The sequence below is a fragment of the Petaurus breviceps genome, unplaced genomic scaffold (assembly GCF_028583685.1).
Source record: "Petaurus breviceps papuanus isolate PSGF00001 unplaced genomic scaffold, PetGlider_PUasm1.0 185, whole genome shotgun sequence".
Classification (NCBI taxonomy): domain Eukaryota; kingdom Metazoa; phylum Chordata; class Mammalia; order Diprotodontia; family Petauridae; genus Petaurus; species Petaurus breviceps.
The window spans coordinates 1,930,358-1,992,218 of record NW_027185797.1 but is presented as its reverse complement, the minus strand read 5'-3'; the positions used below and the strand labels follow the sequence as shown (position 1 = coordinate 1,992,218).

At 40.0% G+C, this 61,861-nt stretch overlaps 2 protein-coding genes across 6 annotated transcripts in view; one reads left to right on the top strand and one right to left on the bottom strand.

Annotated features, from left to right (window-relative positions):
- Window positions 1-1,200: 1,200 nt before the first annotated feature.
- On the top strand, window positions 1,201-44,804 carry CTNNB1 (catenin beta 1). Of its 3 annotated transcripts, none has more exons than XM_069088329.1 (16): window positions 1,201-1,338; window positions 33,761-33,821; window positions 34,279-34,506; window positions 34,705-34,958; window positions 35,090-35,328; window positions 35,423-35,624; window positions 36,432-36,576; window positions 38,319-38,422; window positions 38,502-38,840; window positions 39,538-39,696; window positions 41,242-41,361; window positions 41,448-41,598; window positions 41,687-41,808; window positions 42,318-42,378; window positions 43,574-43,795; window positions 44,190-44,804. In XM_069088329.1, the coding sequence occupies exons 2-15, from the start codon at window positions 33,809-33,811 to the stop codon at window positions 43,780-43,782; spliced, it is 2,346 nt and encodes a 781-aa protein (XP_068944430.1). In that variant the 5' UTR covers window positions 1,201-1,338; window positions 33,761-33,808; the 3' UTR covers window positions 43,783-43,795; window positions 44,190-44,804. The 3 variants fall into 3 exon arrangements, with proteins under 3 accessions (XP_068944430.1, XP_068944428.1, XP_068944429.1); XM_069088327.1 differs by having other exon boundaries at window positions 44,044-44,804; XM_069088328.1 differs by lacking the exon at window positions 1,201-1,338 and adding an exon at window positions 7,153-7,176 and having other exon boundaries at window positions 44,044-44,804.
- Window positions 44,805-50,269: 5,465 nt separating this feature from the next.
- ULK4 (unc-51 like kinase 4) overlaps window positions 50,270-61,861 on the bottom strand; it is a 651,081-nt gene continuing 639,489 nt past the window's right edge. For all 3 annotated transcript variants that reach the window (XM_069088326.1, XM_069088324.1, XM_069088325.1), the window contains exons 36-37: window positions 53,434-53,522; window positions 50,270-50,630 (exon numbers count right to left, since the gene is read on the bottom strand). In XM_069088326.1, coding sequence (XP_068944427.1) covers window positions 50,564-50,630; window positions 53,434-53,522 — 156 coding nt within the window. In that variant the 3' untranslated portion in view covers window positions 50,270-50,563. The remainder of the gene's footprint in view (window positions 50,631-53,433; window positions 53,523-61,861) is intronic.

The following is a 61,861-nucleotide window of genomic DNA, read 5'->3' as shown; positions in this document are numbered from 1 at the left end:
GAGAGGGAGATTGGCATAAAGAGAAGAAGGAAAAGCTTAAAAGGAGAGGATGACAGGAATAAAGGACAAGAGGGATGAAGGCAGGAAAAGAAAGGTGGTCGGGGCCCCCGAGGCAGCCCCGAGGCACAGGAGGGATATAGAGGGGGTCGCAGGCACCCCCATCCCCCGCCTCCCCTGCACTCCGGGGGCTCAACTTCTAGAACAGCTGAGGGGGGTCGGCACTAGCGGGGACCCCCGAGCAGTGCCCCCGTCTGGGGTCAGAGCCCTCCTCCTGCTCCCCCGCTTTCCCCCTCGCGCCCCCTAGGCTCCTCGGGACGGGGCGCGGGGGGGGAGGGGGGGGATGCAGCGCGTGCTCGGCTCCGGCGCCGGGCGCGCCCCAGGTCCCGGGTGTTAAAGTAATAGTTTCCCCTCCCCGGAACCCTGGGGGCGCGGAGTCCCCAGCGGGCCCCGCGGGCCCCGAGCCTCCCACTCCCATTGGGTGGCAGGCCCGAGGCTGGCGGGCGTATTTATTTATTTCTTCTTAAAGTTGGACCTAGCGCGGAAAAGGGGGCGGGCCGGGGCCGCGAAAGCCGGACGGGGTGGGGGGGCCGCGGGGGAGGTATTGGGTTTCCATTGTGTGCCGGGGTCCGCGCGGGTTGAGGGGGGCAGGGAAAGAGAAGGCGAGGTGGGGGGGGTGCACAGTCACACCACCGCTGCCCCTTTAAGGCCGCCCTCCCCCTGCTCCCCCTCCCCCTCCTCCCAGGAACTAGTCTCGGGCTCCCACCTCTGGAAGAGGAGGCTCCAGGCCTCATCACACCCCCGCCCCTTCCCCAGATCATTGCACCCCCACGCTGTGGGCTGCGCTTCGCGGGGCCGCGGCCTCCGCCCCCCCTCCCGCCGCCGCTCAGAGCCCGGGGTGTGGGGAGAGCCGAGGCGACCGTCCTCGGCCCCCGCGGGCGTCCCTGGCGCTAGCGCCTCCCGGCCGCCTCCCGGCAGGCTCCGCCGCGGCAGGGCGTGGGGACTATTTTCCCCGTCTCAGGTCCCCGCCCCTCCCCCTCCCCCGCTCCCTCCCCCGCGCGGTGGAACGCTCCGCGCGGCGCCGGCGGCTGCTGCGGCCTCGGCGGCAGGATACACGGGGTCCTGCGCGCCGTATAAGAGCTCCTTGTGCGGCGCCATTTTAAGCCTCTCGGTCCGTGGCAGGAGGAGGATCCCGTGGACGGGAGCCGGCGGAGGCGGAAGGCGGAGGGCTCTGAGGCGGCTCTCGGCGGAACCGAGCAAGCGGAGCGGAGCGCGGCGGGGCAGCAGCCGGAGCCCGGAGGCGAGAGGACCCCGGCGGCGGGCGGCGGCCGTTCCCTTGAGGTGCTTGGGCGCTCGCTCGCTCTCCGGAGCGAAACTTCCTCGGAGGCGCGAGCCCCGAGTGGGAGGGAGGGACGGGCGGCGGGGCGGGGTGGGGTGGCTGGCGGGCCCGGCCCGACCCGGGAGGCTGCGGCGGGCCCGGCCCCGGCGGGGGGCGCGCGGATGGGGTTGTCCGCCTCTAGGGAGGGGGGCCGAGAGGCTGCGGCCCGCCGGGAGCCGGGAGGGAGCTTCGGGGCCGGGTCTGGGGTGGCCAGCCTCCCCTCGCTGGTGGGCCAGGCGCGCCCCGGGGAGGGGGAGGGGGCGCGCCAAGGGCAGGCAGCCGGGGGCCCCGCTGTGGGGCGGGGGCTGCAGCCCCCGATCCAGCCTGGGCTCGGGCTGCGCGCGGCGGGGAAGGTGGAGGCTCGGCTCTTCTAGAAGGATTCTTAGTTGGGAGAGCCGGGCACTTTGAGGCTAGTTTGGGGGCTCCTGTGTGCTGGCGTCCTGGGCAAGGGGGGAAGCCCGGAGCCCTTGGCTGGGCTGGGACGCGAGAAGCGGCTTCGCCCCGGGTCCGCATTTCGTTTACGGGACCGGGAGGAAGGCTTCATTGCATTTCATTTTTGTCAAGAGTAAAGCCCTGTGTTCGTGGTCTTCATCTGCGCCGTGGATGTGAGCAGCACTCCTACCGGAGATGCTTGCTCTGCTACATCTGGCCCTGGAACGTGAAAACCCAGCAACTTTTAGTCTGAGCCAAACTCGCAAAGAGCCGAGATTGATTGACTTGGCTTACGGGGGCTGACTACCCGACCGGCTTAAATCCGGTAGAATCTGATCTCTGTCCACTGTGAGGGTTTGTGACTGCTGCGCTTCCTAGCTGATTTAGGGACTTCCATTGTGTCCTTAACGGTAACTACTAAACTTTTTAAAGATTTTTGTGGCGAGTTGAATTTCTTTTTCTTTTCGCTACTAAATTGACCAAGTGAAACTTGATACAGGGCAACTTTCTTTCAATGTTTTGTCTAGGGTTGAGACTGTTTCGACAGGGATTTGGGAAGGAAGTTCCCACAATAGTCTCTATGTATCAACTATATACTTAATATTTTTCTCCAGCTTGAAACGCTTTACGTTTCTGTGTAATGGTTTCCTTCATTTTCTTCTCTCCTGAAATATGCATTGTTCCCTACTTTGTATTTTACAGACATCTGTCTCCCCTCCCCCAAAGTATGTGAGTGGTGCATGGAGTGAGAGGCTTGCTGCTGGTATGCGGAGGTCGGCAAAAGGAAATCTAGGAGTGGTTTTAGTGAAATGAGAGCTTTGTAGACTAGACATAAACTTGGGTTCTCGAGGGTTTCTTTGAGACGGGTTTTAGTCAGAAGCAATGAGTTTTGAGATTTAGTTCATTGAAGTTGTCTTTTATATATAGACTTATGATTTAAGATATCACTTAATTATTCTGTTAGGGTCACAATCTTTGGTAAGGTCTGATGATTTCCAGGTGTTTTCAAGTTCTTTGCTTCAACTTCACTGAAAAAGCTTATTGGATATCTTCTAATGGCAGCAGTCTACTGGCTGCTTGAATTAAAGGATTAATTACATTTGTACTTGAGTAAGACTTAATTTTTACTTTAGAATAATAAATCTTTTTTTGTTACATTATTTTAAAGCAAAAATTGCCACCCACGGGTTTAGTAACCGATGTTTCTTTTCCCATTTCTCTGGGACTCCATAATAAATTAGACCAGGGTTTCTTAATTTTTGTGTGTATCATGGACCCCTTTGGCAGTTTGTTGAAGCCTACGGATCACCTTTCAGAATGTTTTTAAATGCATAAAGTATGTAAGATCACATAGGAAACTAGTTGAAGTACACTTATCAGAATACTACCAAAAAAAGTTCATAGACCCTAGGTTAAGAATTTCTGCATTAGTCCATTACTTCTGAGATGATTGATTTGTTGATTGATGCAGAATAAAGCTCCAAAGCTATTATTGCAAAAGTCTCATTGAGGAACTTTTCAAAGTTTGAAGTTAAATGTATTTTCTGAAAGTTAAGTGTAGAAACTACTTAAATCTGAAAGTTTTGAGAAGTAAATTTAGGATTTGAAATCCTCATAAAGGACCCAAACTAAAAACTATGTTGACCAGTCATTTTGCTACTTTGTAGAGAAGACCAACTCATATTCTTAATGAGTCTTAATTAAGGACCTAACAGGGTTCAACAAAGCAGTTATTAACATTTGGGAGCCTAGAGTATATAGATAAGTATTTGTACAAAGATGATTTTTTAAAAATTGATTTCATTGTTGTGAGAACTCTTGACAGATGGTAACCCCTTCTATATATATGACTTGCTATTACTTCCCTCCTCTTGTGGATCCCCCCCCAAAAAAAAAAATTTACCTGGTTACTTTCTGATGATTTGACTCCGAACAAGTAAAGATCTTGCCTTTCTTACTCGGTGTCCTCCAAGTCATGGTGAGCCTTAAGTGGAAGCTGCCAGTATGAACCTGTTAAGGTTTACATTGCAGCTCCTCTTCTCATTTCACCTTTTGGTCTTGTTCTCTGGGCTTGAGAATTTCTCCAGCTATACAGTCTTCTGCTAAACAGTCCCTGTCAGTGTTTCAGGACTTAATCCCACAAACATTGAAACAGGTATTATGTGTAGAACATGTGGGATATGATGACAATGTCCCTGCTCTCAAGGAGCTTACATAGAGCTAGGGACCTAGTGTAAATAGGCCCTCCAAGATACACAGGATTTTGTAAAGCATTGTCTTTACACAGTACCTACCTTATTTGATTGTTATTTGATATGTCACTTCACAGTTTAAGAAACTTGAAGCTCAGAGAGATTCAGGGTTGCACGTTATGTCAGAACCCCAATTGAAACCAGGTTTCTTCTGATTTAAAAGTTCATGACTGTGGTTAAAATTAAGTGCAAGACATTTCTATTATTTGGAGCTGCCTCTCTGAACCTTGATTGCCTTCTGCCCCTGCCCCCAACACTTTGAGGTGATAGTTCTTTGCTTATAACCTTTTTCTTAGACAAGAGCATAATTTGTTCTGTACTTGGGTGTCATACCCATTCCACTGTAAGTTCCTTGAGAGCACTTATTGTTGTATTTAGTTTGTTTCTCATTAGCATCTGCCACTTAGGTACTTGATTTTTGAATGGATATTTTATTGAAATCATGAGAACCCAGCTCCTACTGCTAAACAGTTGTTACTGGTGTTAGTAATGGGAATAATAAACTGTGGGACTTCCTCAAACATTCATGTTCCTTTCTGTGACCCGGTGGTGACTTAAGGTGAATTAGGAATCCAGGAGGCAGGTAAAAGGTTGGGAGTAGAAGGCTAATGATACCAAATTTGTAGAGGTTTGAGAATTTAAAACATTTAAGAATGACCATTATTATATAGTTGACAAATAGCAGTGAATTTAAAGCCCCTAAAGAGGACAGCCTAATGAATTTAAGAATAGGTATGGGCACTTGTGCTACATCTAGGAATATAAATGTGCTAGTATAATTGAAATTTAACACCAATCAGGGCATTTTGAAATCCAGTAACATATTTGTTAAAATTTGCCTTATATTCCATCAGTGTTTTAGAGATAGTAACTTGTTGCTGGTAAGGAGTAAAATTAAATTTGTGCTTTGTGTAATTTGACTAGAGAAGGGAAAAGACTGCTATAGTCACAAGCTAACAGAGCCCAACTAAATTGCTTCCTGAATTTCATTTTAAATTAAGTATAATAAACTTGATAAAATGACCTAAAAAAAAGCTTTTGTTGGAAGACAAGAATTCGTTTATCAGATTTAAGTAACTTTCTGCAATAACTAGTAGTAAAATGTTACCATGTCTAATAAAAATTGTCACTTGTAACAAGATGTAATTGTATATAGAAGTCAAATGACCCCTAATAAAATACTAGCCACCTGTCTTATAGTAGACAACTGTAACAGTTTTTTTTTTAAATTTAGTTTTATTTACATAGTTGTTTAATTGAAATCTCTTGGCTGTTTCTAATCTTGTAGATGCAAATATGGGCAAAAGTAACTTATAACTAATTATTTGCTTAAACAACTTTCTATTCCTTTGTATTTCCCTCTATGGAAGGGGTTGATCTGAAACTTTTATTTTTTTTAAATTATTTATTGTTTGAATTCTGAGAATAACTTAATTGAACTGGAATACATTTACTTAGTATTTTGTTTTGAACAAAGCATTTTCTTAGCTCAGACCTGCAGGAGTGAATTTAAAATTTTGCCCCCACCCCCAACAGAAAAGCTTTATGAAATTGAGAACAAGCATAGTTGTTTCTACATTTAGGAATATAAATGTTCTATTACAAAGGAAATGTTTTTGTTGCTTAGCAAGCCAGACTACATTAGAGTTTTTATAGTCCTAGGAGACTTTCATACCATCTCATCTGTCATCTTTGTTTTGCTGTTTATCCTCATCCTTTAAGAAGAGGGGGGAAATGTTGGGCAGATTAATTTTATTAGGACCATAGTCTCTTAGGAGGGATAGAAATTTCAGCGTCTCATCCCTTAAGCATATTGTCACATTTATTTCAAGTAGACTAATTGTATATGTTGGGATTTTTATGGCCCTATGTGAGTGAGGGCCCTTCTCCTTCCTGTAAAGTTGCAAGTGTGTTTATTGGTCAGTGTGGGTGCCCTCCAGTGGCCAGAATAATATACATTTTTAAGAAGGTACATAGTGAATAACCTGGTTTGTCATGAACCTTTGTACCAAACTAAATTGAAATCTGAAGAAGCTGTTCACTTAAAATCTGACTTTTAAGCATTTTAATTTGTATGTGGTGTCAGTAGCTGTTAATTTTCCTTAGACCAAACTGTAAGTACCGTGAAACTTCCTATTCTAAATATTTCCATGTATTATGAGTTCCTGATCGCTGAGGTTGTTAAGATTCATTTAGACACTACCATTATTGCTTCTCTAGAATCAGTGTTTGGAAAAAGAATGTCTAAGTAGGTAGGAATTAGGAAGTTTTTACTCAGATTACTCAATAGAATAGACAACTCTAGTATAGCTTATTCTTCAACCCTTAAATCCACTATTTGGAGAAAGAAAAAGCATGAAAAATGCTCGGATTAATTACATATTTAATACTAAAATATTCTCGAAAGCTTGTACAGTTCTCAGTTTGTACAAAAGCAGTTGTACATTAGGATATTCAACATGATTAAAAGCCAAAAAAAGCTCAAGTAAAATTACATTTGACTAAAAAAAAATTTTGCAGTGCATTTTAAGAAGTAGGCAGGATACCCAAAGCTAGTTGAAACAGTTTGAATAAACTATGGCACCTCAGTTCCTAATACTATGGGAAATGATAGCCATGTGCTTGTTTTATTTTGGTTATATTTTGTTTTAAGGTAAAAAAAAATTTATATTTCTCTAGATTCCTACAGAATCTTCTCTAGATTTTGTACAGCTCCTATCAAACACTTATTTTTATATTCAAAACTGAATCATTAGCTAGCAGAATTAAAGGTTTGTTTAAATTAACCTGCTTTTTTGGATTAGAAATGTATCAAACTTCCAGATTGTCAAGTAATTTAACAGTAAAGTCTAGATTTGTGGAGTCATTTACATTTAAACTGTACCTAAGTACAAAACCCATTGAAAATGCTTTTTGAGGTGTATGCAACTACTTATTCTACTTAGTGCTCATTATGGTGGATTTTAGCCCCCTTTGACTTATTTTATTGGGGAGCATACCTATGAAAATGGTATAGTAATATCTGTTGAAATGTTTCTAATGAACAGGTAGTTTGAAATTAGCCCGACACATCTTGCCATTGGACCCAGATTGTCTCAAGAGGAGAGAGTCTGGCTGGTGAGTTTTGCACAGACCTCTGTCACTTAAATCCAATTCACTTGCAAGTCGTGGCATCACCTTCCTGATATCATGGTCCTCTCTGAGGATGAAGAACAAACAACAGTTTTATGTAAGCTTCACTTCTAAATAATACCTTATATTTAACGTATTTCCCTCATAATGACTTTGTATTTCCATTCAGCAAATGAAACAGATTCAGAAAGGATGTGACATATCTAAGATTTGTTATTAAACAGCAGAGACTGAAATTCAAGTGTTTAGATTCCAAATCCTCTTCCACTGAATTTAACAGTTGTGTTTACTGTGTGCTAGGCATTAGGAATATTTTGATAACAGTGAAATAGTCCCTTCCTTTAAGAAGTTTATTCTCTTGCAAGGAATCCTATTCTGAGTTACTGGAGTCCAGCATTGAACATTTAATAGACATAGAACCTATCTTATCTACCTTTTAGGATTTTCTTAAGGATTATTGGTCAAAAATAACTTCTAACATCTTCTTAGGCTTTTGTTGTTTGTTTAAGTTGTGTCCCACTCATGACCCCTTTCAGGTTTTTTAGTCACCCAGCTAACAGTGTTTGGGGCTAGGTTTGAACTGGGGAAGATGAGTCTTCTTGACTCCAGGCTTGGCATTCTGTCCACTGATGTTTTTTTTTTTTAAAGCAATCAGGGTTAAGTAACTTGCTCAAGGTTACTGGGCCAGTTATTTCTGGGTGTGGTGCTGAGTGAGCCCGGGATTCAATCTCCAGATCATCCTGACACTAGAGCCGGTGCTCTTACTCGCTGTGCTACCTGGCCACCCCACACTGATGTTTTATAATACCACTTCTGGGTGTGATCCAGAAACTGCCCCCTACCCTCCCAAGGAGTCCCTGAGACCCTTTCACAAGAGTCCATGAGGTCAAAAAGTATTTTCATAATAATACTAAGATATGTTAATTTCTAACATAGTAAATATTGAGTGAGATAGCCCACATAATCAAAAGCTCTTTGTAGTCCTCTGGAATTTTTGAGAATGTAAAGGATCTTGAGACCAAAAAGTTTGAAAACTGATATTTTATAATGATTAGTATTATGTTTGATTAGTAAGGTCTTCATTTTATAAATATGTGTTATCTATAAATTCTACTTGATGAGCGTCTTAACTGTAATAGTGTATGCCCATATATAAGGTATAACTAAAATAAGACTGCTTTTACAAACCATTCCAAGTAGATGTTACTTCTTTATAGGCACAGAGTCAATAGTTATTTGCTAATGCTGACTGTCTTGTATTATTTTTTCAGCATAATCTTTGTGTGTGTAATAAGAATAAGAAGGCAGAGTTAAGATGATGCGGGAACCTTACAAGTAAGAGATATAGCAGTTTTTGTTGGCAGACTTAAATCTAGGTTCATAATGAACATAAGGTGTTCACTTTGATATTTTCTATGGTGGCCTAGGAAGGTAAGTGGAAAGAAAGGGAAATTAAGTCATTTTCTCACCAGTCATACTTTTGAAAGGTGGTGTGGCCTGGTGGCTAGAGAGCTGTGCTTCAAGCCAAATAGAGCTTGGTTAAAAAATCCTGCTGCCAGCACAAAATGGATGTGTGACCACAGGACAGCTTAAAGCTTGTAAATTGAAAAGCCATATACCTGTATTGGTAGAGTGAGTTGAAAAAATTGTAGAAAACATTCTGAAGTTATGCTGTATTACTTTTTTGTACAGCCTTTGGAGAAATAATGCCACTTCCACATTGAGTTTCCTTTAGTCCATAATTTGTGACTGGCCTATTGCTATATAACCAAAATGTTTACTATTGTAGCAATTGTGTATTATAGAAATAGATACTCTAACTATGATTTCATTGGTGTGAGGACTCTGATGAGAGAATGTAGAACAATGCATGTTTGCACCTCCTCTGCAGCATAGTCTTCGTTTGCCCTGTACTTGTTATGTGGTCTTTTGGACCCTGCACTGAGACCAAATGTCTTTGAAATTTGTCTTCCTGGCTTTGAGGCAGGTTCTACCTCACTACACTGCTTCTCATATATTCCAAAAGTAAATCTCTTAAATTTGTGTGCTGAACCTTAATTATAGGAACTCAGTACAAATGGCTTTGTATTTGAGTTGAGCTTAAATTAAGTCCTCCTAAAATGTATTAACATTACTTGTTGGAGACTTAGATTTCTTTTTATGAGAATTTGTTGTAGTGCTTTCCTAAAAAGAAGATGCTATTCAGTCAACAGGTATTTGTTTTTATGTACATCATAGCACTCCTTTGCTTCTTGGTTGTGGCAGTCTTTTTTGCATGGCAGTATAGTTCTATATGGTAATTTATCTTGCTCTAATGGTATAGATTCATCAGCATATAATTTACCATTTGATTAAGGGGAAGGGGGGAAGATAACTTGGGGTGGAACTTGTTTGTGAGGATCCGTTGCTTTCTTTTAAACCTATTAATAGCCTACTTATATTCCTAGTGTTTTCTAAAAACAATTTCACGACTACATGAGCCGCTTGAGTTTTAATCTTTGAAGTGAACACAGATTGTGTAAAAGATACTGAAAATGGTTTCTACTCAGTGTGCTCTATTGCGATGGATAGCAGTACATATATTTATGTTTATCTTTTTATCTCAGAATTCTAATAAATCATTAGGCTTGCAGATACTTTAAGCTATCCCTTTCCTAAGATTGCCACGGATCCTGCCGATTTTTACCAAGACTATCTCCTTAATTTCTCTCCACATCATTTGTTTTTCTTTATTTAAAATTTAAGAAAGCATTAGTGTAAACAGTATTACTGGAAAGTATTTTTATGCTATGTTTCTCAGGTATTTTTATTAACCATTTAAGTTTTAACTTGAGTGACCTTAAATAACAAGTTAGTAAATCTGTACAAAAGGATTTTTAAAGAAGGGATTGGTAGAACTTATTTTTCTGTAGCCCTTTCTATATAGCTTAGCATTTTTCTCTTTTAAAAAATTGGTTTAAGAAATTTTAGAAGAACAGCTAACATGAAATTATTTAAAAACCTAACATGCAATAAACCTCTTTTATTTAAGGCTCATACCCACCCTACTTCTAAGAAAGATTTAAGACTTATTAAAATAATTTTTAAGAGTAAAATTGGAAGAACTACCAGATGGAAGCAGCTTTAGGGGTTTTTAAAATGCATTTTAATGGGTATATATTAAATTATTTACATTTTCACAATGTATCTTCCTCCACCCTTCCCAGAGATTTATTCCTTATAACAGAGAATTAAAAAGAAAGGAAAATTAAGTTTAACAAAATTGACAGTATATGCTGTCAATATGTATATGTTCCCCGTTTATAGTCTCCTTTTTCTGCAAAGAAGGGGTGGCATGACTTCTCAAAGCCCTTCTTTGGGACTAAGAAAGGAAGAAAGTGTTTATTAAATGTCTACTATATGCCATGCACTGTGCTGCTAAGCATGTTACAAATAATGTCTCGTTTGGGCTTTATGACAACCCTGGAAGAAAGGCACTGTTGTTATTTACATTTCTGAGATATTGTTTAAATGCCTTTCCCAGGGTCACACAGATAGTAAGTATCTGAGGCCAAATTGTAACTTGGGTCTTCCTGACTTCGAGCCTAGCAATCTCTCCACAGCACTACCTAGCTAGTTCTAAACTTAGTCATTTCATAGCTTTCAGTTCTGATCTTCCTGTTATCATCATTGTGTGCATTGTTTTCCTAGTTCTGCTTGCTTGCTTTGTTGTAAGTTTTCCCATGATTTTCTTGAGTCATTGTTTTCTTTTTACAGTACAGTAGTATTTCATTACATTCATGGGTTACAACTTGTTTAACTACTTCTCAGTTGATAGGCATCTACTTTATTTCTAGTACTCCTCGCTAAAGAAAGTGCAGTTGTAGTTTTGTATTACGGTTAATTAAAAGATAGAGAAAACAAATATAGTTAGTCATAGAAAAACAGCAGTATGCTGAGAGAGGCATGTGGGCACATAGTAACATTACCAACTTGTGGCCTTTGATTATTTGTTCAAACCCTTGATTATATGTTCTATGTTTCTATCATTTGAGAGGCAAGCATTGTTACACAATGCCTAGAGCTGGTCTGGAAGAAAAGGCCTGCTTCTGGAAAGCACCTTGATTTCTCTGGGCAGCTCTTGGGCTGCTCAGGCTGATCAGTTGCAGAACCAGGTACTGAACCTTCCTTTCAAGGAGTTCCTGATAACAGTGAAATCACAGGTTCAATACTTGTCTTTATGCTTATGATCTCAAAAATGTAATTTCATAGTCTCTTACGGTTTCCCTTGTGTGCAATGAAATTAAGTCAAAGGCTAATTTCAATGTCTCTGCCCTAAAGCAATTGTCATTATTTTATTTCCTACCTTGTACTAAAAAAAAAAATGAATTTAGCTTTAAAAACTTAATGACACTTAATATTCAGTCATAGTTTGTGTTTTTGTCAGATTTTGTTTTATAAAAGGTGACTTTAAATGAATAAAATTTGATCCATAATGCATATCCTAAAATTAATAATGATTTCTTTACAAGTCATAATGTATACATTTTTAGAATTTGAATGATTTCCCTTTCCCTCCTTCCCCCTGCCTTTCTGCCTCCCTCCGATATAAAAGAGAAGCCACAATAACCCAACTCAATTATATACCTTTTCATGATTCACGTTTCAACCTGGTGGTGGAAAATATTTAACTTATGATATTATTTTCCAAAGTTTAAGAGAGCCTTATAGTTAATGAAATGGAAGGAATTAAATTCTTCCAACAAAAGTCTGTTTCTGGTCCCTAAAGTGTAGGGCAGTGAATGTTTTTCCTTTTTCTTTTTATCTCCAGCATATAGCACAATGTCTGACACAAGATAAGTACTTAACAAATATTTGCTGATTGGTATTTTAGGCTTAAGATCATTCTAAAAGTTATTTGCATATTTATGATTAAGTATATTACTGGTTGCTGTATAAAAGAAATTTTAGCAACATAGCACCTGTGAATTGGCAGAATGAGGATTAGGTGTCTCAAAGGGCATATATTTTTTATATATATTTTAGGGCCTGTCATAACTGTCTCTGAATCAGAGGAGCTGGTATCACTGTGTGTTAGAGGAGCTGGTTAGACTACTTTACAGTAGAGCTAAAGGTGCACTGAACCCAAAAAGATCAGAAAGTGCCTTGGAGGGAGGCTGTTTCATACATTTAATCATTCTGTGTAAGTCTTGAAAGCAGTCACATTTAAATTTAAATAGAGTTAGAATAGGTGGGCTGAAGGATGGATGCTACGTCACTGAATAAGAGTCACATATCAGAAAACAGTTTTTGAGGACCAGAGGTCTTGCACAAGATATTACCCAACAGCTGTTAGGTAAGGCCCTCCATAAGGGAGCTAGCCATTCAGAATTTGACTGTACTTATGGGCCAAGGCCATTCTCTGCTTTTGCTTCCCCGGTTCAATTTTAAACTCTTTGAAATTAGACTAATTTCTGCCTCTATCTTTCTATCTCCTGTATCAAGCATAATGAGGAATACTAGCTAAAACAAGTGTTTTGTAGATTTGACTTGTTAAACTAAATGTAAACTCAGTTATCACTTTTCTAGAAACTGAAAGAGTAATTTAAGGAATAGGGACAACAGAATAATCTGGTGGTAAACAGTGTTTCATGGAGAGTCCAACTGTTTATGTGTAATTAGTAGAGTTGTCACCACAATTTTTTAACTTTGTAGAGCAAAATAAGTTTCTCAGGGAAGGAATGGACTCCCTCTCACCTTTCATTCATCACATGCAAAGTACCATTTAATATGGTGGAGAAACTAAATGGGTTTTTGAGAAGCTTAAAATAATTTAAAAGAATTAGGGCCTTGCTATCCTTCTTAGGTAGAATAGAAGATTCATTTAGCACTGGCAACTGATCGTTGATCAGTGGAAGAGGCCTAATGAAGTTATTGCCCATGTAAACCCAAGATTTAAATGTTCTCAGGGTAGTTCTGCTCAATATTTATCTGTTGAACAGTATACACAATTTGAGTTCATACAAGAGGTAAAAGGTGTGAAGAAAATATTCAGATTAGGTTTTAATAAACTCCTTTGAAATGTATTAGTTAACACCTCTTAAAATATTGAGCCATGGAAGAATGTTGAACCTTATACTGTCTGTGTATAAATGTTAGATGATTAACATTGTAGTGAAGCTTGCTGGAAATGTCAGTTGATGTTCTTTTTTATTGAAAACATAATTGTTGCAGACTGCCCAAAGGTTTATTTAACACCAAGTAAACTGGTTCAGAATATAACTGGTTTTAAACTGTACCCATACATTAAAAGAATAGGAGTTAGAATGTAATCCAATGGTTTGAGGAGGTATGGGTGTAGTAAAACCACTTGTCTTTGAAGTTTTCTGTAGATGAATTCCATATGTATAAGGGAGGAGGCACTAGAGTGTTGGAGAAAATTAACTGCAGACTTCCAAATGGAGTTCCATTTCACTGCAGTGTAGAAAAGTGCTGATGTAGGCAACTCTCTTTCACAGCCACTGAAAGAATGCAGTCATGTCTAACTTTACTTATCCAACAGTTTGTTTAGAAATAAACCTAGAAACTTTCTCTATAAATTCTATTCATGGTTATTCTGAGCAAGACACTATGCCTAGGAAGTCAGGTGTTTTGTGTTGTTTCTTTTTATTATTATTATTTTAGTTGATGTTTCTTAATTATTGAAATTGAAGCTCAACTCTCTTGCTCTGTAAATTCTATCTCCTGTCTGGAATCACTTTTCTGTAGGAGTGATGGCATACAAAGTTGAAAATAATGCTCAAGTTAGTTTATATTCATACTTATTTTACCTTGCATAGGGTGTCAGTATTATGGAGGCTTGTGTAATTTGGAGACTATTGAGTCTTGGGTCATACAGAATCACAGACTATGAAAAAGTAATAAATAGGAACTATACAGACATGGAAAGAACAGCCTTCTAATAGTAGAATCATAGGGCCACTGGTTACATTGTGATAGGATTGAGTGTAGAAGTTAACATGAGACTATGAAAGTTGGGAGATGTCACTTGGAAAGCACTTCAGATCAAATGTAGCCCAAAAAAACTTCATTTGCATTGCTATATGACTAGAGTGTATCTACTAACCAAGCAGCCATAATGATACTTACAGACTACCCATGATACATGAAAGGAGGGTTGTCTTGAGAGAAGCTTTATAATAAATAGTACTAAAGTCAGGTCTCTATGAGAGTATTTTGGTTTGTGCAGTAGACATGATATTTCTGTAAAATAAAGAATTCTTTCATAATGTGATAAACGTTTTATTTTTAAAAAGTTTTATTGGTACCTTTTTAATACCAGATTCAGTTTCCGATAGTCTTCCTTGTAATGGAACAGTTAGGTACCTTAACCTAACAAAATACCTGAAATCTCGAAACATATACAACTTTATGTGCCTGCAGGTCCCCACCTCTTTACTTAGACAAAGGAAAATGTTTCATTAATAACTCTTTAATTTATTTTTGCTAAATTAAGAAAGCTCAGTATATAAGGTACAAATAAGACACATTTACATAATGAGATTTCTTAGCACCTAAGTCATGCCCTATTTTATTGAGTAAATTCCTTGGACTTCTTTATGAGAACAACCTAGGGAAATCATAGCTACCTTTTTGAAAACAAAAAAGCTTCTTAGCTTGCTGTGATTGCCCTATATAATAGTCTGTTATTTTTTGTAAAGAAAAAAGATATTTATGTTGAGGCTTATTTTTTATTTTTGAAGTATTGTGAGTCTGGTAAACATTCTGAAGCCTGATGTAATCTGTTAAATGTTAGAAGTTAGTGTAAATGGGAGAAGGGTACTAATCTATATAAAGCAGTAAACTCCATTTATCCTTGGGAGAGTCAAGTGACCTGCATATGCCGGTAAGGAGTGTCAGGGAAGAGGGTGTTCATCTGCACTGCTGGAACAGATTCCCTCACCCTTCTCTTTTTCCAGAGTAGATTCCATCCAACAAACACTTTTGAACATTGTAAATGGCATCAGGCCAAAAACTACAACAGTTTGTGCCCTTAAGTAGCCTTCCTTATCCCATCCATGAGTCCATTAAGCTTGAGCCTCAGTTTCCTTGTCTGTAAACTAGAATACCATTTGTGGGTACTTACTCATAGGCTTGTTTGGGGGATTAAATTAGATAATGTATATAAAGTGTTTTAAGTGCTCCATAAATGTCAACTTTTACTATCATTTTACTAGGTTGGCAATTGAGGGATCAGACCAAGCTGAGACTTGAAAGAATCTAGGGATTCTTAGAGATGGAAGTGAGGCAGGTTTGCATATTTCAGGCATGAGGTACAGCCTGTACAAAGACAAGGATGGAGGTCAGTGCTGGAGGGTTAAGTCTTCCGGTTGTCTATAGAATAAATATGGAATGCTTTTTCACTCTGGCTGTCCTCCAGTCCCAAAATGCTGTTGCTCCTCACCTCTTACTGGTTTCCTTTATCTGAGCTCAAGTTCAATCTTCTGTAGGCCTTTCTTGGTTCCCCTAGCTCCTCCTTTAAGATTATCTCCCATCTATTCTGTATGTGTAACTTTGTAGTTATTTACATGTCTTCTCCATTGGAATGTATGAGCCCCTTTAGGGCAAGAACTTTCTTTGCTTTCCTTTTCAACCCCTTGGCATGGTGCCTGGTACCTAAGTGCTTAATAAATGCTTTTTGACTGATTATGAACATTTCCATTTTATATAGGTTATTTGGAATCATGGGAATTAGTAAAATTAGGATATATCTTAATGAAACAAGTAGTTACAGAGCAAACTGAATGAGCTTTCAGGGAAACTTGAAAGTATTTAAGGGGACAGGAGTAAATGACTTGATTTTTCTAGACCTTGTACACAAAAGGATGTGGCTATCTTTATTAGAGAAAATCTACCTCTAACCTGTTCTGCTTGACACAGTATATTTTTTAAATGTCAGTATTTGGCCTCACTGTTTTCAGGAAACTTGACAGGCTATCTAATGTAATTCCTTGGAGAATTTGGTCATTGAGATCATAATATTGTAAGGGAGCATCTAGATGATAGTTGTTGTCATAGTTAATACTCACAGGTTCCGAGTTCCCTAAAGTGCTTTTATCTCAAATAGCTGATCTCCATGAGTCTGAAAAGTAAATTAAACCCTTTACTTGTTTTTGCATGCAGATCTCTGAGGACAGAGCTAGTGCAGCAGTTCTTTTTAAAAAGTCTTTCCGGATAGTGCTTCTTATATAGTAAGTAGTACATTTTACCACTTGTTGGTGAAAGTGCATAGCCCAAATTCAGCATTTTAAAAAGTACTAGAGAATTTCTGAGTGTTACAGTATCATGCTACTCATGGCATACATCATATTTATTCGTGATATGATATAAACATAAAATGGTTATGTTTATTGCTGTGAATTATCTGGTGGGTTCACTTTCTAAATCTTTAGAATAGTATACTATCCATAGACTAAAGAATTACACAGAAGTTTATATTTTGTTGTGTGATTTCATCATGTAGGCACTCTGCTGACAAAGATCATAATTCCTCCATACTTATGCTGTACTTTTTCATTCTTTACTATAAGTCTTTATAGAAGATTCATCACAGAGCACAGAAGGCTTTCTTGGGATCATGGGGTTTAAAACTGGAAGGAACCTTAGGGATCCTTTAGGCTTCCCCTCCCCTCCATATTTTGCAAACAAGTCTCAAGAAAGGTAAAGTAACCTCTGTCGCACAGCTAGTATGTGGCAGAGCCGGAAGTGAAACCCATGTTCCCTGATGGCAAATCAGTACTTCTTTCTACAATCCTACCATATATTATTTTCTATCTCAAGGGTTCTGGTGTGTTACTCCACTTGGGTCCCTAATGCTTGGTATGTGACCAGCCTGTTGCCATTTTCAGTCATATGCACTCATACCGAGGGGAGCTCTCTACATTAATATTTTTCTGATTTTAAAATTAAGTATTAATTCTTTACATACAAATAGAGGTCATTTTTAGTTGATACCACACACACATTCTTAATACACAGAAAATGAATTTGATGTATTGTACCCAGTAGATTACAGTATTAGAAAACATTTATAAACTAACCACCTCATTGATAACTCAGACCAAGTTTAAAGGACTACCCTTAAAGGCAAATATGATTGAGTAAAAACACAGTGTTAAGTAAAATGACATTACACAGGGGCTGTTAGCTTGGTCTCTTTCTTGGGTATTTGCCAGATGTTGTTATGTAGGTGTTTACTAGATTTTTGTGGAGATTTCATGTACTAAGAATATAATATGATGGTTAGGGCAGCACATAAACTGGTAGTGTGTCTAATGAAAACAGCTCAGAGCTGTACCTTTAGGTTTGCAAAATGCTTTCTTTATATAACATTTGTTTGAGCCTAACAACAATCTGTCTAGATGGATTTGCATTGGATTTGGATTGCAGGTATTATTCCTATTTTTATAGATAAAGACACTGAGGCCCCTGGAGGTTGTTAAAGTTTACCAGGTTTCATTAGCTTTTCATTTAAGATCATCTTCTTTAAGTTAATATCCTGAAACTTTTCATTATTTTTCTAAAAACAAAAAACTCCTAGATGTATATCTAGATATATATGTGTGTACTTTAAAAAAAACTTTTTTATTTATACATTTTGTTTTGACTCAACTGATATTTTCCAATAACACCCCCCCCCACCCCCCCCCCCCAAAAAAAAAGTTATGACCTGGACTAATAATACCACTTACTGCCTGCTTTTTGTAATTTACTAAGTGAAAGTATGTGTGCTTTACCTTTAATAGTATAAAATCAACATTATCTATTGTATTTGCCATGTCTTGTGTCTTATTATTTTTCTTTACCTTTATTAAAACAAATCAAGTTTATGATTTACATAACTGGATAATATATAATACATATAGAATATTACCACATTAATAGAACAAATCAAATCAAATAAAAGAACAAAATTTAAGTTACAGAACGAACAAAAATCTTGCAGTCTAGTCAGGGTTTTGGGGGGGGGTCAGCTTGTAATAGGCAAGTTTAAAAATTAATTTGAAACAATTTGAAATTTACAGTTATAGGCAAAATCTGTGTAGTTCTGACTAAAATCAATTTCAATGCATCGATTTGGTGATGTCTTGACTTTTTTTGGATCCCTTTTTTGATTCATTGTTTTTTGTCTGTGTTGTAGTTAGTTGAGTTGTTACAATGCTTTTTTGCTATATACTTTGATTGCATTCTGAATTAAATAGATTTTTTATGGACCTATCTTTAAACATGGGCAGTTTTGTTGTTATTTTGGTGTATCTGTAATCTAAAATACGTGGCTGTTTCCTCTGTCAGTACCAATTCTAACTCATCCTTCCCTCTGGTTTTGTTCATGTTCTCCCTAGGATATCTACCCAGTGTGCAGGATAGTTATACTTTTTACTCTTGAAAGTTCCGGATCAGCATTCAGACTTTGCATCTTGCTTTGCATCTTTGTATCTTGCTCTTCCTACATGAACAGCCTACCTTCTTTTTCCTAAATAGTACTTTTTATTCCACTTTTGGGTGGTTTAGGTCACATTGAAATAGTGTCACAACCTACATGTGTCTGTTTTGTGTCTTTTCATTGACTTTTGGGTTACTTTCAGCTTTGATTGTGATCTTTTTAAGATTTGTAACCATCCAGTATCAGCTGGAGAACATTTGTGTTTTACATGGGCTTTTTGTGTCAAGGAACAGCTTGGAATAGCTAGAATTGCACAGTTCTCCAAATATTTATCTTTTTCCTTTTCAGTTCTGAATGCAGTACCTGTACCAGATAGATTCTGTGTGTGTGTGTGCGTTTATGTACGTACGTGTATACACATGTGTACACAGCTATTTGTACACATTGGCTCCCTGGATAGAGTATTAGCAACTTGAGCTCCTGTTTCATTTTTTTACTTTGGACCCCCCAGGCCTATAATGATATCTTGTAGAGTCTTATGTAAGCACTGAAGAAATGCTTATTGAATGAATAGATTTTGTTCCAGAAATTAAGTTCTAAGCTATATTAATAAACAAAGCTATTTTAATAGGCATATTTGTTCATTCACTAGATGGTCACTTCTCTTCATGGTACTGATGGTAAAAAGATTATTCCAGATTTCTAACTATATTTTACAATAAGTTTATTCCTAAACTTTAAAAGGTTTATAGTATAGGAGAAATAAAAACTACAGTAAAAACCTCACTGAGTTTAATTCAAAGGGGGTAGGCCACTTAAAATGTGTGGAGAGTCTGAGATGTAGAATATATTTAAAGAAATTTAGTTAAATCCCAAGTACTTTCAGCAACTTGAACTAGGCCAAGTGCATTACCTTTTAAATTCTCCTTCATACTCTGGTGACCAAAGGGAATACCCAGCTCCAATCACTTGCTACTTAACTGTCTATTTAACTGTTCCCACCTCACTTAAAGCCTTCTATCACTGGAATTATGTAGGCCCTTCATTCTCTTTCCTCTCAAATCTTCTTTGATACTGTAAAGTAATTTTCCCAGGATACAGATCTGACCATGTCATACTTTTGCTCAAGTGACTTTATTAAAGACTTTATAATAAGACACAAAACTCCTAAGACCTCTCTGGGAAAACTTCCACAATCTGGATCCAACCTACCTTCCACATCTCATCTCCTTTTTCCTGCCAAACCAAACAATATTAGCTGTGCCTTAAAAACTAAAAATGCATATTTTTATCTCTTCATTATCACAAATCTTCCTCCTGCCTTGATCTTCTTGTGAGGCTCAGGTGCTATACCTTCCTGATCCTTGTTAGTGCCCTTTCCTTCCTAAAATTATTTTTATGATGATGGTGTTAATTGACATTTATATAGAAAACACTCTGAAGTTTTCAAGGTGCTTTATATACATTATTTGAGCTTCAAAACAGGTCCTACATGCATTAATTATTTTCATTTTACAGATTGGAAAGCTGAGATTTAGAAAGTAAGTGATTTACGACCATGGAGCTGTCACATGTCAGAGGCATGCTCTTTGACTCTTAGACCCATCATGTTATCTATCACACCATGGTAACCTAAACCTCCTGAGGGCAGCAGGGCTGCTCTTGTTTGGTTTTGCCCTCACAGCCCGTTACTGTGTGGTGCACATAGGCAAATATTTAATATGCAATTGTGATTCAGTTCCACCATTTCCATAGCTTAGCCTACCCTGCTTCAAATTAGTTATGATACCAATTCGTGGAGGCAAAATGGAAGTTTTACTGAATTATCAGCAATAATGTGGAAGGAGTTGGTGGCAGCAACATCTCTACCATTATTTCATTGATGTGAAAAACAGGCTTTCCTCATAGATGCATCATTTTACAGTCATGTCATTAAGATAATAAACCCTACCATAAGGTTAGGAAGCCCAAATGATTTCCCAAATTGGTCTAAGCAACTCTAACTCTGCTTCATTTATTTTCTTATCCCAGCTTTTCTTCATACTCAGTGACACTGGCTGATGTTTTTTTCTTCTAGCCTTGTTCCTACTGTCCTATCTTTCCCTGTTCTCCAAAGAAAGATTGTAATGTTCTATTTTTTCAAACCTTAGAAACGGCTTTCAGTTGCTGACCCAACCTTTTAGCAACCCTTCCCCCTTAAAAAACAGAATTGATTGTGGGTTTTTAATGTTAGAAAGGAGTAAGAGCTTATTGGTCATATTGACCCATATGATAGTATAAATTTTCTTATTAAACCTGAATTTTTATTGAATTCTAAGAACTTTTTTTTAAACCTACATAGTATTTGTTACTGTTTCATTACTTACTTAAGCAGTTTTCATAAATAAGTTTTTTGCTCCTTTTCAAGAGCAAAACTCAGATGAGAACAAAAGATCAGACTCAGATCTAAAACTATGCTGACATGCTAGTTGAGATTGTATTATGCAGCACTAATCAGAATTGGTTGTTGGCCTATTTAGAGAATAAAGCCTTTTAAAAGGAACTTTTTAGAGAGGTAGAGCATTTAAATTTCTTACAGGATTAAGATAATTGTTAAGTCATTCAGTACTAAAAACATGGTTAAACCACCATTAGTTTTGATTTTTATAGGAAATAAAAGACTGAAAATGGATTGAAAAGTGACAATGAAAGATGTTTGGTTAAAACCCCAGGAAATGGTTTCAGATACCTCATATTCAGAATAACATGCATTTCAGTAAAATATGCATTTCACCACATAATCATCACACCCTGGTTTTTTCCCAGTCCAAAAAGATGGTTTATAACCTTTCATCATGTGATGATGTGATTCTGTTTTTCATTCTGCTTAAAAGGTAAACAGAGCAGCAAACAGATGTATGCTCATACATCTATCTTGTGTTGTCAGTATTCAATTTTTACATATATTCACAGGTATTCCATGCATCCTAATTTTGCACTAAAGACAGTTTAGTAATACATGATTTTTAAGCAATACCAGCACAAATTTTTTTTTAAGCTCCACATAATGGTTGCACCCCACTTTTGACCAAAAAAAAATCATAAAATTTATAACAATTATGTGGTGAAATATGGTAGTTTATTGATACATCTTTTTGAATTTTGACTTTTTTTATACCTGCCACAAATCTTTTCATTTGAGTGGAAATAAGGAGTTTGGAACTTGCCTCCACTTTCTCACCTCTCACTCTGTTCTTAACCTCTTACTATCTGGCCTCTGACCTCATCATTCCACAAAAACTGCTCTCTCCAAAGTTACTATTGTGAGCTCTTAATTGCCATAGTCCAGTCTCAATCATTCTCTTTGACCTGTCTCTAGCCTTGAACACTGTTGATTACACTCTTCTCTAGGTAGTTGGGACACTGCTCTCTCCTGGTTTTTCTCCTATCTAACTGCTCCTTTGCTGGATCTTCATCCAGATCATGTCCTTTAATTGTAGGTGTCTGTCAGGCTTCTGTCCTGGCTGGGCCCCCTTCTCTTTTCCCTCTATACTACTGATTTAATTAGCTCCCATGGATTTAATTACTATCTCTATGCTGATGATTCTCAAATCTACTTATCCTGACCCTGACTCTCTGCTGCTCTTCAGTCTTGTATTTCCAACTGTTTTTCAGATATCCCAAACTGGATGTCTAGTAGACATCTTAAACTCAATGTGTCCAAAACAGCATTCATTATGTTGTTGTGTGCACCCTTCCCTTTTACTGTAGAAAACAGCACCATCCTCCTGGTCCTTCAGGCTCACAACCTAGGAGTCATCTGGGATGCCTTCCAATCTCTCACCCTGCCCACCCCACCCCTCACCCCCCCACCCCTATATCCAAGCTGTTGCCAAGACATGGCAATTTGACCTTAGCAACATCTCCCAGATACAACTCCTATCCTCTGACACTGTCCCCACCCTGGTGCAGGCCTTTATCACCTCACACCTGGACTATTGCAATAACTTGCTGCTGGTTCTGCCTGCCTAGAGTTTCTCCCTCATACCAATCCACCCTCATTCAGCCCTAAAGTGATTTTCCTAAATCGCAGGTCTGAACCATGTCACCCCTTTCTTAGTAAACTCCTGGGGCTTCCCACTGATTTTAGAACCAAAAAAGGTTCTTCTTGGCATTCATTCAAACCCTTCATAACCTGTACCCTTCTCACCTTTCTAATCTTCTTTCACCTTATCCCCAACATGTACCCTTCGGTTTCAGTAACACTGGCCTCCTGGCTGTTCTGCCAACAAGACCTCCTTCCTTCTACTCCAGGCATTTTCTCTGGCTCTCCCCCATGCCTGAAACAATTCTCTCTTCTGTTGTGCCTACTCGCCTCTCTGACTTCTTTAAGTCCCAGCTGAAATCTTGTACTGCAACCTACTTCTAACCTGAAATCTTCTACTTCTAACCTTCTACTGCAAACCTTCCCCAACCCCTCTTAAATCCAATACCTTCCCTTTTTGTTAATTATTTCCTATTCATTCTGCATATAGCTTGCTTTTTATATGTGTTTGCCTGTTGTTTCCTCCATTAATTAGACTGTAAACTCCTTGAGAGGAAGGACTTTGCTTCATTTTGTGCAAAGTAGATGTTTAATAAATGTTTGTTGATTTGATTTTAACTTAAGCTGTAAGAAATTGTGAGATCATGATCTGTAATTTGGGGCAGCTAGATGGTGCAGTGAGTAAAGCACTGGCCTGGGAGTCGGGAGGACTTGAGTTAGGTTTCAGCCTCAGACACTTAACACCCGCATAAAAAAACTAGCCGTGTAACCTTGGGCAAGTTATTGCCCTCTAAAAGGCAAAAAAAAAAAAAAAAAAAGAAATAGCAAAGTTTTAATCCATTCTAATTTCAGTGAACTGGGATATAATGTATTAAAGACTGCAAAAAAACTGGTGCTTAGTATTTGATAAATCCAAGAATGTAAATTAATGGAAGAACTTCCCTATATATTGAGCTGCTGGCAAAACTGGAAAATTAATTGGCAAAAATTAGGTTTAGACTAGCATGATACAATATGTGCCACAGTAGTATAGAAATGTAAGAGTATAAACAGATCACATTAAAAAAAATTAGTAAGTATTAAGAGATACATTTCACAACTATGCTTTCTGCTTTCGGGTGGAGGGGGAGGGTGGAGATCCCTAATGGAACAAGAGAAAGAGCTGCTGGTGAAAGACAAAGGACTTGGGGCAGCTAGGTGGTGCAGTGAATAGAGCACTGGCCCTGGAGTCAGGAGGACCTGAGTTCAAATGAGGCCTCAGATACTTAACACAAAACTAGCTCTGTGACCTTGGGCAAGTCACTTAATGCCAATTACCCTCCAAAAAGCAAAAAAAAAAGAGACAAAGGACTATTTGAATTACTTAAAATAAAGTTTTACCAAAACAATTCAGTGAAGATAGAGTAATATGAGGTACAACCTACTGAGAGGGATTCAGATATTTGCCTCATATAAGCTACTAATCTAATATCCAAGATGTTTAGAGAATTGGCATATGTAAGACATTGCAGGAGTCATTCCCCCAGTAAATAAATTAATAATTTGCCATTCTTTTGAAAACTATCAGAGATCATATGAAATCATGCTCCAGATCATTAGTCACAAAAAGAAAATTAAAATTTAAACAACCCTTGAGGCTTTCCTATACACCCGTCAAATTAGAAAAGGTGAAGATGGCACTAGAAGATGGAAGCTTACTTCCAGCCTTCTGAAAACCAGAGTTGTTCATAGCCTTTCACCCAGCATGGCTACAGAGCCTGAGAAGGCCATAGACAGAAACAAGGGGCCAAGGTGTTTTTTTTTTATTCATAATGACATTTTTAGTTTTAACAAAGTGGTTGCCCATTGATTAGAAAATGGCAACAGTATGAATAATTCTGATAACCCTAGAATTTGTGAAAACTGTCAAGTAGAACATGAAGAACCATAAACAAAATGATTATAATAATGTAAATGAAGATTGTTCAAAGGAATTAAGACTGAGTAATTGTAATATCCAAGCTTGATCTTTGAGAACAGATAAAAATCTACTTTCTTTTCTTAGCAGAAAGGTGGGAGACCATTCAGAGGTAGAATGCTGCCATGTCTTGTGTGATGCAGTCACTATATGGCTTGTTTTTATTTAATGCTAGCTGTAAGAACGAAGGACCCAGTTCTTGTGGTAGGGGGCAAGGGGGTATGACTGTAGTAAGAGAACAAGAGGCATCATCCATCAGTCTTAACCCAAAAAAGTTTTCTTCAATCTGTTCTTATAATGGTGAAGTAAATTGCTGCAAAGTAGATGGTGATTTTTCTGCGGGAGATATAATTAAGAGTTTTTGTTTTGAAGACTACTGACTGCATCAGATGAATCATGGAAGTCCAGCAAAATGGGTAAAATTTACTGGCTATAAGGAGTACCTTTGTGCTACATGTATACCATAAAGTGCACAGGTTAAATTTCTAGTAGTTGGTTTTTTAATATAACACTGTGTAACAACATATATTATAAAAAGATAGTTGTATGGCAGTATAGTTGTATGGCAGAGTCTGACCCCCAGGGGCATTTTTGATTGGTTTGCCATATAGCTAGTTTGTATCTGATGCAGAACTTGAACTCCATTCTTTCTGATTCAGATACTGGTCTCATCTATAGCTGTAGTGTTTTGAAAAACAGTGCTATTGTGTCATAAATTTGAAATTGTATCTGGTATATATAGGCTTACCTGTCTAAAATACTAGTTGAATTAAAATGCTGGCTATACTGATTTTAAAATTAGTGATTTTGCTTTTAGAATTTAGAAACACTTCTGTGTGATATGAATTTGCCCAGGGATCTTTATATAAAATTGTCTAAGGAGATTTGAAATGATTCCTTTTTCCATTAATAAATAAAAGCATTCTGTTAATCATTCTTTTCACAGATAGTTACTTCATCATCTAATCCAAGGCTTGTAACTTTTTTTTGTGTCATGGACACATTTTGTGAAGTCCTAAGAAATACGATAATTCAAGTCCCTTGAAATTGTTTTAAACAGCTCATTCAGAATAAAAGCATTTCAGCAAAATATCTTAGTGATGTCTTTTGGACTTTTTTGTCTGCCTGAAATCTTTATCTTTAAGTGGAAACCAGGAGTCTGGAAACAGATTTAATTTTAACTTAAACCATAAAAATTTGTGAGATCAGTAGCTGTATTTTGGGTGCAAGAAATGCAATGTTTTAATCCATTACAATTTCAGCAAACTGGTATATGATGCATTAAAGACTTTCTAAAGTCTAGTGAAGTTTGTGAACCCATTCTCTAATATTTTTAGATACATAAAATAGAATATTTATGATTATAAAAGAAACTGGAATAGAGAGTCAGCTAGGGGTTCTGTGGATAGCGTACTGGGGTTGGGAAGACCTGAACTTAACTATATAACTCAAGACATTTACTGTCTGACCCTGAGTAAATCACTTAACCTGTTTGCCTCGATTTCCCCTTCTGCAAAAGGAGGACAGCACCTCTCTTGCAGGGTTGTCATGCGGGCCAGATGAGATAATAATGATAAAACGCTTGGCACATAATAGTCACTGTATAAAGAGCTATTAGTATGTAGTTATCGATATATTAGAAAAAATAAGTGTATAGATATTAGGTTTAAGAATTCATAATCTGAATATATGAACGGCATCACTCAAGGCTTTAGTTACAAGAGGATTGAGAGAGTGGAGGTTTCTTGGATCTAGGCCTTTTGTTTGATCTTTTCTTTTACTGCCTTTTCCCCCAGGGGCCGACAATCAGGAAGATCAGAGTTGGAATCCTGCTTCAGGAATTTACTAGCAGTATGGCTTTAACTTCCTGTGCCTCAGTTGCCTTCTTCATTAATGTTAGGATAATGATAACCTTAACAACATCATTTTAAGGTGATAGAGCACTTTTTACACAGATTGTTTTAACTCCCAACAATCCTAAAAGGCAGATAATAAAATTTATAGGTAGGAAAACTGATGCTGAGAAGTCAGGTGGCTTGCTTGACCATGGTAATACAGTAAAATGGCAGGACCAGGTCTCTCCACACTAGCCTGAGTTTAGTGTTCTTTCCTTTGGTATACCATTTGCTTCTTTTAATATAGGTTTGTGGCTTCATGTAGAAGAGAGATATGATAAAGTGACATTTTTTCCTTCCTTTGTTCTTTACGTGAAAAATTAAAACAAGAATCAAGTAAAATTAGTGTAATTAGTTGTGGCAGTTAATCCAATATTATGATCTATTGACTGACTTCTAGCATTTCTTGACCATGGGCAATTTACCATTAGAAACAATTCATGGGAACTGTAGGGAGGAACCAGGGTAAAAATCCATTCTAGATGTTAGACATGTAAAGCTAGCTTAGAACGTTAAAAATGAGTTGCAGAGTTCTATTGTTTTAATAATTAGCAAGTTGCCTCACGGGCTAATTTTATCTCTTGACAGACTAGTAAATAGGGAATTATAAAAAAAAATAGCAACTTAATGTTGGCGGGAATTTTGTGTTCTACACAATAGAATCAGTTGTCAATGAAATTAGAGACAATTTTCCACTTGGTGACAGATATACATATATAGATACATATATTGTGTTGTTCTCTTCTTCCCCTCCAACCTCTTAATTTGGGTTACACGGAATTTGCAGTTGTTTGAGAATTGTGGGTTAGAGTGCTTAATTACATTAAGTGGGTGTGTATGTGTTTATGTACATACATAGATATTATTAGTTCCATTAATAATGGAAACAAGGAAATGTTTAATGAGAGAAAGCCCTTTGAACACTGCTTTTTGCTTCAGCATTTGTGTTTAAAGGGGTCTGTGAACTTGGGTGTTTATAAGTTTTTAAAAATTTTTTGATAGTTATATTTTAATCATTGGTTCCTTTGTAATCCAGTGTATTTTAGTGTGTGCATTTGATGTACTGCATATGTCTATGTCTTGTAATGTATTCAAGGGCTCTGTACAAAGTACTCTTTATATATGTACATTCTGTCTGGGTGACCTCATCAGATCTCATTGGGTTCAGTTATAATCTCTAGATGACTTCCAGATCTATATATCCATTTATAGTTTCCTACCTGAACTGCAGTCTTGTACCACCAGATGTCATTTGGGTTTTGAATTGAATGTCTGAGACTTCTCAAATTCATCTTGTCCAGACTAGAACTGATCCCTTAGAATAGAACAACAAAAACCTTGCCCTTCCCCCAGCCCCCTTATCCTTCTAGCAGTCAAGTTTACATCTGGGTAGCCATCCTTAATTCCTTATTCTCTCCATGTAATCAGTCATTTACTTTTCCCTCTGGACCTCTGCCACCTGACACTATCCTAGTACAGGTTTTGATAGGCTCTTGCCTGGATACTTACGGTAGCCTACTAATTGGTCTCTCTGCTTCAGGGCTTTCCCATAGCCAAGCCATCTTCCACATGGCTCCTAAAGTGATAGTTTAAGGTGTGGGTCTAACCATGTTGCATCCTTGTTCAATAAATTTCAATAATTCTTTGTTAGATCTAGAATCACATTGTTCTAGCATTTAAAACTCTTTACAGTCTAGCTCTAACTTGTCTTTCCGGTGTTATTCCTGTATTCTTAACATCCCCCCCCAAACTGGCCTACTTGCTATTCCTTATGCACAGCATATTAGTGCTTTTGCATTCCTAGAATGTACTTTCTTCTCACATGCTGCTTAAAATCCTCATTTTTCTTCAAAACTCACCTCAAAAGTTGGCACCTATATGAGGCCTTCCCTCATTTCCCTAGCGGTTAGTTATCACCCAGCTCTTCCCGCCCCATTACCTGTGTGTGTGTGTGTAACCCTTTTGGAAGTACAATGCTTTAAAGATCCCTTCTTATAATATTTTTAAATGCATACATATATAGGATAACAAAGGAAACTAATTATTGAAATACAGTTAGCAAAATAACCCACATTAAAAACTTGCTCTTGCTGGATATATGCTTCCTGAGGGCAGAGACTTTAAATTTTTATCTCTACATAACAGTGCCTGGTGTATGATGAACACTTAATAAATACTTGTTGATTGATTTGATCCATGTCAGCATGTTAATAAATTTAGATGCATCTATATCCCATATATATAGTTAAAAGCACTTCAATACATTAGTCTACTTTTGTTGCCACTAAGTGAATAGAAGACACTGAGCAAAAGGCTTCATCTTTTTGTGGCATAGTTTCTAATTCTGTAAAATTAGGTCTATGAGCATAGAGATCAATTTGGCCCAGACCCCTCATTTATTATGATCTGTACTTATATTTTTTATTCTTGATCTAATAGTTTAAGTAATGACGGATGCTTTTTCTTTTTTGTTAAAACTAAGGCCTCTAAAACAAGACATGCAAATTCTTGAGTTGAGAACACCAGTTTGAAGTATTAATTTTATGGGTGATTGACAGTTTTTGCAGTGTTCTTGTCCTCTTAATTTTCCCACTTAATTTTCTGTAATTCTGTCATTTCTGTCAATTCACAATTATTTTCTTATAGGTCTTATCTCCCCAGCTAAGTTATAAATACTTCTTTAAGGCTAGAAACTAAATTGTATCCTGACCTAGGTTTGATTTAAATGTTTAATTTGTTGAGCTCTGGTGGGTGAATATTGTTTGTGACAAAGAAACTTCATTCATTCAACATTTATTTTAGCACCTGCTGTCCTGAGTTGTGCTGAGAAACTGGAAATGATCCTCGGCTTAGATAAGACATTATTCCTGGCCTCAGGAAGTTTATAATCTAGTTGGATTAGTCACCCAGCCCATTGTAAGAAAAATAAACTGGAAGAGCAAAAGTAAAATGACTGGAGTTCTCTGTTTTGGTAATTGTTGGCAAGACAATCAAGGGCCGTCTGGTGCAGTTGGCAGGAATTGTTGCTAAGTTGTTTATTCTCTTAGTATCTCTGTTGGAGGAAAGCTCAGAGAAATAGTTCTTGTTGCCTCTTTCACCTTAAACAACTTTGTTTTGTGAGGGTATTTTGGTTAGCATGGTCACCCAGAAAGCTATTGGTCAGATCCATTGAATGATATTGCTTATTTCATGAATTTTTAGAAGTATTTCTGACATTTAAACGTTATCTATTCCAGATTTATTGCCAATTTTGATTTTCCTTTTGTTGACTTTTTTACCCCATCTCTCCCATGGTGGATTATAGTTGGATAGATAGGAAAGGTAAGGGTTTTATAACCTTTTATGTGTCAAGGATTCCTTTGGCAGGCCAGTGATACCTATGGACCCCTTCTCAAAGTTCTTAAAGTTTCAAAAAATACATAGATTGGATTGCAAAGAAAATCAATTATGTTCAAATACAGTTATCAGAATTTTTTAAATTCACATAATCTAGATTAAGAACCATTGATTGTTGCTGAAATCATGAAACCTTGAGTATGTAAAGGTAGTAGGCCTGTGCTAATGATGTAAAAGATAGTCTGGCCTGGCCTTTATGAATAAAATAAATAAGAGAATTCTGTTAATGATAAGAATATGTTTAAAGTCATTGCATTCCATTGAGGGAGGGGAGAGTGCCCTGCATGATGAAACTTTTAATTGCCTTTTCTGAAAAAGGAACTGAGTGACCCATGAACCACCCATCCCATATTAGTAGATAATATTTTCTCTTTTCCATAGTCAGCATACGTATGGCTCTATTGTAAATGTCCTGAAGATGAAATTTAGTGAGTAGGGGTTATATTTCTGGAACAGGGTATGTGATATATTTTTTAGTCTTTACTATAATTTATTGATGATCACCAAACTATGTTCTTTTGATTACTCAATCTGAACCTTGCAGTTAATTTTATTTTTATTTTAAATTTATGTTGATATTTTTTTTTATCTTGACTCGTGCATGAAACATTTGTGCTTCTTCCCCCTAGGCAATCAGCCATCCTTTGTAACAAAAAAAGAGAAGGAAAAAAAGGTCAGAAAGACTAACACGTAAACTGACAATATATGTAGTTACATACCCATAGTTACCTGTCTCTCTTATTTATTTGGTTTTTTGCTTTGTTTTTGCCTTTTGGAGGGCAGTTGGGGTTAAGTAACTTGCCCAAGGTTACACGCAACTTTTTTTTGTGTGGGTGTTAAGTGTCTGAGGCTGGAACTGAACACAAGTCCTCCCGACCCCCAGGCCAGTGCTTTACTCACTGCGCCACCTAGCCGCTCCCGTCTCTTATTTATTAGCCAATGCTTGATTTGGTACTGATTTATTTACTTAATCTAAGCAGAAATATGGAGATAGTTGAATTGTCAATATATAATCTAGAAACAATTTAGCATGGTTTTGAAGTAGTTTAGATTGCTAAAGATGATTTATACTGAGGATGTGAATTTTTTTTTTCCTGTAAGAACCCCCTTGCAATTAAGTAATTTAATTTATCTGTCTTCATTTTCGTGGTAATCTATTCACAGGGAAGTATTGTGAAGTAGCATTTTATTTTCAACATGATTCCCTGAACCTCTTCTCAGCCATTTTTGTACAGGATTGAATCCAGATCTTGGGTAAAATTAGTTCATGGCAGTCCGAGGGGCTGAAAATGTTCCCCAGTAATTTGGAGTAAGTTACTACCATATAGAAAATCAGGAGAATAAAGAATATCAATGCAGGGTTAGGTACAGATAAGAAGAGAAAATGTTAGCCTATTAGAAATTTACCAGATTTTTTCTTTGACTTGTTAAACTTAATCTTAACAAAAGGATAGTTGACTGAAAGCCAAATTTGAAATCAAAATTAGCAGGGTAGACAAAAAAATGTCCAGAGAGAGGTTGTAGAGCAATAGTTAGTGTTTAGTATGTAGGACTTTGAACACTTGAATTCAAATTTCATCCTAATATTTATGTAGTTGAATAAACAAATGATGGGTTATTTCTCCAGATCTGTTTTCCTCATCTGCAAAATAGCAATAATACCTTGTAGAATCTACCTCATGTGATTCTTGTGAGACTCCAATTACAAATGCTACACAAATGTTAATCAACAAGCATTTATTAAGCACCTAGAGTATATGTCAGACACTGTGCCAAGTGCTGTTGGTGTTTAAAATGCATACTTGGGAGGCGAGGGGATGTAAAATATTCCAGTGGGTCTCTTGAACATGATGAATGAGATTTCAGAAAGTTTCATATTAAAAAAAACAAATGCTAAATTATGAATTTGGAAGTTTTTCCATTGATGATATTTATATGTTAATCTTTTTAGATTCAGATAGAAGCATCTAGGTTTCCTTATGTTCTTATGAAATTTAAGATAGATAAATATATTGGCAAAGTAGTTTTTTAAGGAATACCTCTGTTGGGAAGAGTGAGGAAAACTTTCATTAAAATATAGGCATCCTTTCTGGTAACAATCATTGAATTCAGAAAGTGGAAAAGTGACATTAGCTGAAACTACCCTATTAGGCAGTTTTGCTTAATTGTTTCTAGGGAGGTTAGGGAATAATACTTGGGGTGTTTGGAAGTACCTTTTGTATTTATGTAATAGCAATACTGTTTTAAAAGTTTTGTGTGTAAATTACAAAACATTATTATGGCTTTTTTTTTTTTAATTTTGTAACAGCATAAAGGTGGGGCTGTAAAATCTCCATATTTAAACAGTGAATCTAGCTTTGAGAGTAGCTCTTTATAATACTGATTTTGAGTTAGATTAGTTTTACTTGATTATAATTTATTATTTTGTTTTGTTTTTGCTTTTTGAAGGGGGGGAAGGCAAGGCAATTGGGGTTAAGTGACTTGCCCAAGGTCACATGGCTAGTAAGTGTTAAGTGTCCGAAGCCGGATTTGAACTCAGGTCCTCCTGATTCCAGGGCCGATGTGCTCTATTCACTATGCCACCTCGCTGCCCCAATTATAATTTATTATTGAGTAGATTTATATAGAAAGTGTTTGTGCTGATGTTGTGAATGGAGGAAAAATGGTATTAAAGTAACTTAAGTGTGAAAACTAGAGGGGCTTTAAACTTTCTATTTGTGTTCATCACCTTCACAATTTACTTTCTCTGAATTCTCGATAATTTTAACTTGTAAATTGTGTTTAAGTCTCTTGACAGGAGGATTTTTTAAAAGTCAAATCAAAATTGATTTAAACTTTAAAAAACAGTTAGATTTTGTGGAATATATTTTTACCTAAAAAAGAGAACACAAAACTTCATTAAACAAACTGGAGAATTGCCTGCTGCACAGAAAACAGACAATGAAAAGTTGGACATGATGTGGAGGAAAGGAACTAAACTAGTAATGGTAGAAACACTAGATGACTATTTTGGGTACATTCATTTATTAATTTGATGAATCATCATTAACATTTTTATTGTCTTCTATGGGTAGAAATAGTGTTATGAATGGTTCCTGACTTGTGATTTAGGATGTAACTGGCTTTTATATATATATATAATTTACTTCTTGGTGGGTTGGTATGATCATTAAGATAGTGTGCACATTCACACGGGCTTCTTTCATCTTTTGGAATCCTTTTTTCACTGAACTGGATTTGTGGCTGTCAGCATCAGTTTTAGTAAGCATTTCATGGGATCAGAGATCCAGAGCAGGAAGGAATTTCACACACACACACACACACACACACACACACACACACACACACACACAATTTTACAAATGAGAAACAAGGCTGAGAAAGGTGAAGTACATTGTTCAGAGGCTCACAAAACTGGGTGCTGATCTCAGCCTGTGATCCCCAAGTGCAATGATCTTTCCACTATGCCACACTGACTCCCAATTAGTTTCCAAGTAGGAAAGGAAATTGGCCAATGGAGAAAAAATGTCTGCTCCTGGTGAGAATCATGAGATTTACCCTTTCCTTTCATTATCCCTGAGGCTAGAATATAAAGCACCTTGAGGGCAGAACTGTTGATTTTTTTTGTTGTTGTTGTTACCTCTCCAGTGACTGCTATGTGGTAGGCATTTGATAAATGCTTGTTGTTTGAATTGAGATCTGAAAAAGCAAAGGATATTTTGAGTTAATTTCATGAGCAGTTTTTGTGGAGGGACTAAAGGTGTGGTAATTACTTAATAAATAATTACTAATTTATTATAAATATATTTCGAGTTAAATTTACACCATAATTGCTTTTGAAAAACATTTCTAATGGCATTTAATTAATTTTTTAGGGTCTGTGACGTAGAATAGGCCACGATTCTGAGAACACCGCAAGGACAATGGCCACTCAAGGTTTGTATCATAAGTCTTCAATCACTCTTTTTGGGGCTCTGCTTTGTTGCCATTAACCCAGTCTGGCTCAGATCCCCTTGCTTTCCTCTCTCCCTGCTTACTTGTCAGGCTGCCTTTTGCTCCATTTTCTGCTGACCAGTACTAATGGCTTGGTGAAATAGCAAACAAACAAGCCACCAGCAGGAATACAGTCTGGATGACTGCTTCTGGAGCCTGGATGCAGTGCCATTCTTCCATTGATTCAGTGAGTAACTGTTAGGTGGTCCCCCAAGGACTTAACACGTCATCACTGAGCTGATCCTGGCTATTACTCTATTCTCCTTGGCTGTCTTTCAGATCAGACTTTCTGAAAAAATTTCTGAAAAAAAATTTCAATGGGCCATATCACAAATATTTTCTATATTTGAAGTAAAATATTTAAGTGGTTGTAATATTTCTTACTATTCATTTCTTCCAGCTGACTTGATGGAATTAGACATGGCAATGGAACCAGATAGAAAAGCCGCTGTTAGCCACTGGCAGCAACAGTCTTACCTTGATTCTGGAATCCATTCTGGTGCCACAACAACAGCTCCCTCCCTGAGTGGCAAAGGAAATCCTGAGGAGGAAGATGTAGATACTACCCAAGTCTTATATGAATGGGAACAGGGATTTTCTCAGTCCTTCACACAAGAACAGGTAGCTGGTAAGTAAAGCACAAGTCATTTTGTGAATGGAGTGAGACTTGTTCAGTTAAAGATGGAAGGTGTGATTTCCACTTAGAAAAGGTAGGGTTGGGATGAGGAAAAGGAGATTATTTTCTCTTGGGACTTGAACTTCACCTTAGTCAATCAGATTGAATTTTAAGTAGTGAATGATGAGTTTGCCTTGGTGTATTTTTCAGATATTGATGGCCAGTACGCCATGACCAGAGCCCAGAGAGTACGAGCTGCCATGTTCCCTGAAACTCTGGATGAGGGCATGCAGATCCCATCCACTCAGTTTGATGCGGCTCACCCCACGAATGTTCAGCGTTTGGCCGAGCCTTCTCAGATGCTAAAGCATGCCGTGGTGAACCTGATCAACTACCAGGACGATGCAGAACTGGCCACTCGCGCAATTCCTGAACTGACCAAACTGCTGAATGATGAGGATCAGGTAAAGGAAGGGCAGAGCAGTAGAATTCTGAGATGAACTCACTGTACTCAAGAATCAGGTGACTCAATCAAAGTCTGCTGCTTGTCAAAGTTTTTGAGGACCAAAGCAATATCTCTTCCTTTCTGTTATAGGTGGTGGTTAATAAGGCTGCAGTTATGGTTCACCAGCTGTCTAAAAAAGAAGCCTCCAGGCATGCCATAATGCGCAGTCCTCAGATGGTATCTGCTATTGTGCGCACCATGCAAAATACAAATGATGTAGAAACAGCACGTTGTACTGCTGGAACACTGCACAATCTTTCCCATCACCGTGAAGGCTTATTGGCTATCTTTAAGTCTGGCGGCATTCCTGCCCTTGTGAAAATGCTTGGGTAAGACAGCTTAGGAGCACATGCTTGTGAATGAAGATGTAAAGAACTATAGCAGTTGATCTAGGAATACTGATAGATTTTGTTTTCTTCCCAGCTCCCCAGTGGACTCTGTGTTGTTTTATGCCATTACGACTCTCCACAACCTTTTATTACATCAAGAAGGAGCCAAAATGGCAGTGCGTCTTGCTGGTGGACTACAAAAAATGGTTGCTTTGCTCAACAAAACAAATGTTAAATTCTTGGCTATCACAACAGACTGTCTTCAGATTTTGGCTTATGGCAATCAAGAAAGCAAGGTAAATCTGACTTGTTTAGTGCTTCATATGGAGAAGTGCGGGCTATAGGGATTGTAGAAGGAAAGGCTGTGCATAAATCTCCTAGAGTAGGTAGGAGCCCTAGCAAATAATACTTGATAGAATTTTGTGGTGTGAGGGAAGCTTTAAAGTTTTAGAGTCTTGGAAATCATATCAGTACCTCATACTTGTATTTGTGTTTATTGCAATTGCCTTAATCAACCCATAGTGCCACTGGCCTGGGTGTATGTATGTGTTTGTGTTTAATGACTATCACTTTCTAGTCCCCTACTTCACAGCAAAACCTTCCTTATAAGAAAAACAGTTGAACAAAAGAAACTTGAGACACCAACCATATCTAACAGTACATATAGCATTTTTTTTTCACCCCTAAATCTAGACATATTTTTGATTGGTGATAACCTCTCTTGAACTTTTTTGAGTAGTGGGTGTGACCAGGGAGGGTGTAATGCCTTAGGATGTTGGGTGTGTGAGTGTGTGTAAAAGAAAACACGGTTTTGGTTTTTCTTCTCCCTCATAATGAATCCTGATAAAAGAAAAAAAATTTAGTGTTATGGGATACTTCTGGACCAGGGTAAAGTGGGTTTACTGTTTTGTGACATGAAGAAAATAGAGCCAGAAGCAACTGATTTAGTAGAGGTGAGAGAAGGCCTTGGCAAAAAACAGGATCCTTATTTAGATAAAATTGCAAGATAGCCTTCAACTCTATATGGTACAGAGGGGCTGATCTTAAGTCTTTCTTTTACTTATTAGGCTTTTGCAATTAAAAACATGTATTTGTCTTTCTAGCTGATCATTCTGGCTAGTGGTGGGCCCCAGGCTCTGGTAAATATAATGAGGACTTATACCTATGAAAAACTCCTGTGGACCACAAGTAGAGTACTGAAGGTTTTGTCAGTCTGCTCTAGTAACAAACCAGCTATTGTGGAAGCTGGTAAGTATACTGTAGTCAATACCATCCGGCAGGGTTTCTGTAACTGTTGTTTTAAACAAGTGCGATTGTTGGTTTTTGTTCTTGTAATTTCCTCTTAAACTCTTTCCTTTTATCCTCGCTTATAACAAAGCAAGACATTTAGGCCAAAAGCAATTGACACAATTGGTAACAGTGCCCACATCTGGCTGTATGTATCCTGACCCCCACCTCTATCTTGAGAGGAAGCTTTTCCTTGTTCTCCAGGATAGATTATTCATTATGATTCATTAATTTGGTTTCCTTTTAGGGTTATGATTTATATAACTGTAATCATTGTGGGTTTTATTCTTATGACTTTTGTTACATATAGAACCTTTTTGTCATTGACCTTCTTAGGGAATATGTCCAGTAGTAATATCTACTGAAAGGTAATATCTACTAAAGAATATGAATAGTTAAATGATTTTTCCTTGCATAAATCAAAATTATTTTCCAGACAGGTTAGACCAATTCACAACTCTTAACAGCATTCTCTTAGGGTGTTCTAAAGTTATTGTTCTTAAAATAATTCAAATAGCGCTTGACCTCAGTGGTTGAAAAACAGGATTTTTGTTAAATTAGTATAATTTCTGTTTGTTACCTTTAGTTTTTTGTAGATAAGTGAAAACAAAGGTCTTATTCATTATAAAGTGACACTTGAAATTGTTAAAATTATTTGAACTCTTCACTTCTCATTCATTTAACAAATTTATCAAGTGCCAGTTATGTGAACATCACAGGTGCTAAAAATTTTTGGCAGATAAATTTAAGGAAAATATTTTTAACCTATTCTATGATGTAGTTTAAAAAGAAATGTTTATATTATTCCTTTCTAAATGTATCATTAGTAAGGTTCATTGAATAGGTTTTGGGCATTATCTTGTTTAAGAATTTTATATTCTACCAGCACCCTGCTTATTGTATAAAGTTTGAATTAATTGAAAAGAGGATTCTGTTAGCAAAAAGTATCTTGATGATAGAGGTGCTCAGAACAACACTTTAACAAGGGCGAGGGGGTTGGGGGGAGCAAGTATCTTTTTCTTCATCTCATTCTTATACTTCAGATCCAGGGACAAAATGAGAGTACCAGGTGAGCCAGGTCCAAGAATTTTCTGATACAAAAATAGTAGCTTTGAGATAAAGGATCCTGTCCTTTGGCACTATGTAAAATAATCTTGTATTATCTATAAAATCCATGCTTTGTTGTTCTTGGTCCTCTTTATTCTTGACCACAAATAAGATAGGGAGGACTTTTGAGTGTTTTCAGAAACACAAGAAGCCAGAGAGTGATCTACCCACTGGAGAAAAGTATTTTAGCTTAGAGATAATAGGGTTAAATGACAAAACAACTTTCTGAAGGGAGGTGGGAAGAGATAAGACATCTCCCTTTTCTAAGAGGATGGAGTCAGGGGACTTTTTGAGGGGTGATTTGCTCAAAGAAAGACAGCTAGTTTAGTTAACTCAGATTCTCTGCTAGAACATTCAGCAGGGGGACGGCCAGGTGGCTCAGTGAGTAAGAGCACCGGCCCCAGAGTCGGGATGACCTGGGATTAAATCCAGGCTCTGATACTTAGCACCACACCCAGAAATAACTGGCTGTGTAACCTTGAGCAAATTACTTAACCCCAATTGCTTTAAAAAAAAAAAAAAAAGGAAAAAAAAGAACATTCAGCAGGGAAAATATTAAATTATTAAAGTCTAGCAAATTTATTTTTATTTTCAAGGTGGAATGCAAGCTTTAGGACTTCACCTTACAGATCCAAGTCAACGTCTTGTACAGAACTGTCTCTGGACTCTTAGGAATCTTTCAGATGCTGCAACTAAGCAGGTAAATTCTTTGCTAGACAGCAGCAGAGTTGTGGTTTCTTGATTAATAAAGACTAAATCTCAATTTCTTATTTTCATAGGAAGGAATGGAAGGTCTTCTAGGGACTCTGGTTCAGCTTTTAGGCTCAGATGATATAAATGTTGTCACCTGTGCTGCTGGCATCCTTTCTAACCTCACCTGCAATAACTACAAGAACAAGATGATGGTGTGCCAAGTTGGTGGAATTGAAGCTCTTGTTCGCACTGTTCTTCGTGCTGGTGACAGGGAGGATATCACTGAACCTGCCATCTGTGCTCTTCGTCATTTGACTAGCAGACACCAGGAAGCTGAGATGGCACAGAATGCTGTCCGCCTCCATTATGGGCTCCCAGTGGTGGTTAAGCTCTTACATCCGCCATCTCACTGGCCTCTGATAAAGGTAAATAATCATAATATAACAACACAAACTACTACAGCAGTAAGAATCGCTATTGTATTGATTAGCTGAATTGTAAGTGATAGCGTGGTGTATAATGATATATTAGAAGATCCCAAGACCTCATTTCTTGTCATGGCTGCACTGTGTCTAACCCTGAATCTTTTTTGTCATTTATAATTTAGCCAAGTGAGAATCAAATAACAATGCTGTGTGAACTGTGTGACAAGGTTATCTGACAGGAGGCGAGTTTTCAAGTCTTGGCTACAGTACTTCCTCCTGGGTGGCAAGGGGCAAGTTACTTATTTACCCTGAGCCTTAATGTCCTGGTCAGTAAAATGATGATAAGACTTGTACCACGAATCTCACAGGCTCATTGTGAGGCATAAAGTCTTTTACAAAGTGCGTAGAAATGAGCTTTTACCAATGATCATACTTAACAGATGTACGTGTTCAGAAATCTTAAGTTTTCAGTATAAGCTGGTCAGGTTGACTAGTACTGTTAGACCTCAAAGATACCTTGAATAATGGATATTTCTGAGATGACAGTCTTTAGATTGTTTTTAAACATGCAGCTGTTGAGCAATTGCCTGTTTTATTTTTTACTGGTTCTAGTAGGTCTTGGAGGTGACAGAGAACTGAAGGGTCTGCGCATATATAGTTTACTTGTTCATTAATTCTTTAACCTCCTTTCTTGCAGGCTACTGTTGGTCTCATCCGAAATCTTGCCCTTTGCCCGGCAAATCATGCACCTTTACGTGAGCAAGGTGCAATTCCCCGGTTAGTTCAGTTGTTGGTGAGAGCACATCAGGATACACAGCGGCGGACTTCAATGGGTGGAACACAGCAGCAGTTTGTGGTGTGTAAACTTTAAACTTAACGAGCAAAAAACCCCAACACTTAAACATTACATTAAATTTGGACAAAACAAAGAATAAAATCCCAGATAAAATGTTAAAATTCCTACTTCTTTAATTCAATTTAATTCTTCTATATTCTTCCAAAGGTGAAAAATCTTCATGCATAGTCACATGTCACTTTTTTGCTAGTGAGGTGGCTTTGTGGTGAAAATGCTGAATTTGGTATCAGAGGGCCTAGGTTCAAATCCCTTCTCCCTGTGTGACTGAAGCTCTTTGCTGACTCAGTTTCTCCTCTGTAAAGTTGAGGGGATTGGAGTAGGCTGTTTTTAACCCCGAGTCTTCTTAGTAGAAACCATAGAACTCAGTCTTTTTTAGTCATTGGCTTTACTTTGCTTTCTCTTCTTAAGGAAGACTAATGACTAAGAACATTTGTGTTATCACTCTCCAGAGGAGAAACAAATGAGCAATAAAATGGCCTTGAATATTGGGCAGAGTAAAAAAGGCAAAGGTTGGAGGTCATCCTTGGATAACTGAGTACCTATAAATTAAGATAATTTTACCCTTATATTTTTCATTCCTTGGGCTATACAATTGTAATTAATTTTCACAGAAGAGCATAAAAACATCAGAACATAATTGGAGTTAGTAATAAGCAAGTAGAAAAAAAATGACCTAGCTGGACAACCATAGAGCACTCTAGTCTACATCCAGACCTTTGCTGTCAAGGCTGAGGTCTCCATTTATACCTCCTCAGATGGGCCTTTCTATTCTGATTTCTTTTAATTCCAAGATTGAACTTCCAGATTTCACCAATGCCCTTAACTTTGAACCACATGACCTCCAAAGTCTCTTTCACTTCTAGATTTAGGATCCTATGGTCCTTTTTATAGATGCTACTAAAAAATTATAAGACTAAAATATATTATACATCCTTTTTTTGCTAATGAAATATATAAAATTTCAGCAGTTTGGGCCAGTAAGAAGCAGCGTGTCTGAACATTCCACAAGCTAGAGAACAAACTCTAGAATAATAGTGTTATCAGTCATGCAAGTCAGTTTAGTAATGATGAAATTATACTATTGACAGATTTAATTTTTTCTGTCTAAAAGTGGAACATCCCAAAGTGGGTGTGGTGTTAGGAAGAATTGAAACCGTTTGAGGAAGGGTTATATTGTTCATAAGATTTCTCATCTGCATTTTTTTTTTTTATGGAGAGGACTCCAATCATTCTAGAAGTATCTCTTCTACGGTCTGTTTGTCAGAGTCTATATGTTGACCAATGCCATATCTGGCATATTCAGCTTTCTAAGAGTAGGGAAGAATATTTGCGTGCAGAAGTGGGTTGCTTTTTGATACAGTGACCTTGTCTTTTGATTAATTTCTGAGTTAGTGTACTGAATTAGATTTGATTCTGTATACCGTGGTTCAGATAGTCTCCAAGAATAAATGCTGAAGAACTGGCTCCTTTTCACTTGAGGGGGTGTCAGTCTACCAAGTTATCCCCAAGCTTTTAGTGAGGAACAAACAAGTTTTTCTTTCCTAGGAGGGAGTTCGTATGGAAGAAATTGTGGAAGGTTGCACTGGAGCCCTTCATATCCTCGCCCGAGATGTCCACAATCGAATCGTTATCAGGGGTCTAAATACCATTCCACTGTTTGTGCAGGTAGGTGGTGTTCAGTGATGCGCCATCACCCTCCTCTCCATCTCCCTTGTTGAGCACAAATAACAGAGTTGTATGTTCCCTCATAGTTGCTGTATTCCCCTATTGAAAACATCCAGAGAGTGGCTGCAGGGGTGCTCTGTGAACTGGCTCAGGACAAGGAGGCTGCAGAAGCAATTGAGGCCGAGGGAGCCACTGCTCCTCTGACGGAATTACTGCACTCTAGAAATGAGGGTGTGGGTAAGTGCCAGAGCAAGGGGCTGGGAGGGGAGGCTTCTCTCCAGGCCAGACAGAGCTCTGATGGGTGGCCCATGTTCCTCTCCCCCAGCTACATACGCAGCAGCTGTGTTGTTCCGAATGTCTGAGGACAAGCCACAGGACTACAAGAAGCGACTTTCTGTTGAACTGACCAGCTCGCTCTTCAGAACCGAACCGATGACTTGGAATGAGGTAGCCCAACTCAGCGAGCAGCTTTGGTGTCTCCATGCCACAGCCATAGAAATGAGCAGGCCCTGCTTCTGTGGGCACATGATCAAGCGCATACAGAGTAATGTAGTGAAAAGATGATTCTGAGGCTAGGGAGAGCTCTGACCACCAAGAAGATCGGGAAAGGCCTTAGGGAGTGGCATCTGAGGTGAGGAGAGGGGTGCTTGGAAGAAGGGTGTGGCGGTGGCTTTGAATGCCAAAACAGCAGGTTGGTGACTGACTCAAATGATATTCCAGCTTTATTTACTTATTCATTCACCTATTTATGTTTTGCTGTAGTCCTTAAAGAAACTTTTGAAAAAGAATTGTGGTTCAGAAACTGTTTTTGAAAAGTGTATAATACCCAGCAGAACTGTGAGTGCTGTAGAGCTTGCTGGACATCTTGAAATTCACTAGGCAGTGTGCTGTACCTTTTCTAGTTGAAATGGTTTGTGGTTTGTAATGAGAATCTTTTTTGTCTCCTCTTCCTTTAGACTGCTGATCTTGGACTTGATATTGGTGCCCAAGGAGAACCCCTTGGTTATCGTCAGGATGGTATGTGTGTGTATTACTTGAAATTTCAAATGAAGTTAAATTCACAATCCTTAAACCAAAAGAACCATTCCAACAGCTTGGGAAACTTAAATCCCCTGACCTGTGATATTGTGGCTAAAGTACTTTTAAATCTTTGGGGTTCAATGCTGATTAAAATCTTTCTAGTCCAGGAGCCTCTGAGCTAGCCACGCTTCATCTGAGTGAGAGAATAGCAAATTAAGGCTATGTTGATGATCTGCTATTTTGCTAGACAGTGTTTTGGCTACAGGGTATTTTTACTATTCTGTCCACTCCTGGTTTGCCTTGTGGTCACTCTCTCCTTGCACTGTGCCCCCTTGCCCCCTTACTACAAGCACATTGGAAAGGGAAAGGCAGAAAAAAAGTGCTACAGTGCTCAGATATTCTAGATGATTGGATATATTCTTGGTGGCCTTGACCTTGTTTTCCTTTTAAAAACTTCAATTATGGGTTGATAGTGGAGTGGGGAATTACATTGACATTATAAGAGAAATAAAATGACCATTCTTCATTTCATTCTTTATTTAAAAAGGTTTAAATATCAAGTTAATTCAGATGAGAGTTTGTCGGGTTAAATGTGTCTTGTATCTCTAAACAAGCCTAAGAGGAACAAAAAGATTTGAGTACATGATTTTAGTAGTATTTCTATACATTGTTTTGCTTTTATGTTGGGGGATAGCATGGCATTTGGAAGCCCTCTCAAAAAAAAAAAAAAAGACCTTGATATGTAGCCATGAAGCTTTATTTGGTAGTTCAGTAGGGCATGCCAGTGGCCAGTCCCAAATTCTACTCAGCAGCTCTTAGGGATCCCCAGTAAGATGGCGAAAGTTCTCTGTGTGTCATAATTGGTCCTCTGTCTCTTTACTCCACTTTCCCCACCACCCACATGGGAAATCAAGGCACTGTTCAGAACAAGTCTGGGCACTTGGGATACAAACTGATGCTGGTATGCTCCAGACGGTACTAGCTTGTTTACACAGCCACATTACAAAACTGTCCCATTCAGAACACTGGAACTGCTTAAAATTAGTCACTACAGTGTTACATGACTGAGCTAGAAAAAAACTAGAAGGCTATAAATACTGTCTCACATTCTGATATCTACTGCCTTGGGATATCACTAACCTGAGCATGAACATTTGTTTTTTCTCCTCCTTCCTCTTTGTTGCTTTCTTAGATCCTAGCTATCGTTCTTTCCACTCTGGTGGCTATGGCCAGGATGCCTTGGGTATGGACCCCATGATGGAACATGAAATGGGTGGCCACCACCCAGGTGCTGATTATCCAGTTGATGGGCTTCCAGATCTGGGACATGCCCAGGACCTTATGGATGGGTTGCCTCCCGGTGACAGTAATCAGTTGGCTTGGTTCGATACTGACCTGTAAAATCATCCTTTAGGTAAGAAGTTACACATTTGGGTAAAATACTGTCCCTGCAGACCCTCTGTGTGGATTCAGGTGGTAGGGAGGGAGCAATTTCAGTATATTCGTGACTTGCTGCAGCAGCAGAGGAGTGTCGGGCACCTCCAAGGGCATGTCCTTGAGTGTTCTCCATTTGCTGGTCATTACGTGGTCCTTCAGTGTCTTGTGCCATGGGTAACATTTGCTGTTTTAAACATTAATGGCAGCCTCTCTCTCTCTACACAGCTGTCTTGTCTGAGTGAGCTTGCATTGTGCTGAGAGGGCTCGAGGGGTGGGCTGGCATCTCAGAAAGTGCCTGACACACTAACCACGCTGAGTTTCCTATGGGAACACTTGAAGTAAGCTTTTTGTTTTGGTCCTTTTTGGTCGAGGAGTAACAATACCAATGGATTTTGGGAGTGACTCAAGAAATGAAGATGCACAAGAATGGATCACAAGATGGGATTTATCAAACCCTAGCCTTGCTTGTTACAATTATTTTTTTTAATCTCTGTAATGGTACTGACTTGGCTTGCTTTGACAGTAGCTTTTCCTTCTTTCCTTTTTTTGGGGGCAGTAACTGTTAGTTTTTTAAGTCTCGTAGTGTTAAGTTATAGTGGATCCTGCTACAGCAATTTCTGATTTTTAAGGATCGAGTAATGGTGTAGAACACTAACTAATTCATAATCACTCTAATTGTATTCTGAATAAAGTGTAACATTGTGTAGCCTTTTTGTATAAAATAGACAAATAGAAATGGTCCGATTAGTTTCCTTTTTAATATGCTTAAAATAAGCAGGTGGATCTATTTCATGTTTTTGATCAAAAATTTTATCTGGGATATGTCTGGGTAGGGGCCAGTAAAAACTGTTATCTGAAACCTTGTATTGGACAGTTTACCAGTTGCCTTTTATCCCAAAGTTGTTGTAACCTGCTGTGATACAGATGCTTCCACGACAAAATGCAGTTATATTAATGGTTCAGAATTAAAGAAAACTTTTAATTCATTCTACTGTGTCACCTTCTTTCTTTAGAGGAATGCCATTTTTCCCCAATAAATAGCTCACATACATCATTTTTTTTATCCTGCCTGAATGGTTTGTGTAAGTGATAAGTTTACTTTTATTTGAAGGAAAACACAGATGTGCTTCAGAAAATGGTTTGTCCAGAACTTGGTTGTAATTAAAATGGTGTTATTAAATGGCAGTTTAACATTAGAGTTTAGAATTGGAGATCTCAGAGTGGATTCTGTGTTACGTGAATGTATTCTTTCCACAAACCCACCGTTACAGCTAGAGCGCAAAGGCTGGCCATGAAAGTCTTTAAAATGTCATCCGTGTTAGTGATTAGGCTGTGATACTGCCATGATTTTGCCCCTACCATCCTTTCTTGTGTCTGCCAGATACTGAAGCCAGTCTGCCCACAGGATCCAGTAATTTGCATAAGCCCACCCAGATGACATGGGGTGGGCTTATGTGCTGGGCACAAGTGCATGTATTGTAGCTTTGAAAAGTGAGGTGGTTATAGAGCTAGAAAACTAGGCAGTTGTTTGTTTTTTCAGTCACATGACTCCATTCTGTTAAGACAGCTACAATAGCTTGGCATCAGTTTCTGGAGCCACCTCATACTGGGGGGAGGGGAACAGTAATACTCTGAAGCTAGCCCTTGATCGTTTGCAACATTAGTGCTACGTCTAAATAGTGTATCAAAGGAGATTTCCTTTTCTTTTTGTGATAAAACCACTAATTGTACAATTTGCCACCTATGTCAAATACAGTTCATTTATTCAAGAAATCAAGAGGATTAGATGCTAGCCATAGGGATTTTAATTTTGTAAAACAGGGTCATGGTGATGGAAATGACTTTTTTACATTTTATGTAATGCTCTAAGGCTTGAGTAAGTCTTACATATGATCTGCACAATAAACCTCTAGATTGTGGCAGATACTATCCCCATTTTATAAAACGAACAAATTAACTTCAGGAAGTGACTTGCCTAAGGTGACAGTAATAGACTATTAAAACATTAACAAGAGGCAGCTTGTTATAACGTCACAAATGGCTGTGGTTCAAATTAGAGGAGGTTCTCAAAATATGTTATGTGTGCTTTAAATTTATAAAGTCCTAGCTCTCTGATTTCCTCCACAAAAGGCCTGCTTGTGTTCCTCATTGTGGAATGAAGGAGACACTGAGCCTTCAAAGTTGTGCTGACAGAAGAGAAATTACAGCTGGTGATTCCAGACTGGAAATGTTTCTGGGACAGGACTAGCAAGTAATCATCTGAGGACCAGACTAGGTTAATTTCCCTGAAGGATTACCCCCACACAAAGTACTGAACTTTACTGATGGATCCTCCAATATAGGAAATGTACCTGGTCAAATTTATTTCTATTTTGGAGTTAGTATACGAAGTATATAACACAAACTTTCCCATATTTTCCATATTGTACTTGAAGCTGCTTTTATCAGAGTACTGTTATTGGTTAATAGGACTAGGACTATTTTCTGGGCCTTGGCTAGATAATTTCAGTGTCCTGTTGGCAATGCAGGGGAAGACAATAAAAAGCCCTTCAGTGCTACACAAAAATATGAAGGTCCTCCACTCCCGTCTTTCTTCCTACCTACCTCCCTGCCCCCCCCCTTTCCCCCCCCAAGTCTTGAATTTAGTAAGTAGGAGGCAGGGCAGGTCTTGCTGGGAGGGGACAGTGGTTACCAGAGCCCTTCTAGCTGTGAATTACTGTGCTGATCTCCAGGTCATGAGCCAAGCTGAACAATAAGTAGTCTGTGTGGTGTGTGCTTTTCTGTTGTGAACATACCTAGAGGTATGAGACAGCAGACTCAAATAGCAAAAGACAGGATTGAGAGCCACGGGAGTGAAATTTTTCTGCCTGTTAAGGGGACTGTCGGTTGGGACATTCTGTGAGTGGCTGTGACCTCAGGCAATACTGGATATTTTAAAGAGAAAAAATGGGTAAGATTGGGAAAGCGTGGGTGTGATTCTGCTTTTACAAATAAAAAACTTATCAAGGCCTCTGAGAGTCCCAGCTCTATAGTCTAATTACTTTGGGTCTTTGAAGTGAAGGCAAAAGAGAATTTCTCATCCAGCCTAATACTTTTACAAATTGTCTGAATGTTTTTGGTCTTTGGGCTGTGAACAAAATATAGTTATGAAAGTTGGTCCAGTGACAAAACTGACTTTCCAAACTATAGCTTAAATCCCATTATAACTCCACAAAGAAGCCGTATTTAGTACCCTAAGAACATGGGCAGGACTGATGTTTTAGCAGGACCATGAGAATGGAATGCCAGGTGCAGCTGAGGCCTTGCCTTGAGGGAGGGGGATGCTCATGGACAGCAGATAATGAAGAGCTGTTTGTTCATGTGACAGGAGCAGCTAATGAGGTTTACCCTTGGGGAAAAGCAAAGGTAGCCTTTAAGAGCATGATTTAAACCCATTTCTCATTTCCTCAGCAAAGGTAAAATTGCCACCTTGACTTAATTGGGGATGAGAGAAGAAAACGAGAACGGTTGGTTTTTATCCTGAAAGACCATGGATTGGGACCCTAGATTTAGACCTGGAAAGGAACGTGGAGGGCATTTAATATGTGGCAGAGAGAAGATTTGAATCCAGGCTTTAGCACTTTGCACTACACCACACTTCCTCTCTCTAGGGTAGTGAAAAGAGTTTGTTGCCTCATAATCACAGAATTCAGAAAAGGATCTTGGCACTCATTAAGACTAATAATTCATCAAACTTTAGAAAGTCATAGATCTGGAACTGGAAAGGGTCTTAAAGATCCTCAAGTTCAACCTCACATTACAGATGGGCAAACTGAGGCCCATCACAGTAACACGGCTTGTGAGACCAGACTGAACCCAAGCCTTCTTAATGCTAACGTAAAACTCCCATAGCCACACTGCCTTTGGTCGGGAGATTGACTGAAAAAGAAATCCTTAACCTTAATGCAAGTGAACTGAGCCAAGATTAGATGCAGGGGCCAGTACTTTCCAGGCCACTTTCCTCATCAATAAAGTGAAGTACTATTATTACTGGCAAGGTGAGATCTGGGCCGAGAGAATTTGTCAATAGCAGGAAGAATGTACCTGTCCAAGGTCACAGCAGAAGCACCCAAAGCCAGGACTCCTTCCTCTAGGTCCATGCTGATGTGGTGTAAACTGTTATGGCCTCAGAAATGCTTGTGGCAGAAGCAGTATGTATGGATGTGACTAGAGGGGAAGCTAAATGCTCCAGTGGGAGAGAACAAGGGCTATGGAAGTTAAAACCTCCCTGAGACCTTGGGCAAATTATTTAATGCCCTTTGCCCATCTATAAAATGGGTAAGTTAGAGTAGATGGCCCACCCACCTCCAACTGTATTACTATGGTCCTTTAAGAGGAACATGTGTTATACCTTTAAAACCAGTTTTCCTTTGTGCTTAATTTTTATTTTCTTCCTTCACACACAAGGTGCCTTTTGTACAGACTTCCACCCAATGCATAAGGCCCCTGCCTCTGAGCCAAAGCCCAAAGTAAAAGACCCATCTTCCCCCCTTTCAGATTAGGAGGGATCCTATTTTTCGCACCAGTTTCATCCCTTCTCCCACCATGGTCTCACCTGGGACATTCACATTTGTGAATCCATCACATTTGTGGAGGAAGTCCCTAACCACAGTGTGTTTAGTACAAGTTATTCTTTGTCGTCCTTGATGAGAAGATGGGCTGGGTTAGAAGGGGAGAGGGAGAGGAGAAAGCACAGTTTCTGAAAGAATGGGCCTGGTAAGTATGGTTTTGGTTTTTGTCACTTCAGGGAACTCTTGGGAAGCCCATTAATCTCTTTCTTGACAGGACTACACCCAAGCCCTTTTGAACAACACGGTTTCCTGACCCCCACCCCCTTAAAAATATCCAAGGAAAGGGAATTTACCACCTCCTATGGAAATAGATTCCAAGCCATAGCCCATAACAGAAAGTACTTCCAAATGCTGTTCTCAAGCCCCTTGGTTGCAATCCATTGAGTCCATTGTCTTTAAGTTGCTTGTGGCTGTGAAGTGCTCACTGTTATGGGCTTATTGGGTCCCTTGGCATACTTTAAAAGCAGTGTTTTTTCCTGCTTCCTCCTCCTCCCTCTTCAACCCAAGTAACTCCAAACCCTTTAGCTCTTCTTCCTGAACTGGACATCAGCAAACCCCTCCCACCTCCAGTTCCTGGTTCCTGGGCATCTAGAAGGCTAAGAAGACTGCATCGTGGGCACAAGGCCTTAGGGTCTGAGAAAGGGGACGGGCGACTCACTCGGACCCTCCTTGTACCCCTCTAATCCTTTTCATTTCTTTGACTCTTTCCCAAGCTCTCCATATTGTATCTTAAGTTGCTGAGCCCCACCCTTGCCAAGTTGTAAGGAAAGCCCAGGAGTGGCCACACATCAGTGCCTATGCCAAACATGGCATCATCCCAAAGATGGTGATGTTGACTTTTTATTTGAACCAGGATCACCACAAAGAAAATCTGCTCCAGAAGGAAACTGGCAACAGTGAAGCTGTCCAGGTCTACCTAGTCAACATTTCTCTTGATTCATTTCAGAAACTAGTCTCTGCCTTGTGTCCACACAAACTAGCAGAACTTTCTGGTTCAGGCCAAATGTTAGTTTTCACTTAGTAACATTATTTTCTCTTAATCAGCAAAGCTTCCTCTCAAGTACAACTACAGAGTCTCCCTTAACACCATTCTTTGAAGGCCTCCAATCTCTGATACCCTGGAGTCACCAGCCAGCCACCAAAACAGCAGATCTTTTGTAGGGAAACTTGTTGGGTTCTGCATTTCCTCCCCAATAAAAGGCCAGATGTTGACCTCTGAATCCTTCCAGCATCCCCCTTCTCCACATTGCCACTACTGTCAATGGACTGCCTGAAGCCTGCATGTGGTGGGGCAGGTGAGAGGGTGCTGAATATGCAATTCCAAGTGATTTTATTTTCAAATTTAGGAGGGAAGTACCATAACTATCATTTAGCCCAATATTTTACCTTTATAGATGAGGAATCAGGTCTGGGGAAGGGGCTTGTCCATAGTCACAGCCATTCAGTGGCAGAGACAGAAGGAGCAGTGTCCTTTCCACCACACCAACATGGCCCTTTGCCCAGGCCTCTCCTAGTACCATTAACTGCACTGTGTGAACACCCCAGTGTGCTTCCTTTAATTTATAATATTATTTCAGGGCAGAACAAAGCATGAGGACCTTGCTCTGGCAGGCTTTGTTTTCCTTTAGGCAAACTTGTCTTTGCATTTCAGTAGAGTAACATTGCACTCCCCCGGATTTGTGGAATCCCTTTATCCCAGAAAGAAAAACAAGGTGGGCAGGTGAAGTGGGGGAAAGATTAGAGGCTCAGACCAGCTTTAAAAGGCCTGCTAGGGAGCCGGAAGCTGCCTGATGGTGCTTTTGCGGCTATCTCCAGGGGAGGAAGGAAGATCTCAGACACTGTGCTGGGGGATGCCACTGCCAACCCGACTCTTTATTTGCTTATACATTGCACGAGTATACAATGCCAAAGAGGCCCTCACAGGGTGACTAGCATGACTGCACTTTCCTTTAAAAACCAAGCAAAACATTTTCTGAATTCAAACTTGATGGCCGAAGGCAAAGAGATGAACGGAGGCCTCTAGTCCTCAGCTGACCACTGAAACCAGATGCTGGTGAGTTCAGGGAAATGCACCCGCGAGGTCAGGGGTGGGTCCTCATCCTCCAGGTACTGCTGGGCCACCCTCCCGGCAGCCTTCATTTTTGGTGTCCAACTATTTCGAGAATCTCTTTAGCCAAGGAAACAACAGTGCTGTCATGGGGGCTGCAGGAGGGGGAAAAAAAAAAAAGACTTCTTAAGCACATTGAAGTCAGTCAAGCGGTTCTGCTTTCCATGTTCAGTCTGGTCCATGACACCTGTGAGCTGGCGGGCTGAGAGGGCTTCTTCCTATGTAGAGCATAGCTCCCTAACCCACAACAGCAGATCAGAAATGTCTGAGCAGAGAGGAGAGGGTGCCTGAGAACACAACCCATCATCCTTCCTTGCTGTTGGCTATGTGAGGCTGACCACAGGGCCCCCAGCACCCCTGCCTGTCAAGGGCTCCGATGCTTTTATTTAAATGGTGAAGGGCCAACATGGAGAGTTCTGGACATGCCCATCCATCAGGCCAACAACCCACAGCCTTGCCTGGCTCTGCCTGCGGGCCACCTGCCCCAATTCTGCTTTGTAAAAACTGAACCAAAGGAACCTCTCCCCCATCTGCTGGAGGGCTGGCTCCTGGGGCTTCTAGACTGAGTCCCTTAGGAGTCTGGGGCCTCCTGCTCTCCTCTCAGAGGTGTCCATTTGTGATTAGCCGCTTAAAATGGAAACTTAGTTATTTGAGCACATTGTTTGAAACAGATTCAAACCCATGCCTTGACAACTGTTATCAAAGAAAGGATGGAGATCAAATGGCATGAACTCTTGAAGTATAAAATTAGTCCAGGGCCCCCCAGCTAGTCAGAAATAGCGCTGTTAGCGCAGCACCAAAGGGCCCCCGCAGCACAAGGGCTCTGCTCTGCACTCAATGGGACGGAGGAAGAAAAGGCAGCTGGCATTCTTACTCCACTTATCAAAGTTCCTCAGAGACAGCAGGAATGTATTTGAACATGGCTAACAGTCCAGTTACGTAAGACATTTGGTTAGGGATCCTGGAGCCGGAAGCTGCAGGACCTGTGAGCACGCTGGGGAAACTTGGTGAAGTCGGTGCTGCCCATGCTCTCTGAGGGATGGCCTCCACTGTGCCCCACCCACTCGGAGCCCTTCCTTTGCCCCTTCAGCTTTCTTTCAGGTGTTTCTTCTTCCTGTTAGAATGTAAGCTCTTTGAGGACAGGGGCTAACTTGTTGATTGCATTTGTATTCTCAACTCTTTAGCACAGTCCTGAAACAGTGGGGTTTTTTTGTGCTGGGTTTTTTTTTTTTGGAGGGCAATTGGGGTTAAGCAACTCGCCCAAGGTCACAGGCTAGTTTTTTTGTGTTATGTGTCTGAGGCCTGATCCGAACTCAGGTCCTCCTGACTCCAGGGCCAGCAGGAAACAGTGTTCTTGACTTGACCCCCCTCAATCATCCATCTTTCTCCCCTTCAGCCTTTCCCTAGCTATTGGCTCCTTCCCTGATGCCTACAAACACACTCATGTCTGCCTCAGACTTCAGAAAAAAACAAAGAATCCTTTTACTTGACCCTACCATACCCTAACACTGTCTCTTTTCTCCCTTTCGCAGACAAACTCCTATCAAAAAGCTTTGTGTGTTTGTTATCTTCATTTTCTCTCCTTTAGACTCACTTCCTCACTCTTTCCAATATGGCCTCCAACCTCATGGTTCAATTCAAACTGCTCAGTGGCATCTGAGTTAGGTGTTAAAGGATGGGTATGATTTCAATAGGTACAGAGAGGTAACTTTATAGAGCACTCTCATTCAGCAAATACTGATTAAATGCCTTCAGTGTGCACTGTTAGGTGCTATAAAAATCAGATTGGATTCTTGTCCTCACGACTCACATGCTCTAGCAGTGCTTAGACTCTCCTGGTATAGGCAAGGATGTCAGCACAGGCTTGGAGGGAATAGGGAATACCTCACTGGCACCATGCATAGGTAGCCCCGATGGTCCATGGTAAGCAGTCTATTAGGAGTAGAGTGGGACTTATCCCACAGATTTAACTGAAAGCACACCCTGGGATCATCTCAGAACTTCCATAGGGTTCCAGAGACCTCCAAGCTGAGATAACTCTTTGAGAACTGGTTTACTCACACAGACCCACTAGGCAAGGGTTGGCTCTGGGTTATCAATGTTTAGGAAGAAGATACTAAAGTACTTAGCAGATCTGTCTTCCCTGGTGCCCAGGGATTAAGAGTTCAAGTCTAAATGCCACAATACTCTTAAATTCATGGTGAGGGTTGGCAGATCTTGCCCCCACCCCTACCCCCCCACTTCCACTCTCCCGGGCATGATCTAGAATTTGGGAGCAGGAAAAGGACAGATAACCAGATGCCACAGAAATGTACAGGCCATGTGCTGGAGTTCTCAGCAAAGTTTCTGAGCCCTGTGAAGGTACTGGATGGGTGCTAGGGCACCTGCGTCTGGAGAAATGAAGCCATCACACAGGACACGGCTCTCCAACATACCTGGTTTGTTTAGGTCACGTGTGTAGCTCGGTGGGGGCTTGAGGAGAGACAGGGAAGCCCCCTCCCTCACACATGCCCCCTTTTACCACTGCAAATGCAAGCAAAGAACCAGCAGCCAGTAAACCCCCGACCAGAACTCAAGGAGGAGGGAGACCCTTTGAAACACCCTTTCTCTGGCCTGGCAGCTCTGGCAGAACTTGTGCAGACCAAGCGCTGGGCCTGTGGTATTCAGGGCACAGATAATGGGGGCCTTGCTGCTGGATCGGGCACCCCTCATTCTTGCCCTGGAAGATCAAAGCCCACAGCCGCAGCTACAACAAAAGCCGGATTGCTCAGGAGAGGCGAGGCGGCCAGGAGAGTAACCGGAGAGTCAGGGGGGAAGGGGAGGCTGCTTCGAGGGCTGGGGCACCCAGGGGATGCAGCCTGAGTGCCTGGAAATTCCGGAAAGCCGCAGGGGCCTCACCTGCTGGGTGGGGCCATGGCCTCGAGCGAGCGGATAAGAGCCATGCCATCCCTCTTCATGCTCTCCAAGTGCTTCTCGTTTGAAGTGATCTGGAAAGAAAAGAAAAAGTTTTCAGAAGGGGATCATGGGTGGGGGCGCCAGGGAAACAGGTCCCAGCTGCGCAGGGTTTTGATCTGTTTGTGAATGTGAAAAGAACTGAGGCATGAATAGCCAGGTGGGCTGCTGCCACCCCAGGGGCCCTAACCCTGTCGCCCCGGGGGCTGCGGATCCCAAAGATCCCTTCCAGGCCCTGCTGGGGTGAGCACCAGGAATGCTCCCCAAAGAATTCCAGTGCCCTGTCTCGTCTTCCCAAGGATGGGAAGGGCAGGGTGTATTTTGGGCATGTCTCCCCGGCTAGGCTACAAGATCCTCGAGGTCAGAGACCGGATTTCCCCTCCTCCACCCTCCCCCACCTCGCCCAGCCAGGGTCTAGCATCTGGTAGTAGGAACTTCATAAATGACCCTTGTGGGCTCCAGAGGCCCACATGGGCCTCGGTGTTCTAGTCCTCTGCTCTGAGACTGGCGCTTGCAGCTCTTAAAGAAAGAGGTATACGAGGCAGCAGTTATCTGAGGAATAGCTCTATTTAGCCATATAGACAGAAAAAGGGAAAAGAGGAGAGAGGAAGGTGAAAAGAGAAAGGCAGGAAGAAAGACAGGAAAGGAAAAGAAGGCAGCAACATCGCATTCTCCCTGCTAAGCCACCAGCTTTAGTGACAGCCTCGCAGCAGCTCAAACTCTCTCCCAAACGACTTTAACCTTTTATGGCCAGTATACTGAGTCGGCAGATGAAATGGTTTCTTTGACCTGGGCTTGAAGTTCCGGGATAATTAGGACTGAGTTCCTTCCATAGGAGAGAAAAAATGCTCAGTCTTATCCAAAGTGAACCATTTTAGGGTCTAACTTTGACTGCTGGATGGTGCAGATGAAGAGAAGCCCGTGTAGCGTAAGAACACTCGCCCTGTCGAGGTCTTGGACCCTGAACTTTAGGGGCTCCGGGGTCTGGGCACCTCATTTCTTTCCCATCTTTGCTAGGTTTGTGGTGATTTCCCTTATGCTTATACTCTCAGTGAGATAAAGGGAGGGGGGGTGGGGTGGGAAAAGGAACTCAGGGAGAGGGAGCAGATCTTTTTTCTATCCCAGGGTCCCCTGGGAGAGCTCTTACTTCTCTACTGTGAGAACCCTCCATTACACACTGCAGCTTCTGTGGCTTGGTGGGTTGCACTTGTGGTTTGAACACTGAGCTTCAGAAGCCGCAGGATCAAAGGCCAAGGCCGAGTGGTGCCTCCTTCCCTCTCAGTCAGACAAACGGAGCTGCCCATAATGGCTTCTACCCAGAGGAAGTGAAAGCAGGCAGGGAGAAGGGTCTGCCAGGGAATAGCTTTAAAACACCTTATTCCTCTATGGATTTTTTAAAGGCTCCATCCATGTCCTCCTAGGAAACATCAGTCTATTGGGGCACCTGAGAGATGAAGCAGCAGGCCGACTCTGTGTGTGTGTGTGTGTGTGTGTGTGTGTGTGTGTGTTTATCCTATATGGAGACGTTTACAGCAGAACTTCTGGACTAAGCTGTCTACTAAAAGATGAATGGTAATGATGATAAAAATTATATCAACAACTTATATTTGTTATAACATTTTGTTGTTTACAAAACACTTCCACTTTCATTTAATAAAAAGGAAAGCAAGGCACAGAGAATCAGCCTCTGTCATTGATGGGCTATATAACCCCAGGTAAATCACTTAATTTCACTCTGCCTCGGTTTCTCTATCAGTAAAATAAAGATTATAATCCGTATCTGTCTCACAGGGCTGTAGTGAGAATCAAATGAAATTAACATAAAATACATTTTAAAACCATAAAGCATTAGGGAAATGAGTTATCATCATCTAAGTGACATGATATTTAAGGCATTCAGCCTTAAATCAATTTTAGATCAGTTTTTTAAGACACGTTAAGTGGTAAAGATTCTGAAAGAATGGAAATCATCACAGATGGTAGTAGTCCCTCCAAAGGTCCAGTGGGAGAACACCAGCAGCCACCAGCCCAGTCTCTCCTTCTTATCTCTTCTCCTATCTGTGTGAGGATGGTCTACACCTGCCTCAGGGGTACCGGTAAAAACCCCAGAAGGGAGCTGGCAGGAGTTTGCAGATAATAACCTCCACATCCTCACAGCCATGTAACTGAGGGAGAGATGTATAGAAAATGAGGTCCCACTGTATTTATTGTTTGTTGACTACAAAAAAGTCAAAAGTATTTGACTTGGTAAAGCAGAATTTGGCCTTGACCCTACCCCACTCCCACCCCCACCCATGTCCATGTCAACATCATGGTTTCTACAATAAACACATACACAGAGATGTGTCTGATGTATCTGAGCATTGATCTCAGGTGAGGTCTAAAAGAGGGAGACAAAAGTTTGCCAACAATGTTCCCCACCATCGTGGAGGAGATCATGCTGAGAGGTGAGCTCTCATTGACCCTGACAGCTCCTGTTTGTGGAGGGCATGGTGAAAACTGCATTGAGCCCCAGAACAGGACAGGGTCTCCTCGAGGAGCCTCTAGCAGATCACATAGGAAAAGGAATGGAATGAAGACTGTGCCTTCGACTGGATGGCAGCACACTGAAGTCAGCAGCATGTCTGTCTCTGAGAGATACCAGGGAAGAGCAATAAATAGTAGGGCCAGAGGGGAGTGGGAGAAAGGGGGTAAAGCCGGATCACTCTGGGACGCTGTGCAGTGCTTTCAATGATCCTGGATCCACCACTTCCTCCCCTCCCCCATGCCCAATACCAGGAGGGAACAAGTTTCTTGAGGTCAGGGGCTGTTTTTGTCTTGGCATCCTCTATACTTAGCATGATGTCTCACATATGGAAGAAGACTGCAGACCTAAATTTAATTTTCACACCGTTTCTCTCCCTAGAGAAGCTACATATGGCTAAGAGTAATGAAACACAACAATCTCAGGACAGTAGAATTATAGGTGGCCCAAAGGGCACTGACTGGAAAGATACAAGGGCTAGGTGGAACCAAGATGGCAGAGTAATAGGAAACAATATAATAAGCTTCTCATCTCCCCTCAAAAAACCTCTTCCAAACAGATCTAGAAAATGCACTAGACCTAATCTTTTTTTTTTTGGTAGGGGGAAGGCAAGGCAACTGGGATTAAGTGACTTGCCCAAGGTCACACAGCAGGTAAGTGTGGCAAGTGTCTGAGGCCGGATTTGAACTCAGGTCCTCCTGACTCCAGGGCCGGTGCTCTATTCACTGTAGACCAAATCTTGATGGGGAAATCCAAGTTAAAAAATATTGCAGAGAGTTAGCATAGGGAGACAGATAACAAGGTCTGTGGACACTGGGAACAGGGTCTGGCCTGGAGTGGCTACTCAGAGTACTCTAGTATTCAGGAAAAGACTGTGCACTAGGGCAAGAGGAGATCCCAGAATTATCCCAGGACACCCTCGGACTCATAGTGGGACACTATGATAGGAATGGTTGTGATCTGGAAGCTTTGCTGCCTACTGCCCAGTCCTGAGTCCAGATCCGGGCTAGAGTGGTGTTTCAGGGTAAGGAGAGAGGAGCAGGTCCAGGACAGCAGCGTGGCTCACTCCCCCAGGAACAAAGCAGGGTCTCGGCTCTAGCTTCTAGTATATCTGGAAGCCTACAGAGAAATAACCAGGTATAATGCGAATGTAAATTTTAAAGATCTTCCCTGCCCCTAGGCTAAAGTGCACCTGAAGCCTGGGGTGGGAGGCTTGTTTTTCAGTAGATACTTTTTGATTGGCCAGAGGGTCAATAAGGTTGTTACATTCTCTGAGCCAGGAGAAGGCTATATAAGCCCTGATGTGTAGCTTTGTTTTGGGACTCACTTTGAGAAGTGTTCTGTGATTTGATCTGAATTCTGGGAAGCCGTTGTTGAGAGTCCCCCGGCTTTGAAAAACCCAGAATGTGGAAACCCAGATGTTGACTGGGTATGGATGTAATGGTTGGACAGTTTGGAAATCTGTCTACTTGATGTTTCTGTCTTGATAATTCTGCCTGTATGCTTTGAGGTTCGGGGTGCTGACCTTTTCAAGGTAAACGATATATGTCTGACTGATTAAAGTAAGCTTGTTAACCCATTTTGAGTTTCTTTCCTTTAACAAAGCAGATCCAAGAACCTGTGGTAGCTGCAAACCCTGAGGACGCTTGGGGTGCTTGCTGCTACACCAGGGCAGGGATCCGAGGCCAAAGAAAAACCCAGAGTGCTGTCCCTCCGAATCAGCAGAACTTCCCAGCGGACTGACAGCAGTGGAATCCAGCAGCGTCCACTGATCCAAAATCAGATCAGACACTTGGAAGAGCTCAGATGGGGGCAGGGGACAGCAGTGAGGCTTTGGCCTGGATCAGAACACAGAAAGCTTGCAGCTTCCCAGCCTACACTGTCCCTGGGATCTTGGAATGACACATCACTTAATACCCCAAGAAAACTCCAACAGGAATAGCCCAGACCATCCTTCCAGAGGCACACAGAGCTTTATCCTAACATCAAATCCAAAATTAGGAAGTAGAAGAATTAGCAAATAAAAAAAGAATCCTACCATAAAAAGCTTTTATGACAGGGACACCCAAGACACAAACCCAGAAGAGAATTACTCCAAAATATCTAAAATCAAGGACTCAAAGGAAAACACAGTTTGAGCACATATTCGATTAGAATTTCTGGAGGAGACAAAGCAAGAGGTTAGTTTTTTTTTTTTTTACATTTTTATCAATGATCACTAAAAGAAAATACTGGAAAAGAAATGACAGCTATAAAAGAAAGAACTAGAAAAGGAATGAACAGTTTGGCACAAAAGGTACAAAACCTTGCCCAGGAAACAAACTCCCTCAAAATGGGAATGAACCAAATTAAAGCTAATAATTTCATGGGACAACAAGAAATATTAAACCAAAGCCAAAAGACTGAAAAAGAAATAAAAGAAAATGTAAGGTATCGTTTTCAAAACAGTTGACTTAGAAAACAGAGAAAGAAAAAATTAAGAATCAGTGGACTATCTGAATGCTATGACCAAAAAACAAAACAAAATAACAAAAACATCCTGTTTTAAGAAATCTTAGAACACTTCCCAAATACCTTAGAACTAGTGGGCAAAGTGGAAATTGAATCCACTGGTCATCTCCTGAAAGAAAACCCTAAATTAAAACTCCTAGAAACATTATAGCCAAAATCCAGAGCTTCCAGATCAAAGAAAAGATATCACTAGTAATAAGATTTCATTCTTTCATGAATCCAAGAACCAAGGAGCTAGTAAGAATAGCTCATCATTTAGTATCCCCTATCATAAAGGAGGGAAGAACTTGGAATATGATATTCCACAAAGCAAAGGATATAGGTTTACAGCCAAGAATAACTTACTCAGAAAAACTTAGTATAATACTATAGGACCAAAAAAATGTACTTTTAATAAAATAAAGGTTTTCCAAGGATTCTTTATGAAAAGATCAGAGTTGTGTAGAAAGCTTGAAGCTCAAACCAAGAAATTAAGAGAAACATAAAACAGCATACATGAATGAACAGTCATGAGAGACTAAACAAGGATAATCTGTTTACATGCAAACATGGGCATATAATAATACATGTTCCCTCTGAACCTTATCATCATCTGGGGCCATAGAGGAAGTCTAATTAAACAAGCCCTAGGAGCGGTTCTGTTATATCTTGATAAACGAAGAATGGAAAAGAGAAAGGAAGAGGAAGGAATATACCAGGGAGAGAAAAGGAAAGAAGAGGAGGAAAATGATCACATAACCAGTATGTGAAAGTAGACATTTATACATGTACAGAGAATGACTTGGGAGTGCGGAGCAGCTGATACTTGAAGCTCACTGTCACTTGAACTGATCAAAAGGGTAACGAATACTCTCATACACACATACAGAGTTGGTACAGAAACACATTTCACTCAAGAGATAAATAGGAGGGAAAGGGGAGAGGGAGGGACTAAAGGAGGATAGATTAAAGGAGGGATTAATCTGAAGCAAAACAAATTCTACATAAGGATATTCAAAAATATTTAGAGCTCTTTTTGAGATGGCAAAGAATGGGAACTTGAGGGGGCACCTATCAGTCTGGGAATGGCTGGGCAAGTTTTGGTGCATAAAAGTGTGGGAACACTAATGTGCTATTGTTGTTAGTTTTTTGCTTTTGAAGAGGACCAGTGACATCACAGGGTAATGACTTGTGGGTAAACTGGATTTAAGTGAAGCAGAGTTGTACAAAGTGTTCAACCTCATTCTCTTCCAGAGTCATCGAATTTTGGAAAGTAATGAAGGGGCTGGTGTTAGAGACACCAGCAAAGACCTGTATGAACTGATGCAGAATAAAGTGAACAGAATCAAAAGAACAATTTATACAATGACAACAGTATAATAAAGACAAACAACCTGGAAAGACTCGGGGATACAGGATGAAATATGGCACCCATCTCCTCAGAGAGATGGTGAGGCAGACTCAGAATATAGATGAAATAAATATATCTACACACGTGTGTGTGTGTGTGTGTACATTATTATCTAGAAGACACACTTGAAGACTTACATTTTTAGTTCCCAATAAACTAAATTTTTTCAGTACTGCCTGGGGAAAAAAGGCTTAGGAATATATCTTTGGTTCTGGTACTGATTTCTCTCATATTAACTTTAAATCTTGTTTATTTCCTTAGCTGTATTTGTCAGAAAGTTCTCCACAAGTAGTAGGCATACAATAAATATTTGCTGAATGAATGAATGAAACACCAGTTGAGTTCATTAGATCTACACAGGGCATCAGAATTAAGGACAGACGTTATACTCCACCCTTATGTAAGAGGTCAATGCTAGCTGCAAATGACCTTTTGTTCAAATGTACTAGCTCTATTCATTTTATCAGTGATCTGGTCTAGTTTATGTCTTCCCTAGTTTGCAGAAGAGGCTGAACATTTCTCAACCAGCCAGTCAAGTTGATGGGAAGGTCACAAGGGGAATTAAACCTCACTGGTTACTCTGCCATGCATCGGAAAGAATCTGCCCCTTGTTCGGATCCTAACCCATCTCTGAGTGTGTCAGTGACCAACTTCCAGCTCAAGTAATGCAGGTGTGATTTCTGCAGAGATTTGCATTTTAAAAAGCTAGAAGTTAAATTTGTTCTGAAATTATGGCCAACTCAATGAGTTCGAAGGGCTGCCATGTGAAAATGTCAGCAGCAGTTCAGTTATGTCTAAACTTGGCACTACCACCCTCCTGAAGGTGCGCTCCAAAAATCAGGAGCCATCTCCTATGGGATTTGCCCTCTGAAGTTTTTGACAATATTGATCATCGCTTCTTCCTGGACATGTTTTCTTCTCTTGGCTTTCATGACACTGCTCTCACTTGGTTCTTTTTGTCTCATGGTTTTTGTTTTTGTTTTTTTGGTCATCTTCTTTGCATAATCCATATTTTTAATGAAATTACCACAAGATCTATCCTGGACCCTCTTTTCTTCTCTCTCTACACCTTTTCTTGGTGATCTCAGCCATTTTCATCTCTGTGAAGATGATTTCCAAATCTATATCCAGCCCTAACCTCCTCCCTGAGCTCTAGTTCTGAATCACCATCTCTAAAACTATCTGTTCCTCAGACATCTCAAATTCAACATGTCTAGAACAGAAGTCATCGTCTCCATCCCCTAAACCCGCTCATCTCTACACTTCCTTACTTCTTTGAAGGGTGCTTCCATCCTCTCAGTCGCCTTGTTTGGCAAATTCAGGCCACTCTCCCACTCACCATATATGCTTAAATTAAGTCTTCTTGGGCATCTCACAGTCACTTTTCAGTCAGCTGGGACTGGTGGTTTAGTCTGTCATAGAAAAACATCTGGCAAAATCTGGCCACTCTTTCCTCTGCTTTCATCAAGGTCTTCCCAATGCCTACACTACTCACAGTGTCAGAGATCATCAAAGATGGTCGAAGCTCCAAGGCCATAATGTACAGAATGCTCCTTCCTGAACAGACACTTCTTTTAGAATACACTTGACAATTTACCCTCCAGCCTTTGCTAGAAAAACTTGAGGGGGAGCATGTTCCCTGTTTGGATAGCCCTGTTGTCAGGAACCTTTTCCTTGCACAGAACTGAAATCTGCTTCTTGGACACTTCCACCTTAATACTAGTATTGCCCTCTGAGGCCTGGCAGACAAATCCAATCCCTTTGAGACACAATGTCTTCTTCAGGCTAAATAGCCTCCAATTCTCTCCCTGAGTCTTTCCCTTCTTCTGACTAACCATCCCTAGCACTTTCAATTCAATTTCAAAGCCCTTCCTCATCCTACTTGGAGACCTCTGAATAGTCTCCAGTTTAATAATGTCCTTCTTATAATATGGTGCTCACAACTGAAC

Excerpts from the sequence above, each read along its gene's own strand:
- CTNNB1 (XM_069088329.1), top strand. Across the intron at positions 38,423-38,501 it reads CAGATGCTGCAACTAAGCAG|GAAGGAATGGAAGGTCTTCT; the intron begins GTAAATTCTTTG and ends TTATTTTCATAG. Across the intron at positions 38,841-39,537 it reads CTCACTGGCCTCTGATAAAG|GCTACTGTTGGTCTCATCCG; the intron begins GTAAATAATCAT and ends CCTTTCTTGCAG.